This window comes from Lissotriton vulgaris, chromosome 10 (genome assembly GCF_964263255.1).
Source record: "Lissotriton vulgaris chromosome 10, aLisVul1.2, whole genome shotgun sequence".
In the NCBI taxonomy this organism is placed as follows: domain Eukaryota; kingdom Metazoa; phylum Chordata; class Amphibia; order Caudata; family Salamandridae; genus Lissotriton; species Lissotriton vulgaris.
This window is the reverse complement of record NC_141698.1, coordinates 154,213,278-154,285,366: the sequence shown is the minus strand read 5'-3', so window position 1 is coordinate 154,285,366 and position 72,089 is coordinate 154,213,278.

The window sequence follows — 72,089 nt, the reverse complement described above, 5'->3', positions numbered from 1 at the left end:
CGGGGTCAGGGGCCTGGTGGAGAGCATTGGGTGGGTGGGTGCAGGGTCAGGTCCTGGTGGAGAGCATTGGGTGGGTGGGTGCAGGGTGCAAGGCAGAGGGGAGAATGGTGCAAGGCAGAGGGGAGAAGGGTGCATGGTAGAGAGGAGAAGGGTGCAAGGTAGAGAAGGGTGCAAGGCGGAGGGGAGAAGGGTGCATGGTAGAGAGAAGGGTGCAAGGTAGAGAATGGTGCAAGGCGGAAGTGGAGTAGGGTACAAGGCAAAGGGGAGAAGGGTGCAAGGTGGAGGGGGAGAAGGGTATAAGGTAGAGAGAAGGGTGCAAGGCAGAGGGGAGAAGGGTGCAAGGCAGAGGGGAGAAGGATGCAAGGCAGAGGGGCAAATGGTGCAAGGCAGAGGGGAGAAGGGTTCAAGGCAGAGGGGAGAAGGGTGCAAGGCAGAGGGGAGAAGGGTTCAAGGCGGAGGGGAGAAGGGTGCAAGGAAGAGGGGAGAAGGGTGCAAGGCAGAGGGGAGAAGGGTGCAAGGAAGAGGGGAGAAGGGTGCAAGGCAGAGGGGAGATGGGTGCAAGGCAGAGGGGAGAAGGGTGCAAGGGGGATGGTGATGAATAAAAAATGTGCCCGCCCCCCCCGCCCCCGAAAACATTTTTGCGGATGCCCATGATCAGAGCCCACCTCACGTAAACTTCTTGTAACGCCACAGAGCTCCTTGAGCCTTTCTCTAGCCTGGTTACTTTTAGTGGGAGTGCTTTATACTACTCTATGAAGGTGTTGTATGCATTGAGATGTACTTTATAAGATCTTTGTGATTGGAAATAAAGTTTTATGATGGTGATGGCTACTCTCATCAGGTCTAGGCTTGATTCTTCATGTAGACCATTGGTTCCCAAAGGGTGCGCCGCGGCACCCCGGTGCGCGGGTAAAAAAATGGTGGGGAGCCACGGCCAACTGCCAATTAGGTCAAGGGAGCCACGGGTCAAAAAAGTTTGGGAACCACTGGCATAGAAGACTGTTTTCCAGTTAGTATCTATGCGGCAATAGTGTAGGGAGTGTTAAGCAATATTAGGGCACACTGTATATAAAGGGGTACAAGCACTGTCACCGAGGCCCTGATATGAAGACATGGATGTTTGCACATACGCAGTCACGAATGTGCACACAAATGTTTCTACATGTGCACACACACACACACTTGGAGTTGTTCACCAAAGAAACAGTCAGTTAATGTGTTGCAGCTGCTAGTGACATTAGAGATTGGGGCGGGTGGTGAATGACCAAAATAGTGTGGGCTTTGAGTTCCCAGTGCACCAGGACCACTGAAACCCTCGCAGACTGCAATACTTCTTTATGCAAAGAACACCAAGAAGGGCTAACAGGCAGCACAGAAACCCCACATAAAATCTGCCAAAATCGTGGGCCTGACCGGAACCGGGGGAGCTTTATTTCGTCTTGTTTGTCCCGCCAGGGAGCACTTCAGCAGGTTTCCCGCCGCTCCCTAATTTAAGACCTTTTTAACATGAGTAATGAATTTGACAATTCAGCTTGTCCTCTTCCATTTCAGCTACTAAGGGAATTCCTGTGGGGGTCTACCGGATCATATGTCCCCCCTCCCGGCTGACGAAATCCCCTGGGCCTACTCGAGCACCATTCCACCTTGGGAACTTCTCAGACCCGGGGTTTTACAGGCCCCGCTCTGCACCTGACCGCGCAAGGTTCACGCGGACAGCTATGTACATGAAAACGTATACATGCTAAGATTTTTTTCACGAGGCTATTTTGAGAATTTCATTGGAGAAGAGCCAACGACCTTCCCGGCTAGTTGAACGGAGGCCCCTTATCTCTCATCGAATGACGTCTCCCGCTCCCGGGTTGTTCTGCTGTGCTTCCCTCACCGCAGGCTCCGTCATTAATCAATCGCCGTGAACGGCAAATTGGCGCACTGTGACTTGTGGCCACCGCCGCCATGTCAGAGGTGTCACGTGATATTCGCAGTTTATTTATAAAGTTTTATATAGCGCTAGCAATACACGTGGGTAAATGTAGGCCCTCCATCATGGAGTCTGTTTGTTAGTGTCTGTTTACTATTGGGATAGGTGATCAAAGCCATCGGTGACGAGAGAAATTGTACGCAAAATTCAGAACATCGTCATGGAAGGCATTGCCATTGACATTTAAAATTGACATTGTTTCATATAAAGCATTTCCGTGCCTTTAATTTTGACTGGAGGAGGTTTTAAACAGGAAATAACCAACATTAATTTGCTCGAGGGTGGTACCTACTGCTAGTGTAGCAGCCCTCCCAGAATTGCATAGGAGGCAGTACCAACATGCAGCATATGCTGACGAAGAGAGCTGGCTCTGGGATTGCTCTGAACGCTACTGGAAGTCACAGACTCTAAAATAGATGGAGGAACTCGTCATGGTGGATACCATGGCTACTTAAAGTCAACCCACTGGGTTTCTGAAAATTGTAGCTGTCCATCTGCAGGTATATTTGATGTTATCCAGTTATTTCAGTACCCCCACACCCTACTTACCCCCACACCAATAGCAACCCACCCTATAGCTTAACGCTCTCACCAAACCCTAAACGTTAAAAAAAACTTGTGGAAACTTTTCTACTTCTACACAGCTACTCACCTATAGGAGCATCTTATTTGTTTTCCCTATGTACAAGGGTTTATCGTACCTTATAAACCTGGCAACTTCTTGAAATAGAACCCAAAAAGATGCACCCAGCTGACTTTTAAAGCTCCCACGAAATGAGAGCTACAAGTACTGATGCAATCATAAGCTTGTCACCTTTTTAAAAAACAAGCTGTCCACCCTAGACTTACACTTCACTCTTTTTCCCCTATGGCGACCATCTCATTGGCTACACTGCTCTGACCATGCGCCAGTCATCAACATAAGCTGATTCCTAACTCTATATTGGCTGGTCTGTCTGGTCTCCTCAAGCAGAGAAAATTGTCTTCGTCAAGCATCCATACCTAAATGAATTTGACACAAAGAACCCCAGCCTCTCAATCTAGCACTGATGTGAAGGAAGGGTGCCTAGCATTCAGCACTTATATTCGAGGTGTGCACAAGCAAAGTGACCCCAGTGTGTTATATTAATTCATTTAGTTATTCATTTAGGTATCATTTAGATAAAGTAGTGGATGCCACCTGGACCATTTCAGAGTACTTGAATAGAAAGTACATACATGACAGAGAAAGCTCTGACAACATGAGGTCAAGAGTTCAGATGTGTACTTGTGATGAGGTGGAAAGCTGCGTCATTCCCGGGGTCTTCACACTGGCAGGCTGCAATGATTCATTGTGCTGCGGCAACAAATGAAGGACGGAATGCTGAATAAATCAACCATTCCCACCCAGGCAAGAGATCTGGCTTAAATCCATTGTTCTTGTGCTCCCTACACCACCCCAGTTTGAGACTCAGCCATATGCAAATCACTCGACCCTGCTCGTCATGGGAACAGTCCAGCCCAAACTGCCAAGTCAGGTTCTCCCTGGATCGGAAACAAGCATCCTGGGTCCAGTTCGGGCTATTACCCCTAGCTTGTATCCAGAGGCACAGCGAGCAAGGGACCCATGTCTGCACATACCAATCCCACTTAGGGCAAAAAGTGCTGCAGCATCAAATGATGGACGTAATACTGAATCAATCAAACATTCACCCCCCAGTGAAGAGATATGGGTTAAATCCATCGTTCTTTTCTTACTACGCCACCCCAGTTTGGACCCAGCCATATGCAAATCAGTCTTGACCCTGCTCCTCATGAGAACAGTCCAGCCCGAACTGCTAAGCCAGGGACTCCCTGGACCAGAATCAAGCATCCTGGGACTGGTTTCAGGGTATTTCCCTTCATTGTAGCAACAAATGATGGACGAAATGCTGAATCAATCAAACAATCACCCCCAGTCAAGACATCTGGGTTAAATCTATCGTTATTTTGCTCCCTACACCACCCCAGTTTGGACCCAGCCATATTCAAATCAGTCCTTACCCTGCTCCTCATGGGAATAGTCCAACCTAAACTGCCAAGCCAGCTCCTCCCTGGACCAAAAACAAGCATCCTGGGCCCGGGTTCGCGGCATTGAGTCGAGGATGATTCCCAGGTTGCATGCGTGGTCGGTGGGTGTCGGGCTGCTCCCAGTGCCGTCGGCCACCAGGAGTCGTCCCAGGCTGAAGGGTTGGAGCCGAGGATGAGGACCTCTGTCTCGTCCGAGTTGAGCTTTAGACTGCTGGTCTTCATCCAGTCGGTGACGGCCTTCATTCCTTCGTGGAGGTTGGCTTTGGTGGTGATAGGGTCCTTGGTGAGGAAGAGGATCAGCTGAGTGCGGTCATGCTGTCGGGCTACGTGTGCGAGCAGGGCCATGTAAATGTTGAACAGCGTCGGGCTGAGGGAGGATCCCTGGGGTACACCGCAGATGATCTCGGAGGCTTTGGAACGGAATGCGGATGCTTTGGGTTCTGCCGGAGAGGAAGGAGGTGGTCCAGTCCAGAGCCTTGTTTTGGATCTCTGCGGCGTGGAGGCGTACGTGTAGTGTGTGGTGGCAGACAGTGTCGAAGGCGGCAGAGAGGTCTTGGAGGATGAGTGCTGCGGTCTCGCCGTTGTCCAGCAGGGTCCTGATGTCGTCAGTGGCGGCGGCGATGAGGGCAGTCTCAGTGCTGTGGTTGCTGCGGAACCCTGACTGGGAAGGGTCCAGGATTCTGTTTTCTACGAGGTATTGGGTTAGCTGTCTGTTGACGGTTTTCCCGATGACCTTGGCCGGGAAGGGAGCAGAGAGATGGGCTGGAAGTTCTTGAGGTCTCATGGGTCTGCCTTAGGTTTTTTGAGTAGCGCGTTGATCTCGGCGTGTTTCCAGATCTCTAGGAAGGTCGCGGTCTCGAGGGAGAGATTGATGACGTTGCACAGTTGGGGTGCAATGGAGCTGCTTGCTCTGTTGAAGACATGGTACGGGAATGGGTCTGACGGAGAGCCGGAGTGGATTGCGCGCATGGTCTTGATGGTGTCATCGATGCTCACGCTGGCCCAGGCTAGCAGGGGGTCGTGGTCGATGGTGTACGGAGGGTCTGTTGTGTTGCTGTCTGTTGGGGCGGTCTGGGTGTTGAAGCTGTCATGGATGTCTGCTATCTTGCGGTGGAAGAAGGTGGCGAGGGAGTCGCACAGGGCTTTCGACGGCAGGATGTCGTTGGTGTTGGATCTGGGGTTGGAGAGTTCCTTCACGATGTTGAAGAGCTCCTTGCTATTGTGTGCGTTGTTGTCGAGGCGGTCTTTGAAGGAGGTCCTCTTGGCCTCCCTGATGGGGTGGCGGTGGTTGCGTATGGCGTCCTTGTGTGCTGCGTGGCTGTCCGGAGTTTGTTCAATGTGCCATTTCTTCTCTAGTTTCCAGTAGTCTTGCTTAGAGGCTAGGAGTTCAGGGGTGAACCAGCAGACCCTCTTGCTGGTGTCTATGTGGGAGGGTTTCCTCAGCAGGGCGAGGGTGTTGGCACAGTCCTCGATCCAGCGTCTGAGGCTGTGGGCAACGTCGTCGGTGTTGGAGGGTTCAGTGGGTGGGCTGAGAGCGAGGTTTGCGTGTAGTTGGTCTTCAGTGATTTTGCTCCAGCAGTGGCGGGGGATCTGTTGGGTGCGGTGGTGTGTGGTGGGTTTCTGGAAGGCTAAGTGGATGCAGCGGTGGTCGGTCCAGAGGAGTTTGGTGGTGTGGCTGACGGAGACGTGCAGGCTTGAGGAGAAGACGGGGTCGAGCGTGTGGCTGGCGGAGTGGGTGGGAGTTGTGATGAGTTGCTTCAGTCCGAGGTTGGCGAGGTTATCAATCAGGGTTGTGGAGTTGTTGTCGTTGTTGTTCTCAAGCAAGTTATGTTATGTTATGTTAGGGTTTTTTTGTAAAGCGCAAGTACGCCCGTGGGCTTCATGGCGCTGTTGAAGTAGGAACCTAGCACAACAACTTACTGAAAATAAGCCTGCCTGAACAGCCAAGTTTTATAAGAACGTCTAAAAGTTAGAAAGTCTGGGCTGAGCCTAAGGGAAAGTGGTAGGGAGTTCCATAGGACAGCGGCTAAGTAATGGAAACACCTGCCGCCCTGACGCTTTCTCTTGTAAGAGGGAACGACCAGCAAGTCTTTATTGATGGATCTAAGATTGCGAGTGGGCTTATATTTGGAGACCAACTGATTGATGAACTGAGGGCCTGTGTTTTGTAGACTCTTGTATATGATACAACCGGACTTAAACATGATTCTTTGAGATACAGGCAGCCAGTGTAATTGTTCTAGACCAGGCCTGATGGAACACTGCCTAGGTTGTTTAAGAACAAGTCTGGTTGCCTGGTTCTGCACTAGTTGGAGTCTTTTTAAAAGGCCAGATGGAAGGCCCAGATACAGACTGTTAGAAAAGTCCAGCCTGGAAAGTACCAGTGCGATGGTAACCTGGATAAGGGCTGAGTATGTCAGAAATTGTGCAATCTTTTTTATTTTTCTAATCTGATAAACACTAGCAGAAACAACTGCTCCAACTTGAGCTTTTAATGAAAGATCCGATGCAAGTGTAACACCCAAACTCTTCACTGAAGAAGCAGGGACTGGGGCAGGACCAAGGCTCAAAGGCCAATAATGAGGGCCCCAGCTGATACTGCTGTCCCTGGGAAGAATTAACTCGGTTTTGCCCGAGTTGAGCTTAAGGTGGTTTAAGCTCATCCAGCGTTGTATCATAAGCATAGTTTGGTGGAAGTGGGCGACTGAATCAGGAGTATTCAGAGGGAAAATTAGCTGTAAATCGTCAGCATAATTAAAGATTGTGACATTGAATTGTTTTAGAAGGGGGCGCAGATACAAATTGAAAAGCAAAGGGGAAAGTGAGGATCCCTGTGGGACCCCACAAGTGGAGATGGTTCTTGAAGCAGTGAAAGGCCCTAAGCGAACCGCTTGAGTGCGGTTCGAGATAAAGGAAGTGATCCACTCAAGGGCGGCGCCCCTGAGGCCGGCCTGCTCGACACGGCTATCTAGAATAGAAAAATCAACCGTGTCGAACGCGGCCGACAAATAAAGGAGAACCAGTGCCTGTTGGATGCCTTTATCCGCATTTGATCTTAATGTGTTTTGAACGGCCAAAATGACGGATTCCGTCGAGTGACAGGGACGGAAACCTGCTTGGTTAGTTTCAAGGTAGTCACTATCCCCTATAAATTTGGAAAAAGATGTGGAGATGTGCGCTTCCAATATCTTCGACAAATATGGAAGTAGAGAGATTGGTCTATAGTTGACCAAGGCTTGAGGATCAGCCCCAGGTTTTTTCAATAGAGGAATAAGGAGGGCCTGTTTGAATCGGGGGGGACCATGCCACTCACCAGTGAGGAATTCAGTACAGATAGAATAGTTTGAGGCAGGGTTTGTCCTATTTCTCTATATATATGTGGAGGACAAACATCCTCAGGGGAGCCTGATTTAACTCGGGTAAGCAGTTGGGACAGCAATTTGTTGTCAATTGGTGGGAAGACTTCAAGTGTGTGAGGATTGATAAAAGCGTCCTCCAGTGAAGGAGGGACCGGGGAGTTGATAATGCCTTGTTTTATATCCAGAATTTTATTGATAAAGAATGTGTTTAAAGAGTCGCACATATCTTGAGTGGGGACAACAGGAGGAACAGTTCTATCGCTGTCACACAACTCGTTCACCATCAGTTTAGGTCTCCAAGGAGGATGTAATCGGTGGAGGTCAGGGCATGCGTGCTGATCAAGTCGGCGATGGATTCGCTGAACTGGGGACTGGGTCCGGGGGTCGGTAGACGAGGGTGCCTCTGAGGGTGGAGTTAGGGTCTGTGTGGCTCTGGAAATGCATGTGTTTGGCGGTGCTGAGCGCGTCGTCGGTGCTAGCCGAGACCCTGATGCTGTTCTTGTGGACAATGGCGATTCCTCCTCCGACTCTGTTGGTGTGATCTCAGCAGGTGATCTTGTAGCCGTCTGGGATGGCTATGGCGATGTCGGATGTGGAGGAGTTGTTAAACCAGGCCTCTGTCAGGAAGGCGACGTCCGGGGATGTTGTGTCGAGCAGGTCCCAGAGCTCAATGGCATGCTTTCGCGCGGAGCGGGTGTTCAGTAGTGTGCATCGGAGGTGGTTGGGGTCTTTCTTGGCGGGTGGTTCGTAGGCTCTGAGGCTGCTGTAGCTGCAGTTCCGGCAGGTGAAGGGGCTGTGTGGGCTCTTGGGTGGTATTGAAGCAGGTTTGGCTCCGTCCAGAGATGAGAGCGTGCAGAGTGCTCGCGTTGTAGTGGCGGCGGTCGTCGTGGTGGGTGCGAGGGCCAGGGAATCTGGAGCTGAGCGTGGTACAGGCGCGGACGGGCACAGATGGGCTTGCCTAAGGCGCGCGTTCGGTGCACCAGCGGCTGGCATATATGGGGAGGTGGGAGGGAGGAGCAGCTGGTAGGCGGGAGGCGGGGGCAGCGAATGGGCAGTGGGCAGTCAGGGGAGCGGGGCCGCAGGGGACGCAGCGGCGAGGGCGGGGAGGGACAACGAAGGTAACAGAAGGAAAAAGGGGCACAAAATCGAGGGGAAAACGAGTGGCACAGAAGGAAAAAGGGCACAAAAAATGAGGGGTACAGAAGGCAAAAGGGGCGCAGAAACGAGGGAAAAACTAGTGGCACAGAGGGCAGAAGGGCACAAAAACCGAGTGGAACAGAGGGCAGAAGGGCACAAAAATGAGTGGAACAGAAGGCAAAAGGGGCACAAAAATGAGGGTAAAACGAGTGTCACAGAGGGCAGAAGGGCACAAAAAAACAAGTGGAACAGAGGACAGAAGGGCATAAAAAACAAGTGGAAAAGAAGGCAAAAGGGGCACAAAAACAAGGGGAAAACGAGTGGCACAGAAGGCAGACGGGCACAAAAAACAAGTGTAACAGAAGGTAAAAGGGGCACAAAAACAAGGGAAAAATGAGTGGCACAAAAGGCAAAAAGGGCACAGAAATACCGGAAAAACAAGTGGCACAGAGGCAAAATACAAAATACAGAAAAACAGGGGAAGCTAAGAACAGAAGGCAGTACGGCAGGGAGGCACGGGGGCAGCAAGGGGAACAGAAGGGAAAACTGGGCAGAGACATGGGGGCAGCAAGGGGTACAGAAGGAAAGACCGGGCAGAGAGAGCACGGGGACAGCAAGGAGAACAGAGGGAAGAAAAAGGGGCATGGACCATGTACAGGCAGTGGGGAAAGACAGACAACAGCAGTCACAGACACAACAATGAAAATACAGGCAATACAATAAAAGCAATAAAGAGGAGGATGAACAAACCTACCTACGGCCTACCACTGGCCACCAGGGATGAGGCGCAGGTGGTAGCCTGCGGGTGGGGGAAGGCCTCGAACTTCCTCAGCAGCAGCGGCTCAGGCAGGGAGGCACAGGCAGTGCTGTGCGGAGGGAGAGCGACCTACCTGGTGGGGTCAAGTGTCACTCTCCTCACCGCGCAGCGGCCGGCCTATATGGGGAGGTGGGAGGGAGGAGCAGCTGGGAGGCGAGGGCAGCAAATGGGCAGTGGGCAGTCAGGGGGGCGGGCCGCAGGGGACGCAGCGGCGAGGGCTGTGAGAGACAGCGAAGGTAACAGAAGGAAAAAGGGAAAAACGAGTGGCACAAAAAGCAAAAGGGCACAAAAAACGAGTGGAACAGAAGGCAAAAGGGGCACAGAAACTAGGGAAAAATGAGTGGAACAGAGGGCAGAAGGGCACAAAAAACGAGTGGAACAGAGGGCGGAAGGGCACTAAAAATGAGTGGAACAGAAGGCAAAAGGGGCAAAAAAAGAGGGAAAAACGAGTGGCACAGGAGGCTAAAAGTGCACAGAAATAGCGCACAGAAATACCGGAAAAACGAGTGGCACAGAGGCAAAATACAGAATACAGAAATACAGGGGCAGCTACGAACGGGTAGAGAGGCACAGGGGCAGTGAGGGGAACAGAAGGGAACACCGGGCAGAGACACAGGGGCAGCGAGTGGTACAGAAGGAAAGACCGGGCAGCGATAGCACGGGGACAGCAATGGGAACAGAGGGAAGAAAAAGGGTCACCGACCACGTACAGGCAGCGGGGGAAGACAGACAACAGCAGTCATAGACACAACAATGAAAATACAGGCAATACAATAAAAGCAATAAAGCGGAGGATGAACAGACCTACCTTCGGCCTACCACTAGCCACCAGGGATGAGGCGCAGGTGGTAGCCTGCAGGTGGTGGAGGGCCTTGAATTTCCTCAGCAGCAGCAGCTGGGGCAGGGAGGCACAGGCGGTGCTTTGCGGAGGTGGAGCGACCTACCTGGTGGGGTCAAGACATCTGGGTAAAATCCATTGTTGTTTTTCTCCCTACGCCACCCCAGTTTGGACCCAGCCATATGCAAATCAGTCTTTACCCTGCTCCGCATGGGAATAGTCCAACCCGAACTGCCAAGCCAGGTCCTCCCTGGACAGGAAACAAGCATCCTGGGTCTGGGTTCGGGGTATTACACCTCATCAGCCAGGCTAGCTTGAATCCAGTGGCACAGAGAGCAACAGATCAACATCTGGTCATACCGATCCCACTTAGGGTGAAAAGTGCTGCAGCAACAAATGTTGGACGGAATGCTGAATCAATCAAGCACTCATCCCCAGTCAAGAGATCTGGGTTAATCCATTGTTCTTTTGCTCACTACGCCACCTCAGTTTGGACGCAGTCATATGCAAATCAGTCTTGACCCTGCTCCTAATTTGAACAGTCCAGCCCGAACTGCCAAGCCAGGTCCTCACTGGAGCGGAAACAAGGATCCTGGGACTCGTTTTGGGGTATTATCACTCATCAGCCAGGCTAGCTTGAATCCAGTAGCATGCGAGCAAGAGAACCATGTCTGGTCATACCCATCCCACTTAGGGGGAAAGTGTTGTAGCAATAAATGATGGACTGAATGCTGGGTCAAACAAACATTCACCCCAGTCAAGAGATATGGGTTAAACTGATCGTTCTTTTACTCACTACGCCTCCCCAGTTTGGATCCAGACATATGCAAATCAGTCTTGACCCTGCTCCTCGTGGGAACAGTCCAGCCCCAACTGGAGTGAAGCTAGTCTAGCTGATGAGGGGTGAAACCCTGAGACCGGTCCCAGGATGCTTGTTTCTGGTCCAGGGAGGACCTGGCGTGGCAGTTCGGGATGGACTTTTCCCCTGGGGAGCAGGTTAAGGACTGATTTGCCTGTGGTTGAGTTTAAACTGTAATGGCATGGGGAACAAAAAAAAAATGGATTTATGTCCAGATTTTTGTACTTGAGTGAAGGTTTGACATTATTCAACATTCTGTCTATCAGTTGTTATTTTTACATTTCTCACCCTGAGTGGGACGGGTATGCCCAGACGAGGGTCCCATGCTCTCCATGCCACTGAAATCAAGCTAGTCTGGCCGATCAGTGGTAAAACCTTGACGCCGGCCCCAGGATGCTTGTTTATGGTCCATAGAGGACCTGGCCTTGCAGTTCGGCTGACTATTTCCATGGGGAGCAGGGTCAAGACTGGGTTGCATATGGCTGGGTTTAAACTGGAATGGCATGGCGAGCAAAACTTTATGGATTTAGACCCTGATCTCTGTACTTGGGTGAAGGTTTGACATTGTTCAACATTCTGTCTATCAGTTGTTCTTTTTGCAATTATTCATTGGGCAGAATAGGGGGCAGCACAGACCAGCTACAAGGATATAGTTTGGTAAAGGCCACTTTATTGAAGACAGGTGCACATCACAGTACATAAAAACCCTAGTCCTTTGCCTCACAAAACTATATCTCGCTTTGTATTAATTCAACTAATTCCCCCTATCCCAACCCCTAGGTGCCCTGACCCCTTAACATCTTTACCTTGCAACTGTAAATCCTACCCTGGCATTGACTGTTAACATTTGCATCAATAATACTTAAAGCTACATTGATTACCATCTAGCTATCTAAGTATCCTACCTCTTAATTCCCAAGGCAGCCTGGGTATGGGGCATCAGAAAAATTAAAGGGAAGGGAGGGAGTGGCACAAAACTAACAACCTGATATGGTCGCTGTGTCATCAAAATGGTGCCTAGGATCGCAGATTGGCACTATGGCACTTTAAATTAGGACAACAACCCGTCCAAAGGTAGGTGCCCAAATCGAGGCCAACAAGCCCAAATGTCGCCTTGGCTGACCCACCAGTCCCAAATCCCCGGGGGGCAGAACTTCCTCTGGTCGCTTACCCCAAAGGCCCATTGGTCTGAATAGGGGGGGCAGTACAGACCACATACAAGGATATAGTCTGAAAAAGGCCACTTTATTGAAGACAGGTGTACATCATACAACATAAAAACCCTAGGCCTTTGCCTCACAAAACTATATATCTCTATACATTAATTCCCTTCTTCTACCACAACCCCTAAGCACACCACCCCAATAACAGCTTTACCTTGCAACAGTAAATCCCACCCTGGCATTGAATGTTAATATTTACATCCAACTTAAAGCTACATCTATTACCATCTAACTATCTAAGTATCCTATCTCTTAACTTGTTAATATGTTGCTTCCTCCATTTTTAACTTTCTTATCACCCCCCATTTTCCCGATTCCCCTATGTTCACAACCCCCTTCTTAATGTATAGCCATGGCAACTAAAACTAGACCACACCAGTCAGAAAAGGTCTATCCCCCTACCCTTGTCTGATCCTTCCCCACCCAAGGATCCGTGACTACCTTCGCTTCCCTGCAATTTTTTCTCCAGTGCTGTCTTCATTTGAATCAGATATAACTCTGTCCCATACTTGGATAGGTTCACTCCATCCCCACTGAAGAAATCTGGTATGTCATACCGCAACTCGGGATGTTCTACCCACCCAAATCTTTCCTCTCTACAGAACGTTTTGAATATTTCTATTTATTTTGCACCTGACCTTATCAACAGCAGCAGGCCGCTGTGGCCCGCTTCAGTGCCGCCTGGGTCTGCATTCCCTCCAAATGACAAAAGTTTTTGCCCACTTTCACCTGATCCCCAACATACCTTTCTTCTTTGAATTAGTGCCAATTTCGTTGCCACTACCAAATCATTTCCCCAGGTGCAAAATAAGAATATCTGGGCATATGTACCTCCTTTATTTATTTATGTATTTATTTATTTATTTATTCAGAGTTTTATATAGCGCGAACAAGATCTTTACAGATATCAGAGCGCTTCACAGAAACAGCGGTGGGGATAGCATGAAGGTGACGCAACATAATATTGGGTGCAATATAAAATTCAGTAGCATGATCGGATGGCAGTCATAATACAACATAATATTACTTAACATATATATATATATAGACGCAACATAATATTGGGTGCAATATAAAATTCGGTAGCATGATCGGATGGCAGTCATGTTCTAATAAAAGATCAATAAACAATCAAATAAGCGATAATATAAGACGCTACTGAGTCTTTCATACAACTACGATAAAAGTCAGGAGAACTAATGCTAAAGGGATTGCTTATGCCAGTATCTAAAAGTTACGGGGAGCAAAGGGGACGGGCATCGAGATTCAGTAGGCTAACGTGAATAGTCTAATAATAGATATTTAGTGAGTAGTATAAAAGGATCGACTATCCATCATGGAATTATGGCAAACAAGAAGAATAAACGAATCTAGATCCTGAATAATATGACATTATTTGACATTAGACAAACATGTAACCAGTAATACCTAAGCGGTGCGAAGTCTCTGAGCAGCAAACATTAAAGTTCAGGGGAACTTAGCCATGAGGATGGCTTTCACCTCTTTCTTAAAGACGGCCGTGGAGGAGATAAGCCTGGTTTCAGGAGGGAGTGCGTTCCAGATCCTAGGTGCCATTCCTGAGAAGCAGCGTTTGTATGTTTTTTCCTTCCGGAATCTGCAAGGTTTCAAGAGTAGATTTTTTGTACTTCTATTGGATCTCGAACCTCCTGATATAGTCAGCTTTTGAGTGAGGTAGTTAGGTGCCTTGTGGTGTACGGCAGCGTGTGTCATCACAGCAATTTTCAGTTGTATTCTGGCTTCAAAGGGCAGCCATTTCAGAGATTTCAAGTCAGGGGTAATATGAGAGTGTTTTCTTGAGCCCGTAATGAGTCTCGCGGCAGCGTTCAAGGAGGCTCTTAGGGGTGCAGTTGTTGCTAGAGGGAGACCACTGAGGGTCACAATTCCATAGTCTATGCGGGGGATGACGAGGGCTTGTACTGCATTTTGGAAGTCTTTGGCTGGGAGGAAGGGTTTCAGCTTCCTCAATGTGTTGATATGGAAATTGGCTCCTTTCGTTGCTTTGCTAATGTGCTGTTGCATGTTGAGCTTTGCGTCAAGTGTGACACCTAAGGATTTCGCGGACTCCACGATGGTGGGCCGGACATTGAATGCTGTTAGGTGGTTGAGCCAAAGTTGGGTGGTGGTAGATTTCGCAGGGGGTGCTATCAAAAGGAACTCAGTTTTCAGAGCATTTAGTTTGAGGTGATTGTCGGCCAACCACGATTGGGTCTTTATAAGAGTGTAGTTCAGGAGTTTGATATCTTCCGGGGATTGTACCTTTAGGTAGAGTTGAGTGTCATCGGCATACATATGGAAGCATACATTGGATGCTTGGAGCAGGGTGGCAAGTGGCTCCATGATGAGGTTGAACAGTGTGGGTGAAAGGGAGGATCCTTGTGGAACGCCTAAGTCTACTGGCACAGGCGAGGACAACACATTGTTGATCTTGAACATCTGAGACCGGTTATGTAGGAAGGAAGTGAACCACTTGAGAACAGTCCCGGATAAACCCATTCTAGTGTTTAGCAGCTCAAGGAGGTTCTCGTGTTTGACCGTGTCAAAAGCTGAAGAAAGGTCGAGAAGGATGAGGAGGCATGACTCATTGCGATCAAGCATTTGGAGGGCGTCATCGATTATGTGAGTCATGGCCGTTTCCGTGCTGTGCTTCGCTCGGAAGCCTGATTGATGAGGGTTGAGGAGATCAAACTTATCAATGTGTTTTGTTAGTTGAAGTTGCACACATTTTTCCAGCAGTTTGGCCAAGGTGGGGATGTTTGTGATGGGACGGTAATTGTTTAAGTCAGACGGGTCAGCTGTAGGTTTCTTGAGTATGGGCGTGACTTGCCCCACCTTGAGTGAGTCAGGGATGAGACCTTGTTGAAGGGAGCTGTTAATGATTTTAGTCCAGAGTGGGAGGAGCATGGTGGTGAAGTCTTTTACCGCGTTAGCAGGCAGGGGGTCTGTGAGGTGATTAGAGGGCTTTAAGGTACCGAGCAGTCTGCGTATTGCATCTTCAGAGTAGATGTCGAATGAAGCCCACGATGCGCTGTTTTTTGGCTGAGTGTTAGACATTCTGATGTGAACAGGGTGTTGGCTTACGTCACTGAGGAGATCCTTTCTTATGTTGTCGGTCTTTAGCTTGAAGAAGGCGGAAAAGTCTTCACTGTGTGGGATATCGCTTGTTGGGTTGTTTGGTTGCAAGGGTTGCGGCTTTGTTTGACTTTTGACTAGTTCGAACAATTTTCTTGGTCGGTTTTTCGCTTGGTCAAGCTGGAGGCGAAAGAAGTCAGATTTCGCACGCTTGATTTTCCTAAAATAGGCATTTCTCTTGTTCTTAAGCTTTTTGCGATGTAGTGATGAGGGGTCAGCTCTCCAAGTGCGCTCTGCCGATCGCATAGCACGCCTGTCTTCGTTGAGTCTGCCGTCATACCAAGGGTTCGAGCTCTTGGTGGAGACTCTCTTTAGTTGCAGTGGGGCGGCTTCGTTGATTATAGAGGTCATAGAGTCGAGGTAGAGGTCGGTCAGTGATTGAACATCAGAGACGTCAGCAGGGGGAAGGAGGAGCCTGTAGGTGTGGGGAAGTAGGGCGTTAGGATTGAGATTCTTCATGTCCCTTTTCCAGATCTTGCATTTGGTGGGTTGAGCCGGGGAGGGTTTGACTTTTTCATTGATAAAGAAGGTGATGATGTGGTGATCTGACCAATCACAGGGTTGGATTGACCCCAGTTGGGTAGCGTCCTCTTTGGCGATGATGAGATCGAGTATCGAACCTTTATCATGTGTTGGGCTGTTGCATATTTGGGTGAGGTCAAGCGCATTAAGGAAAGATTTGAGACTATTCACCACTGTGTCTTTCTGATCGTTCCAGTGGAGATTAAAGTCACCCAGGTAGATTTGAGTGATCTGCCGACCGGCGTTGGAAGTAATAGTGTCCATGAGTTGTTGAGAGAAGATGAGGTTGTCCCTCGGCGGGTGATAGATGAGGTGTAGAGCACATACTGGTTTGCCCTCACTGGAGATATCGAGGCATAAGAGTTCACAGGAAGTGAGGGAGGGGGAGGTGACTCTGGTGAAAGATAGATTGTTCCTGAAAATGCATGCGATTCCCCCACCCGTCTTGCCGGTCCTGTCTAGTCTGATGATGTGGTAATTGGGGGGGAACTAGTATGTCCATAATCTCCTTAACAGTGAATTCAAACATCCCAAAAATTCCAACCATGTCATACCCTCTTTTCCATGCCATTTTACTTTAAAGAGGCAATTGTCCATCCAGAGATTGAGACTTTTCCTCTCCTGAAGTTCATGCTTTTCTGCCGATTTTATAAATCATGTCCCACGATCCATGCAGATAATTCAATTGTTGCTGGATCCTCTACAGCACCTGAAAAGACAACACGTGAAATACCACCCATGGATTTATTCCCCTCTATGCCTCCATGCACACATACCATTTAAAGCATTCAGATGACCATCTGCACTGTTGAATAATCCTATCCTTCCCCACCCTGGTGGCGCTGCATCTGGGGCCACCCCTAACCTGAACGAGTGTGTTCCATATTCTGTGGACACCTCTCCCACGTTGACCAATGCTCTCCACAGCACCCACAACAACTGGTTTGCCGACACCTGGGCCCCATTCTTGTGGCGAAAAACTGCTCCTGATTCCGCCCCGCTCGCTGCTTGCCACCGAGTTCCCCACAAGACTGGGCATACCTCCTTACATGGAAAAGCTTATTAAGAAACCCTCTTTTCCTTGGCTTTCTGATCTGTTTTAGAATGTCAAATGTACAGTTTAATGTTCTCTCTCAACTCCGTCACGTCTGACCACTCCAACCCAGCAGACCCTTTTTGCCCCAGCAATTCAGATACCTTAAAAGCCCATAAAAACATTCACAACATGAGTGTCGAGAACTATACGGCCTCCCCTTCATTCTTGCACACTGCTGGGAAAAGCCCTACAATCTGACCTAGCAATATTCTGGAAAGTTGCTTCCATATCCTTGGCCTGTGACCTCTTTCTCTTGCCCATCCTTCTACCATTCTCCTTCCTAGTTCCCCGGCCAATGGCGTATAATCCAGAATAACCTGCTTATGAATTCAATTCCCACTGGCTTACCCACTATTGTAACACGTGACAAAATGTTTCCCACCATATTAAGAATATACTCGACTACATCTTCCTCCGCTCTCCATTCCACCCCGCTAGAAACATCTGCCATGACTGCCAATAGGATTTCCTAGTGGATTACTGTAGCAACCCTACCACCAACAGAAGCATCCTCTGTTGCCTATGCTCCACATGTCTTCCGGCACTGGGGTCCAGACTTTGTCGGCTTCCGTGGCCAGTCCGCGGAACCTCTCCCACTGTGAACGAGACAAAGCATCTGCAATGTCATTGTCCACTCTAATTACATGCCTCGCCTTGAATGTGACATCATTTTTCAACTCACCACAAAGACACGGACCAGCGTAAGCACCTGTTCATCCTGTGCTCCCTGTTCACAGCATTCACTGCTGCCATACTGTCTACTCTGAACAGCACTCGTTTGTTAGCCAATTTTTGCCCAAAAGTGTAACTGCCTATTCTTCTGCGCACCACCTGCCCTGCCAGTATAACCCGAAACCGCCCTGCCTGAGGAGCAGTGGCAGCTGACTTAACTTGCGGGTGGCGGGGCGGGAGGTCGCGAGGGTTCACACAAGGATGCCCATAATATATATATATTTTCTTAAATCAACGTACCTTTCCACCGGATTCTGTGTCTCTGCTCCTGCTCTCTTCGAGTTACAGAAAGCACAGCTAGTATATCTGCACGTCGCATTTGCATCCTGCATCAATATAATTAGGGTGCCATTGAAATCCTGCAAAACACCGCGCCCATGCACAGGTCTCTCTGGTCCCCGCCGACAACCTCATATGGTGATGAGGCGATGACAACCCCACCAAAGACATGCCTAATTGCCTTCAAAATATCCTCCCTGTTCTGACTACCCTGCACGCAAAACTAAAATGTCCCAGCAATATTTGCACCTCCTTGACGGTCATTTTTGTTTTTTCCAACATAGCATCCAGCAGCCGCTCCATGTGTATTCTTTTTTTCCACCGGCATGCCTCCATGGACACCAAGTCCAATTCAGGTCCCAAGAAAGAGATTACTGTTGTCTGCCCCCTGGTTTGCTCAAGAGCCATGGGCACCCCGATGACACCCATGAGCTCTTGAAAACTATCCAACTGATGGTGGAAGTCTGCAGAACCGGGTAGACCCACAAAGAAGTCATCAAGATAGTGTGTCGCTGTTGGCTTTCCCGTGTGTGATGTAAAAAGCTACTTTAGGAAGGAACTGAACCTTTCAAACAGTGCACATGATATTGCACAACCCATTGGTATCGCTTTACCCACATACCATTGCCCTTCAAATTGTATTCCTACCAATTGAAAGCTGTCCAGGTGTACTGGTAGCAGCTGAAAAGCTGACTTGATGTCGCACTTTGCCATAGGAAACTCTGACCTGTCTGTTCCTCCTAGGCCATGGCCACCACCACCAATGAATATGACACAGAGGTAATGTCCCCTGGGTCACTGAGCTGCCTTCTGCCATGACAAGTGTGGTATAATGCCAAATTGGCCTTGTTCCTATTTTGGCACCACCCCAATGGGGGATACAATCAAGTTGGGTATTTGCCATGTCTGGAATAGCCCTGCCATCCTACCTTCCTGTACCTCTTTCCCCAATTTGTTTCTCACTATCTGTGTGTGTGACCACGCCAATTTGAGACTCTGCCCATCTCGCTTCCCTGGGACCATCATACCCTAGTCAGAATCCCTCCCCGGAACCCCTCTCGCAACAAAAACGCATCCACTGTCTTGTGTTACAGCATCAGACAAAAGTCCAATCGTTCACCCTTAATTGGTGCATGACCCTTCACCAAATTTCCCTGCGCCCGACCTTACCAATTGCTCGGCGCCTGGCTGGTCCCCTGGTGTCCCTGCTACCCCGCGTATTGCCCCTGGTGCTGGTTACACTGTCCTCCCTGCTCATTATTCCCTGCTCCATAGCACGGCACAAGGGGGTGCCTACCAGCGCACTTGGAACATTCATGTCAGAATTGGCAGTACTCTCTAGTAAATAAACCCATTTTGAAATCCCAAAAGAAGTCAATGGCTCCTCCCTGTGCCTTGGTTGCTGTCCCACCCCATCTCTGGTGGGGCGGGACTGAAAGGAATGGTACACTAAAGGTAAGCCATTTGCTGTGTATGTGGTCTTGCCAAACTTCACAGACCCCACGGTCTGTTGGTATAAGTCGGTCTCAAATTCCCCACATTTTGCCTCTGGATCCCATGCCATGTGGGCCCGGAACTCCTTGTCATAATGTACCCATGTGTACCCCTCCATATGTGATATGTGCCCTGCGTATCACATCCATATATTTGAATAAGGATACACACCATTTCAGGTATTTCTCAAAAATACACGCTTGCTAAAATAAAAATGCAGCTGTCCAATTTTCAACTGTTGTAGGCACACTCAGCCTTTTGGGCAATTCGTATTCTTCCTCCTTCGACCCCATTTTAGCCCTTAGTTCCCTGTGGAGGAGTTTAAACATTTCTTTTTATTTTTTTTATTAAAGTTTTTATATTTTCGACATATACCAACAAATGTTACATCACACTTATTTAGTTTATAACATGACATATCCCATTTCTATCTTAGGCATTCTTTAATCAAATCTAAATATACAAACATTTTCAAGCCCTTTCCTTTCCTTGCAACCCTTATGCAGTATATACAACTGATACCTATACTATATCAGTGCTCATCATTCCCCTCTTCCATCGCTCTACAGGGTGCCATATCTTCTCCCCCAGCACTCTAGCTCTCCGCCCTCTCCTGTCGTATATAGCCTTCTCCAGATTATACATGGAAAGTAGCCTGGCGATCCAGGTTGGAAAAGTAGGGGAAGCTCTATCCAGCCAAGCCCTTGCTATACAGATTCGATACACTGCCATAGAAACAAACAGGAACTCTATAGATTGACCCTCCTTCCTGCGTAACTCCAAGCAATACTAACTGAGGGGATATCTCTACTTCAATCCCTAGCGATACTCGCATAAACGCTTTAATTGCCGTTGCTAATGTGTACAGTTGAGGGCATCCTACAAACATGTGAACTATATCAGCACTATTTGCATCGCAGCGCGGGCAGGTTATTCCCGACATGCCGCCCCATTGCGCTATTCTAGCAGGAGTATGGTATAGCGAGAACAGCGTTTTGTAGTGCTGTGCTTTTAGCGTTGCTGAACATAACACCGTACATCCTAAGTCTAAGGAATCCTGGAATGTCTCTTGCGTTGAGCCTATTTTCTCCCCCCATTTTACGGCATATTTTTCCTTGTCGTCTTTTTTCAGTGAGTATAATTCGGCATACAACTGCCGAATCGTACAGTGCTGGCTGCGCTCTATATACTCCATTATCTGGCATTGCCCAAACCCAAGTGTGCCACCCTGTTTATTCCTAAAGTAGCTTCTCAGCTGTAAATACTTGAAAAAGCTCCTACCGGGTAGCTTATGCTTTGTTTGAAGCTCATGAAACTGAAGAATGCCTTCTTGATCACATAGATCTCCCGAGTTTAAACATTTCAACGTACTCCCCTTTCCATATTTTTCCTTAGTTGCCAACAAAAGATGGGCTCCCAACGGCTTTGCTACCCCCATTTATTGCAGTTTATTTGTTTTTAACTCCTTGCTCTCCTTCACTCTAGTGTGTTCTAACGCCCCCTTTTCGTGCGGCATGCCCGACTCACCTTTTGCTCCATCCTGCTTTTTGCTTCTCTGTTGGTGCCTCTGTACTTACACCTGCAAAAAGAATAATTGATGGACAGAATGTTGAACAATGTCAAACACTCACCCCAGTACAGAGATCTGGGCCTTAATCCATCTTTTTTTGCTCCCCATGCCATTCAAGTTTAAACCCAGCCATATGCAAATTAGTCTTGACCCTGCACCCAATGGGAACAGTCCAGCCCGAACTGCCAGGTCAGGTCTCCCTGGACCAAAAACAATCGTCTTGGGACCCCAGTGGGAAATCCTTACAGTGTCAAAGGTATAAATGTATAACCACAAATTAGCAAATTCAGGTCACAATAACAAACATAACCAGATATAAGAAAAACTAGGGATTGGCAGAGGTCATCTTATCACTGGAAAAAAATTGAAAAGGACATTGATGCCCAATTGGACATGTCAAACATCCTAGATAACCCAACAAGTACACACGAAATACTTAATGGCAAAATATACTGCGTCCCACATTAGTACACATCGATCTTGTAAAGTTCACAGACAAATTAGCCCAAGTGTGCCAGTGCCACTCCTATCGTGCTAATGTACATGGGCATATGGGTCGCCCAAGATAATGAGTAGTACCTCTCAGACTCACATAACACCTGGAGGGTTGTACACAAATAAAAGAGAAAAAATAGTTACAAAACATATGCCTGCCTTATTCATAATTGATATGAAAACCCAAGAAATTCAAAGAATAATATTCATTTAAACAAAAACAAAAAACGGTCTTGCGGGCTCTACTCTCTCCATTGCTAGCTGCCAATTAAGTGCTCTCAATGTAATCTGTAAACCGATAAAAAATAAAATACTAATAATTTAATATTCAGGAACAACGGCATGCATCAACTATTAGACAGAAGTCACTAATTCACTCAGGTAATTCAGCATCCATGTATATATACATATTCACTGAAAAAACCATAGGTTTCACACCAGTAATAGTTAGGAATTAGCATTTAAAAAACCTATTAAATTCACTGAAAAAATCATAGGTTTCACACCAGTTATAGTTAGCTGGAAATTTTACTGACATAAAACCATTGAAATTCCGGCGTTATAGTTAGTTGGACTCACTATAACTTGTGCGCCCTGCAATGCACTGCTGATGACGTCACATATTACATCACTCATGACATAGTCAGTGACATCACTCATGACATCACTCATGACACCATCCAGTGAATGTGTGTCTTTCTGAAAAATAAATGTTTTATATATGTATATGTAAAGGTCGATGGAAGAATAAATGTTTAAATAAGTGTCTTAATGGATGTTTTTTTTTAATTGATTGGTTAACTGGCTTATTAAGTGTATCTTAGTGAATACATATATTAGCGAGTATTGTTTAAATATTTAAATGTTTGTATCAGTGTTTCACTTTGTGTATAAGTGGCTGCATGGGTTGGTGAGTAGCTACATGTGTGTGTATATGGGTTATTAGATTTGTTTTTAGTATCAGTATGAGTGTCTGTATGGTTTGGTGGGGGTGTTACTTAGCACATAGATGCATCAATGACTGACTCACTGTTTGTATGTGTTTGAAGACAGCATATGTGCAGGACTGTATGGGTGGATGAGTGTGTATATGTGTGTGTTAGTGAGTGAATGACTGTCTCACTAGTGTCTTTATCAGTAACTACACATGTTTTAATCTAGTATATGTGAGTATTGATGTATATAAGTGAGTATATGTGAGAGTGAGAGATTGAAAGAGTTCTTGTTTAAATAAGTATGTGTTTCTATAAGTGATTGTTTAAGAGAGTAAGTATGTGTAAGTTTCCTTAGAAGTAAGGTGGCAGTGTGTGTATAGCTGTATATGCAAATACATGGATGGTCAATAGTTTATTTGCATGTGTGATTATGTGTGTGAGTAACCTTTGGATGACTGTCGGTGTGTAACAGGATGTATAGGTGTTTCACTACATATGATGAGTGAATATATGTATGAGTGACAATATATGACTGTTGGTGAATGAGTGGATGTGTATATAGATGGTGGTATTACTGAATTGGTTGTTGTAACTGGTATAGGTATCTCTATTTTTTTGAAATTTTTAGTTTCTATTTTTGAATATGTGTTTCAAGGGTTACATTAAACCTAAAGGAGGTCTGTCACCCTGTCACAAGGATGGTGTCATCAGTGATGTCATGAGTGATGTCACTGACCATGTCAGGAGTGATGTAATATGTGACGTCATCAGCAGTGCATTGCAGGCGCGCAAGTTATAGTGAGTCCAACTAACTATAACAAGGGAATTTCAATGGTTTTATGTCAGTAAAATTTTCAGCTAAGTATAACTGGTGTCAAACCTATGGTTTTTTTCAGTGAATTTAATAGGTTTTGTAAATGCTAATTCCTAACTATAAATGGTGTGAAACCTATGGTTTTTTCAGTGAATTTCATAGGTTTTTTAAATGCTAATTCCTAACTATATAAGGCCTGAAACCTATGTTTTTTTCAGTGAATTTCAAAGGTTTTTTTAATGCTAATTCCTAACTATATAAGACCTGAAAGCCCACCAGGAATCTCCAGTATGCGCCAGAAGACTGCATTGCAGAGAGGTGTAATGAAGCCACGCCCCTTTTTACACCTCTCTTCAACGCAGCCCCCGTGCATTTTTGAAGAGGGGGAACTAATTCCCCTTGCATACTGGGGGCCCCTGGGGGCCAACTAGCCCACCTGGAACCTCCAGTATGACCCAGGGGGCTGCATTGCAGAGGTGTAATGAGGCTATGCCCCTTGTTACACCTCTCTGCAATCCAGCCCCCTGCCGCGTTTGCAGAGGGGGAACTAATTCCCCTTGCATACTGGAGGTCCCTGGGGGCCAACTAGCCCACCAGGAGCCTCCAGTATGCGTCAGGGAGCTGCATTGCAGAGAGGTGTAATGAGGCCACACCCTTTTTTACACCTCTCTGCAACGCAGCCCCCGTGCATGTTTGAAGAGGGGGAACTAATTCCCCTTGCATACTAGGGGTCCCTGGGGGCCAACTAGCCCACCTGGAACCTCCAGTATGCGCCAGGGGGCTGTATTGCATAGAGGTGTAATGAGGCTATGCCCCTTTTTACACCTCTCTGCAACGCAGGCCACGGGCGCGTTTGCAGAGGGGGGACTAATTCCCCTTGCATACTGGGGGTCCCTGGGTCATATCTGCCCAAACACCGATATTCCGAACGATTGAAAATGACTTTTCTTGAGAAACATTTGGATTTGGATTATCATGTCCTATACTTTGGAATTTTTGAAAGACTGACTTTGAGGATGCTATAAATTACTCAAGTCTGCCCGAATTGTGTGGGTAAAATTGATACCTAGTCACTTTGAATAAGAATGTACTTACGTCTCGTCTAACATTTGGAAGAAATATCTAGTTATATGACAACAGGATACCGACATAACTTGAAGGAAATAAGAACGCCCTGAAGAAGTTCTGTTGTACAGAACGAAACGTTTCGGCTGGCTGTGGTACATAAACTTAAGGAAAATAAAAGCATTTGAATATACACCAAGATTCAGCGCTTCAATAAGGACTCTAAGTGATATGATTTGATTGGACTTATTGTGCAAGTGGTGCTGTGCCAAACTTTGGAATATTCTCCACTACTCTCTACTACTTACTCTCTCCTACTCCACTACTCTCAAATACTCACTCTCTACTACTCATTCTCTACTACTCTTTACTACTCTCTCTCTACTACTCATTCCCTACTACTCACTATCTACTACTCTCTACCACTCACTCTCTACTACTCTCTCTCTACTACTCACTCTTTACTACTCCCTCTCCACTACTCTCTACTACTCACTCACTACTTCTCACTCTCTACTACTCTCTACTACTCACTCTTTACTACTCTCACTCTACTGCTCACTCTCTACTACTCACTCTACTACTCACTCTCTACTACTCACTCTCTACTACTCTCTCTCTACTAGTCTCTACTGCTCACTCTACTACTCACTCTCTACAATTCTCTCTCTCTGCTACTCACTCTCTACTACTCTCTACTACTTACTCTCTACTACTCTCTACTACTCACTCTTTACTACTCTCTACTACTCACTCTCTACTGCTCTCTACTACTCACTCTACTACTTACTCTCTACTACTCTCTACTACTCACTCTCTACTACTCTCTACTACTCGCTCTACTATTCACTCGACTACTCTCTACTACTCACTCTCTGCTACTCTCTCTACTGCTCTCTACTTCTCTCTGCTACTCACTCTCTACTCTCTATTACTCACTCTCTACTCTCTACCTCTCTACCTCTCTCTACATCTCTCTCTACTAGTCTCTAACTTTCTACTGCTACCTCTCTACCTCTACCTCTCTACCTCTCTACCTCTACCTCTCTACCTCTCTCTACACGCACACATATACACATATGTATATGCATATATATATGCATATGCATTTATATATATGTATGTGTATGTATATATATATATACATACATATATAAACATATATAATCTGTATATCTATATAAATACAAATATAAATGCATGCATACATATACATATATGCATACAGATGCATGTTATTTACATGAAAGTTTAAAAAACACTAATAAAAGCAAAGCTAAAAAGCCACCTCATTACAAACCGAAGGGCTTTAACTTAAACGAGTTCGAGATCTATTGCATTTCCAATGCTTGTTTACTTTGGTTCCATCAAGAAGGCATTCAGATGTGTCACACATTTGCCATAAATTCTGAATGTTAGCACTCTAGTTGCTCATTAGATCACTGTAGTAAAGCTACTGCTCACCAGGGAAGTCTGCTGCTGGTATTCAAAGTGCATGTTTCAGTCTGCATGTCAGAATTTTTTTGATGAAATAGAAGAGGATTTGAGAAGTCACTCAAAATGATTCCTAATTTTTCTTTCTGAAGCACTAATCATACTTTCTATGGCAAAATGAACCCCCTCATTTTGTTCCTTTTTAAATTAAATGTGTTCAGACTTACCACTTCATTCCAATCAAGATGGCTTCTGGTGTGCCATACTTTTGTCATAAGTCAGACTGTTAGCGCTCTAGTTGTTCTTTAGAACACTCTGGGACATTCTGTCATTGGGCTATACTTGGGCTACATCTGGGTGATATTTGGGCTACATTTAGGCTCTTTTGTCTATGGTGGCCATCTTGGGAGACTGTATGTCAGAATGTTTTAATGAAATTGAAGAGGATTTGAGAAGTCACTCAAAATGTGCCCTAATTTTTCTTTCGGCAGCACAAATCATACTTTCAATGGCAAAATATACCCCCTCGTTTTGTTCCTTTTAAATTAAATGTTTTAAGAGTTACCACTTTATTCCCATCACGATGGCTTCAGGTGTGCTATACCTTTGTAATAAGTAGGACTGTTAGCGCTCTAGTTGTTCTTTAGAACACTCTGGGAGGCTGCAGTAGAACACAAAGGAATCAACTGACAGTCTCTGTCCATGTTGGATGTACATGTTTTACTGAGAATGTCAGACTTCATTCTCACATGACTGAGAAAGATAATGTGAATTTACAGAAAATATGCTTTCAGTTTAGCTTATAGATCCCCTTCCAAACCACTGTGGGAAAATCATGAGATATTAGTTTTCTTTCAAACATGATTCATGATATCACAGCAGAAGGCTTTTTCACATGGTAAACTCACCTTAGAACACACCACAATTCCTAAAATGAGTATGGTACCATCAACAAATGATTTATAATGTAACTAAAGTCCTAAAACCCTCTATTAACTACAATGCTTTTTAATGAGGTGCTATCATGTATATTGGTCCCAAGATGGCTGCCAACACTTCTTGGATGAAGTGCTGACAGCCAATCAGATCAGATGTGTGGTTAGGCTCCGCCCAGATATATATATATATATTTTTGAACCTAAATAACTCAAAATCCACTGGAGCACATATCTTGAGCCATAGCAAAGGCACATCGGGCTACCAGTCCTACAATTTTGCCAAGTGTTGTGGAAATCCATTCAGCCGTTCGGGCTCAAAGTGAGTCCAACCGCCCTATGGAAATGAACATGGGGAAAACACGTTTTGGGACCCCTTTTTATCTCGGCCCCCGCTTGACGAATCCCCCCCAAACTTTCAGGGAAGGAGCGTGGCGCAGCGAGGCAAATTTAAGGAAAATTACAGGCAGATTCCTCAACCGGCGCCAAAGTTATTCCCAATAGAATGTTGCGGATTTCCTATAGAAAACAATCCTAACTATAACTACCTACTGGCGACCGCCAGTAGGTAATATATATATATAGTATTACGTAGTACATTTTTTGATAAAGAATATATATATATATATATATATATATATATATATATATATATATATATATATACACACACATATGCATATATGTAGGTATATATATGTGTGTATATGTATATAGTAGATATATGTGTGTATATATATATATATATATATATATATATATATATATATATATATATATATATATATATATATATTCGGCAAAAGGACATCCTTGCAGCGGTCTGTCAGCAAAAGGAAGACGAGGTAAACCCGGTAATAGTGCTCAGTAGTTTATTATGCTCTTCACCACTCCACCACGACGCGTTTCGGTGCTCGAAGCACCTTGATCACATATATATACACACACACATATACATATATGTGTGTTTCTGCTGCCAAGTACAAAAGTACAGTACTCGCGGGAACCTTCTAACCCAGCTTTTATCAGGGTTTGTAGCACACAAGACGCGTTTCGGCGACTGCCTTTCTCAATATCAATCGGCAGCCCGAGACAGCATCATTTAAATATACACACACAATTCATTGGTGGTTTGAATAAAGTCAAAACAAACAAAAGACTATTTCAACGGAAATGCAAAACATTTCGGCCATCTTGAAACATGCAAAATGCATTATTTTGATCATGTTCTCATTACTAAATTCATATGTATAATATACAAATAAATATCTTGCCCTGGATGGGCTTTGCTGAATATGTTTCATTAATCCATTTCAAATATTTGATCTTTATGGGCAATTCTGGATATTTCACATGATTGGGACAAAAATGGGCATATCCTATGCCTGATAAGTACAATGAAACATCACTATACAACAATTAAATATTCTTCCCCACCAACTGAAAAGAAAAAATGAGAAGAACGGAAGAGGAGAAACAAAAAGAAAAAGAAACACCAAGAAACCTTTCATTTCATGAAGCTAATATTTACAGATATTTGCAGTCCAGAACCTAACATTACTGCCATAAAAATGTATAGCTAATTCTTCCCCACTGTTAAGTTCATGAGGTATTTTAGTTTGAATATCTATAATATATCTGGACTCTAGTCTCCGAAGTTTGAGTTGTCTATCCCCGCCTCTGATGTTACCAGGCACAGGATCTAAGCAAAAATAGCGCAGCAGATCCCTGTTGCTTCTATGATGACTTTTGAAATGTCGAGCCACCGGATATGTGACATCTTTAGTAGCGATGGCTCTATATATATATATGTTCTTTATCAAAAAATGTACTAGTTAAAACGTATTTGTTAAATGAGGGACTATTAGAAAAATCAACATTTAGCAGATACAAATCGGGACCACGAGACCCAACTCTCAAACCAAAAGTGCATTTATTTGTGGGGTGTAATCCCCCAAATACCCCCCTGAAGCTACGCCCCTGAATGTAAGCAGTGGCTGAAGTTGGATACATCAGTCCGTACGTGCTTGGGAGGTGAAGGCTAGAAGTGAGTGGAGCAGCGGGTAGGTGCCACTATCTGCCCTGTGCAGGTCACTCTAAGTCCCCTGGCAGCACAGCAAACACATTAACATAGTTTGCAGAAATAAGAAGAACATATCCTGCCAGAGGGTAGACTGTGCTGTACAGGAAGCCCTGATCAGGTGCTAGGCATTTCAGCGCGAGGACTGTGGCGATGACGCTTTAAAATTAAATGTGCATTAATAATAGTCTGCTGAGCAGTTAATCTACACTCTAATTCACGTGTACACTGACATAAAACTGTTGCAGTTGGAACGAATTTGCTATGACATGTTAGAGTGTGTTGTCCTGGCATATGCTAATAAGACCACAGCTAGGCCTCAACGTCATCTTGTTCAAATTGGATGTAGCAGCATCATGTTCATTCTTTGTTTAAAACTCTGCTGCACGTAGTTCACTAAGACATGTTTTGTTTTTTTATGAATGGAACTGTTCTCGAAGAAAGCCTGGGAAATGGCTTACTGTAACATTTTTCCAAGGACATTCTGCTTCCATGCAGTATTACATTCAGTCACTGTTGTTTATGTAACTAGTTTGTTTGGACACTTCCGGGTGACATTTGTTTAGAGGGTCTGAATCAAATTTCATACTATGGGTTGGTGCTAGGGTGGTAGGGTTATGTGACATTTTAAAATGCTGGCATATGGTTTGTTGAATATGTAATTTTGTGCTGACGACACAATGAGTTTACAGTTCCAATGCTCCGCTATGGAGAAAGTGGCTGTATAACCCCCTGAATTTATTTGTGAGTCAGGTCTTTTTAGGTCTCTACTAGACATGCTGCCTGATTTTGCTGCACATTTGGAATTTACCATTTCTCTGGTTGTTGTCACTATTTTACATCATTCTTCATGGATATCCTTTAGGGCAATTGAGTTCTGTGTAACCAGAAACTTCTCCATTCTATTATTCGTGCATTGTGCTTTTGATTATTGTCATGGTTTTTCTAAATTTCGCTTCAAAATTCACTTTTTGAGCCAATCCTTTATTTATTTGACTGCATTTTGAAATACGATTTTGAACCTTGTCTCATGAAATTGAAGTCAACACCATCCGATACACCCAACTCTTGGGCGTGCTATTTAGCTGTAAGATTTTAGAGGTACAGAGTGCCCACAGTGAGGCACTAAAATCCCTGACCAGGAGCTAGGCATTTCACAGCGATGACTGTGGTAAGGTTATATCCCTGGTTCTATGCCATTATAAGAGCGGCAAGGACTGTGTGGCGTTGCTACAATAAGTACATCCTCCGTGCACTCTTATGTCCACAGGGGTAATGATCCAACAGCAGCACTCTTCTTACAGGCACATCCTTTAGTGACTCATTCAATTTATGTGATGAATTGGTGTCTCCTGATGTTTTTAATTTATATGTGTTTCTTTTTCAACTGTAAATGGATTTCAGAATTTTTATATAGTATGCTTTTGTGGACATTTTGTATGATCCGGAGAAGTGTGGCTCAATGATTAGAGCGGCAGACCCTGATGCAGAGGTCTAGCCCGAGACCAGGGTTCAATTTCCCGCCTCGGCGGGTCTTGGGCTCAAAATTCCACGGACCTGATCATTCTCGCCTCGGTGCCTATTCCAATCATGGAGTCCCACTCTGCAACTCTGGGCAATAGCTTGCTTAATCTCCACAACGGCCCCCACAACGCTAAGGATGCCTGGTCTCCACCTTGGGGGTGCCCAGGAGTGGACGCCTCACAGGGAAAGCCAGGATGGATTCCACAGCGGTATTCGTACAAGCGCCTAGAGACCCTTGCGGGTGAGTAGTGCGATATACAAGTATCAATTTACAATTTACATCCGAATAAAGCTTGTTTGACTTAACTTCACTCAACACACCACCTCAGTCCTATTTACATCTGGTCACCATTAAGGTTCAGGAGAAGAAGAGAGACTTTAGTTACTTCTGCCCTACCTCCCAAACGTGACACTAGTAATGCAAGGCTCATATAGATGCACCAAACATGATTGGCTCAAATGGTGTGCTAGACACACAAGGCACCCTCATGAGAGGACAAAGCCCTAACAAATAGATGGGCCATCCTCATCTCTTCCTCAGCTTCCTGACTGACCACATGTTTTCCTTCTGTAGAACTGCGTAAGTGAGTCTGCTTGATGTGACTTATGGGTTTTCGTGTTCCGTACCAGCGTTGCTCTGAGCCAGGCAGAGGTAACTGCTGTCCTCTCATCAAGCTTTGAGGACACTGACAGAAGTTGGCACTTGAATTTCTAATGAAGACAGCATTTCATTTGAACCTGCTCTCTTGGGAGAGAAGTCTAATAGCCCCTTCAGTCCAATCAACTGCGTGCGACTAAAAGATGTCTTCAGTGAGTTTTTCTTGCATACCGTACAAGGCGGTACTCTGGAACAGGTAAGGCCATTCTAGATTCCCTGTCATTTGAGCAGCTACTGGGTTTGCATCTCAAATACGTCATCAGTTCCATTCCTGTGTGGTTTCTGTCCACAAGACACACTCTGACAAGACTGTGGACCAGAAAGGTATTGTTCTGCTCGCACTTCTGCCTCTGGGTAAGCTGACCTTTTATAAGGGTGTCTGGTTTGTGGGTGTCCCAATAAAAATCCCTTAGTCATCTAGCCCTTTGTTCACTACAGTGACAAGAAAGGCTCTGAAAGTACTCTCTTTGTTTGACTGACATTATAATTTTTAATCTGATATCCAGTCTTCCCTCCAGTGTCCTACGTTTTAAAATAATATTGGCTTCCTTTACTTTTTTGAAGAAGCTTTGCTGTATCAGCGGAGAGATGGTTTCTCTAATACTGGAGACACTTCCAGAACTCTAGAGACAACCTGCTACTTTTACCTACCTGGGAAGACGAACAAGCTGTGCTGAGTACTGCACAACGATGAGCAGTTCCCTGACTTGACCTGCACGACCGATGGCATAGGAAAATATATTTTGCAAAAACAACTTTTCCATAAACAAATGCTCCAAAACAGTGACTACCAAAATATAAACTTTATGCAAACATTTCCTTTCAAAATATTGACCTGCACCTCATTCCCCTATAAAGCACTCCATCATGTAAAAAAAAAATATATTTATAAAAAGCATTCCACTGTGGTAGGACTGAAGTTTAAACAGCAAATTACCTTAGTATTAAAATAAATGTGGGAAGGGAATTTGATTGCATTTAGGAAATTAAATACAGGTAAAAAATTTGGGGCTGGGGGATATTTATGTAAGGTCTATAATTTGGTAATCCTCATTTGAAGTGTTTGGAGTCCCCGACATGTCACAGATATTCTTTTACATTTGGCTGAATGGGGGCCCCAAGAGAGGTTTCGGGGCCACTAAATGGCTGTGCCCCCACCCCCCCCCCCCCCCTCGTGCCGCAGGGGTCTGCGTTAGGCCCTGCTAAATCAGGAGTTCTCTGCTGAATTGCAGGAACATTTTCACCAAAAGTGCTTCTGTGAAAACTCAAAACACAAAACAACAGGAGCACTTTCAGTGAAAACTCGTAGCCCAGGTGGCCTCCATGCCCGCCCCCACCCCCCGCTCAGTGATGATTTTGTTTCTTAGAAATTACCTTCCAACGCGTTTCTTTCAGTAGAAACAGAAAATAAATGTTCTTGACACTCATGGAGTTTTCTCTCTTAGTGTCAGAGACATCCTTGCTTCCTCCTTCCCTGGACTTCAATGCTTTACATGGCGGTCTGAGGTAACAAAAATCTATACTACTATTATAAAGAGAGAACTCAACCCTTTTGGCAAGGTAAACTCGGGAACCACAGCGCCAATCCACACACCCGATACATCCTTGAAATTGTCAGGGTGTGTAGATGGACATAGGCTACATAAAATTAAAATAAAACGTAAATTAAAAAAATTAACTTTAAAAACAGAGTAGTCCCCTGAAAGAAGCACCGGCCGCGACGTCTGCGTCATGACATCGAGAGTGCGGGGGAGGAGCGGCGTTCAGGAGCAACAGGAAGAGCTGCAGAGGCCATGATCGCGGGGAGGAGCTGCGGACAGGCGGGGAGGAGTGGCGGATAAGCGGTAATGACCAGCGAGCAGCAGCGTGAGGAGGAGCGGCGAGTAAGGTATGTGAACCTGCAGGGACGGACGAAGGGACGTCACCAGCGAGAAGCGGAGGAGCAGTGGAGCAGGAGCAGCGAGTAACGTAAGTGAACCTGGAGGGACGGGCCGAGGGACGGGCGGAGGGTTGGGCTGAGGGACAGGCCAAGGGACGGGCGGAGGGATGGGCCGAGGTACGGGCGGAAAAACGGGCCAAGGGACGGGCGGAGGCACGGGCCGAGGGACGGGCAAGCCTGAAATGCTGCCCCCAGCCCCCTTCTGCCCCAGGCAACGCTGGGGCGGGCTGCTAGTTATAATATATAAACGAAGGTTGCAAAAATTATATATGATGTTTGACCCTCAGAAGGGCAAGATTTCTCACATTCATTAGTCAGCAGCCCTTTGGTGGAGAGGCTGCTGGTTAAAGAATGTTGCCTTCAGAAACCAAGGTGAGCAAATAAGGGTGGGCAAACCATAGATTTACTGCAGTTCATCCACTTCACCAAACCCTATATGTCCCTATATCTTTTTGAAAGAATGTTTTTGAAGTGTGTGTTTTCCTACATGAAACCTACAGCAACCCTAACTGAAGTCTTCCTTGTTCTTGTCTGGAGGAAGGGACCTAAACCGGAACCAGGAGAACCTTGCATTCTAACTGGCTACAGCTGAATTAAAGTTCAAGGGAAAAATGGCCAAGGAAATGCAAGAGATAATCCTGGTCTCCAAATGTGGTGAGCCTGCATCACCATGATCTCTCCAGTGCCTTTACCGCTTTGACCATTTTTTCATACTTAGAACTTGGGTTGGTGCCTTGTCGGCTTAGGCTGGTGGCTCTGTGACTATTTGAACTGCTATTCAAACCAGTACAGCTCAAAGATATGAATGAACCCTCAACTTTAATCTCAGCTCCCTAGTTACAAATGGAAACCAGAGGGTCCAGCGGGTGTCTTGTACCATGGATACCGCTGCAACCTGAAAATTTCGCCCATCTCTAGCGTCAGTTGCACGTTTGTGAACTGACTATACTATCAAAGCAAATTCAGATAAGATATATATTACTTAAATGTGCCTTGGTTCTTGTTCTTATTAATTTAAAATCTACTTTTGATTTGGTCAATATTTCTCTTTTATAGATTGTCAGTCACTCAATTTAGTTTTTCAGCAATCTTGTGGTTTACTCTTGGGAAAGAGGTAATTGGTCCTAGACTGATAGGTGATCAACATGTTACAGCTGTGACATACCAACAATATAATTATTTGCTATTATGGGTCAAGTCTAGGAACAGATGTTTTCTCTATGACAACTGGAGAAAAGCAACACTCTGTAGTCTCACCCCACTTTGTTCAGTCTTTTCTTTTTTTCTTTCTTTCTTTTTTTCTTTCTTTCTTTCTTTCTTTCTTTCTTTCTTTCTTTCTTTCTTTCTTTCTTTCTTTCTTTCTTTCGTAAAGGGATATGTCTAGCAGTTTAGTTACTTTAGAGTGCTAACATTCTTAAATTATACTGAGTGCTGACAAAAACACCTTACCGATGGGTATACAACAGGCCAGCTATTGGCATGGTTGTTTAAGCGAGAAAGAACACCACCCATGAAACTGGCCCTGAAAGTAGGGTGAAAAGATTTTCAGAACTAAAAACTGGGGTGGCCATAACCATAGAAATAGGACTATGTTGTGGTCGGGCCCGGATTACAGTCAGAAAAGGGGAATAATACATTGATATATATATCAAGGCAGAACGTCAAAGCAAAGTTGCTCTCCGCCTGTCGAGTCTGGTGCCAACGACGTCTTAGGCTCCGTCTAAAATGGTTATATTTTTGCTGACTTCCTCTGAGCAGCGAGTGAGTCGCAACAGAATATTGTGTATGGCTGTTAAGAACTTAATTGAAATTGTTCTTTGTTGCCTATGATGGGTCGGTAGAGAATTGGATGACCACGTCACTGAGGAATGGCTGTCACTCCCTACTACCTGAACCAAGTGTATTTTAACACATTCATGCTAATATTTCCAGCCACATGAGAGTGGAAATCAGCTCTGTGTCCTGAGGAGAACCCCTTAGAAAGATGATTTAGTGGGTTCAAAACGCGTTGACTATCATTTGTGCACCTACTATGTTTACAAATATTCCCCTTGGATAAAGGAGTGACACTGTTTCCCAGGGAACCAATAACTTTTATAGGTTTTCTTACAGATTTTGTAACCTGGCTTCAGAAGTAATTTTTTTTAGAGGTGCACTGTCCATTTATAACAGAGCAGTGAATTTAATGTAAAGTGTAACATATGTGAAGTTATCGGCTATTAGGTCTATGCTCTTGTCTTGGACATTTGAAATTAATAACTGGCATTTTGTATTGTATTTTTTGTAATTTTTTTTAGTTATTTTGATTGTATCCACTATTGTGTTTTGATTCTTGCTGGTGGGAGGGGGGTAAAATATTTGTGATTTAATTTTGTATTTGTTTTTGTGTGTTTTACAAAAAATTGACAGAATGTTGTAAGATAACTTTTTATAGAAAGTTATCAGTCCTGGCGCAAGAAAGAAACCCACACCGGGTTCTCGCACTACAGTTTATTGAGTCACAAAAATACAACTCGCTTCGGCTTGAAAAGTCTTTGTCAAGCAACTGATTATGAGCCTCATGTGCTATAGAAATAGAGACTCATGATAAACAGGCTCAGAAAACATACCACAATTCACACAAATATTCACATAGTGTTGGCCAGGATAGTATGAATTAATCCTCGAAAATATTTCATCATGATAAAATCATGAATTTGTTACTTCAATAATAACAGTGTATACTTCATCTGTAATAATATCTTGCCCATAACCTAAACAAATCCGTGAAACATTATGTTTGCAATCAAAACAGAGAAATCTTGGACATAGAAGATATATTCTAAACGGCAACCGTGTAGATTTCATCTGTAATGGAATCTTACCCATGAAGTAAGCAAATAGTAGAACTTGATGTTTATAATTCACAGAGAATTCATTATAATGGGGAACATATTTTACACATTTAAAAATTAATTTGCCTAGTCATGAAAATAAACGTGCTAAATGAATGCAGAAGAGATATAGAGATCCCAGAAACATCATGCCCGAGCCATATCGTGCTGTGCTCCTGCCGACTTAATTTCTTATCCGTACTACTGGGGTACGGTAAAAGAGAAAACAAGCGCTACTGTGAAATAATAATTTGTGAGAGTGTAAGTGCTATGTCATTCATCAAGCAAGTGCCGAGAAAAAGAGGGCGTCTCAAAATGCATTTTCCCATAGAGATTTTAGACATGACTACAACTCGAACAGCTGAACAGAATTACACCAAATTTGTCAGAAAGCTAGATCTTGGTCCAGAAAGATCTCTTTTGTAATTTGATGTAGTAGTTTTTAAGTAATTAAAAAAAAATCTGTATATCTAGGGATGCGGTGGAACGCCGATTCGACAGATCTCATGCTGAGATCTGATTGGCTGCCACGACTTCAACCAGAAAGTGATGCTGGCCATCTTAGGAGTCGGTATTCGGCCCGAGACACAAGAAAAATGTTATCAAAAACAAAAGGGGGCAGTTTATTCCACCCTGACCCCCTAGGCCTTGTGGTGTGGTCAAATAAAGCCCGAAGGGGCCCATAACTTTTTTTTTTATGTAGCTGAAAATTTGCAGAGGGTCTATGGCAAAATGTTAAACAAAAGAAAACAAACGCGATCTCCAGTGCTTGTTTTTATTGTCCCCGGGTGGGCCAGGTCCTGGCAGGTAATTTATATAGTAATATGGGGAAGGGGGAGCACCCAGCACTTTGGCCCGGGGACCCCATGCCACGGGGTCTGGTCACTAAATAGAAGGGGGGCCATGGAGACCTCATCCCTGGGCTGATTTTGGCCCTGAGGGACCCATCCCCTGGGTCCCGGATTTATTGAATATAGGAGGGGGCACATGTCCTCCTTCCGTGAGCAGGTTTTGCCCCAGGGACCCCATCCTCGGACCCAGCTGCACTTAAAAAGGGTTAGTGTGGCTCACTGGTTAGAGGCGGCAGACCCGAGAGCAGAGGACGGCCCGGGACCAGGGTTCGATTCCCGGCGCGGCAGGTTTCCGGACCAGGGTCAGCGGACTCGATAATTCTCTCGCCTCGGTGCCCACTCTGATCAGCGATCACACTCGGCAACTCTGGGCATTAGCTTGCCTCATCTTCACTAACGGCCCCACCAGACCGCCGGGGATGCCTGGTCTCACCCTGGAGATACCCATTAAGGGACCATCTCTCAGGGAAGCCAGGAAGGGTTTCGCAGCGGTCGAAGCGCCTTGGGACCCTACGGGTAAGTAGTGCGCTATATAAATGCCAATACATTTACATTTACATTTACATTTACAGAGAGGCCCCCCTTCCGGAGCCATTTATGGCCTTGGGGACCCCATTCCCCAGCACCGGCTGATGCTAGGTCCCAGGGTGCCATGGTTTGTGGGACCCCACCACCAGGCCTAGGGGGTCAGGATCTGAATCCCAAGCTGGCTGCCACCACTTCCTCGTTAAAGTGGTGGCAGCCAATCAGATCTCAGTTTGAGATCTGTCAGATCTGCGATCCGTAGATATACATACATCTTTTGTCTTCAATAACTCCAAACTACTGAACCGATTTACAACAAACTACAAAGAGAGAGTTTTCGGGACCAAGATCTAGATTTCTGCCAAATTTGGTGTAATTCAATTTAGCAGTTCAGACTGTAGTTGTGTTCAAGAGCCCTAAGGGAGATTGAATGGGGAAAACACATTTTAGGAGCCCCCCTTTTTCAAGGCCCTCACTTGACGAATCACCTGAGACTATCCAAACTGCAGCTGAAGTGAGTGGTAAACTAGTTTTGCAAATTTCATGAAGATTTGTCAAATGCACCAAAGTTATTAGCAAAAGAAAAACACTTTTCCTATGGATATTGGGTCCTAACTATAGCTACCTACTGGCGACTGCCAGTAGGTCATCTATATATGTACACACATACAAACATAATCATTTCCCCATGTGTGATGAGACCCAGGAACAGGCTGCTAATGAGCCTAGCTTGGGGTGATTGTACACTGATTCGCCCATCATTAAATCTTGCTATGATGCCTGAGAAAGGCAAAGCAGCACAGCAGGTGGCTTTTTAAACAGCTCAACTGATGTTACTCACTGTGTGAAGAGAGGGTCGGAGGAAACGTGAGCCTATACAACAGTGTGATAATGTGCCCACTCACCGGGACCTCTCAAAAACTGGGATATATCTTTTTTGTAGCAAGACATGTTGGGACACAGGGACAGTCCTTGAGAAACCGGGACTGTCTGGGAAAAGCCTGGACATCGGGTGACCCTACCGGAAAGGCCCTGCGTATAACAGAGGTACAAACCAGAACACAGCCAAAGTACAGTAGACAGATGTAGCGGCAAAATGACTGAGTTCTTGGCTTCTACGTGGTATATACCTTATTACTATGTTTTCTACCCTATAGGAAGAAATGAGACACTTTACCAAATTCAGAATGGTTAGGGAAAAGTATTTTTATGGTTTTATAGATTTTTTTAAAAAAGGTCATGGAATGCGGCTCTATCTTGGAAGTGATGCGGTACCTGCTGAAACAAAAAAAAAAGGATTTATGAGAAACAATAAAGCAGTACTGTTTTATTGTTGTTAATTATTGTTTTATTGTTTTCCATAATTTTTTTTTATTTCAAAAGGTACTGCAGTACTTCCTAAGTAGTATAATGGTACTCCGTTACCGTTAAAAAAATATATATATAACAATCTAAATACTTTTCCCTAAAACATAGTATTGGCATATATCTCAGGCCCAAATCCAGAACATAGCCAAAGTATGACCTAAAAAATATGGCTGCCTTTTACTTTTGTAAGGACATTCATTGTACAATAATTAGCCAATAATATTGTGTTTTGTCATCACCATGTACCGCCTTATACCTCAAACTCCCCACGGTATACTGCGACCCAAAATAAAACTAAGATTTTGTCTCTTATTACTACAAAACAGCTGAACAATTTTTCATGAAATAGCATAAAGCATCCTTTCCAGAATATAGGGCCAAATGCATGAACACATTTTCTCATAGACACAGAATGGGCAAAACCCTTTGATGCATCTGGCCCTTTATCTATATTCCTGCCAAATTTCATGCAAATCAGTTCAGCCGTTTTGCTGCGACATCTGTCTAAAATGCCTATAGAAAATGCACTGGTGGAAAAATGTATTTTGGGACCCTGCCATTTTTCTTTGCACTCCATAACCTAATCAACACAAAAGTTTGCATCATAGGCTAATGTGGAAAAATGAATAGGTCTGCCAAGTTTTGTGAAGATTCCTCAAACTGTGGCAAAATTATTAGCAAGCAAAAATCTGAGGAATTCCTATTCCTCAGAATCCTAACTATAAGTACAGGTTGGCTACCATAGCGAGTAGGTAATTATAGTTAGGACCAACATTTATCATATATGAAGCATTTTTTGTTTTGCTAATAACTTTGGTGTCTTTTGACGAGTCTTCACAAAATGTTCAAAACTAGTATGCAAGTTGGTTCAGCTGCTGTATGGAAAGCTTAGGGATTTTCTCATTGCAAAATCTATGGGTATTTTGCAAGTTTTTTGACATGGCTACAGACCGAACGACTGAACGGTATCACACAAGATTTGTCAGAAAGCCAAATTTTTGTCTGCAGATTGTGCTTTTTGTTATTTGGTGTAATTCTGTTCTCTAATTTCGCAGTTTTCAAGGGAAGAAAAATATACATATGTAGGGGCACGGATCCTGGTGTATAGAAAGGCCCTAGTTGGCTGGCCGCAACCTAAAAGGAAAGTTCCTGCCACCATTTTGTTTCTTAGCTGGGCCCCTGGGGAGAAAACATAAATAAAAACACACATAAGGGGCAGGAAAGAGGTATCCTGACCCCATAGGACACAGGGCAGGGTCTCTGAAAGACCCTGTACGGGCAAAAAATTGCACATTTTAATGGGGCCATTCCACTGATCCACAGCGGCACACAGTACAACATCCAGTGTAAATCTGCCGTGGATCCAAAGCTGAATGGAAAAAAATAAAACATCACACATTATACCCCCGCTGCGAATGGCCAAAGGCTGTGTGCAGTGTGGGGTGGGGTGCATGCGGGGGGGTCAGCAGCAGGCCTGGCCACAGACCAGGCCCTGCGTCCTACTTACACGCGCACGGCCAAAATCCCCATGCATTTTCCATAGACTTCTTTAAGATCATGTACAGCAAAAATTGCTGAAGGGTGTAAATGTATTCAGTAGTTTTTGAGAAATGAAGGGTAAAAAATAATTGTCTATTTTGGCAGTTGGATTTGCAAGAGTCGCGCAAGTGTCCAGTGAGAATACAAATCAAAAATGGAGTCCTGTGATCGGTCGAGAGGCTTGTTTTTCTTGTGACCCTTCATGGTCTCGCAGAGTGCCACCCCTATCACACGCATCACACCCATCAGATGACAACATTACAGAGGGGCAGGCCACCTACAGCACTCGGTTTCATGCAGACGAATGTGCCAGCCAAGCTCTGCCTCTGTGAAGGGCACTCACAAAAGAGATATAGTTTCGATCTGCCGCGTTTATCTAATATTCAAAACAATATCACACAAGGGCTTTTCATGGCCGACTTATGCACACGCATATTACCCACATATGAGTGTTGATAGTGTAAAATCAGGGGCCTTCTCTCGTCACGTATACACACTTTGCATCATTTAATTAACAATAAGGCCTCTTTCACAAGTATCCTTTATAATTAATGGGCCATTAGCAGAAGGCGTAAAAGGAAAATATGAATATATTGGTAAATAGCTATTATCCATGCGTGATATCGAAAGAAGAGTGTGTATACTCTAACCCGCATTTGTGTACCCTATATAGGTAAGTATGCGTGTTTATGTGACCATCCGTAGGAGCACCCACAGTCTTTTCTTCCCGCAATGTAGACCCCTCTCCTTACGTGACTCCTCCAGTCCCAATCTCAAGTGCCATCTAGGTCAGGGAGGGCAGGCGTCATCGAATCTTGTAGAGCCGCCGTTGGAGCTACCAGTGCCCGCCCCCCCCCCACCCCCCCCCCCTCAATGCTCAAACAAAAGAAAGCACTGTTGGTTTTGAATGGGCATGGAATGGCCTGCTTAGTTAGCAAAGTAGAATTTTACTTCTCATGGTGGGCCAGGCGTCCGGGGCGGCGCTGCCTTATTTCTTACACTGACTGACTAGATTATATAGCTAGGTAGGCCTGCCTGGTGCTGCTGCTGCCTACCTGGCCTGCCCCACGTCCTGGCGCTGATGATGGCTCGTGGGGTGCGGCAAGGTGTTCCGGACGGTCCTGGCAATCAGAAAAAAATCTGTGCGCACTGCGCTGCCTGCGCTACACAACATCCTGCTTTTCATGGCATGATTTAGTGAAATCGGAGCCACTTTTAGTTTTAGCACTGAGGGAGAATGCCGGGCCCCGGGGAAAGCAGAGTCGCAGACTAGTCTTTCCCCGGGGTCTTTCGCGCAGGGGATAGTCCAGGCAGGGGAAGGGGAGGAGTTAGGGGGTGGGTACTTAAGCGCGGGGGAGGAAGGGATCTTCCTCTTTTCTGCGCCTGGCACCATCGGGAGGGAGCTCGAAAGGAGTTGTTAGTTAGTGCGTAGTTGAGGCCTAGTGCTACTTTTGGAATTGTACTCGGAGCTGTTTTACGGCAGCTGGGGTTTTGTCTTGCTTTCTTGTTCTTGTTGCTGATTTGGTTAGGATGTCTGGGGTGTCTGCGGAACAGGTCCGTGAGGCCTTGTTACTGCTCGCTAGGGCCGGCCGCGAGGACCTGATTAGGCCCGGGGTCATGGACCAGGCCTGGGTGGGGGCCACCAGAGGCACGAGGGCTGCCTCGGCCGGGGTGCATGCGGCGGTTTTCGCTTGCTTGGAGGACGACCAGGTTCAGGAGGGTGGCCCGGGGGTCAGGAGGGGGGGGGGGTGTCCCTAAGGATACTGCGCGGGGCGGGAAGCGCAGGACGACTTCCACGCGCCCCTTTCCCCAGTTGGAGTTTTTGCCTGGGGCCTCGGGGGCGGCCGTGCGGGCCGTGCCCGAGGGACTCCTGCTCCATGGGCCCCTGTTGGCGCCGGGCGGTGCTGCGCGGGGGAGGAGCTAGGTGACGCCCAGGCCGGGCCCGCGCCGGGCCTGGACGGGTCGGTGGGTGACGGCGGGGCCCCCGGGCCCTTGGTCCGCCTGGAGGAGGCCTCTTTTAGTGGGGATGGTCCTGGGCTTGACTTGCGGGACTCTGGGGTGGGGTCTGGGGGGGGCCCGATTGACTTGTCCCGGGGCTCCAGGGCGGGCACCCCGGCCGCGGTTCGGCCGCTGGTGCCTGGGTTTGCGGTGGGCAGGAGTGCTTCCCCCACTCTGGTTCCCATTGGCGGCCCCGGTTGGGTTCAGGGTTTCCATCAGGTGGGTTTCTTCCCCCGGGGGGGTGAATTCTTTGGCCGCGGGCAAGCCCTCCCTCCCCCGATTTGGGGTTCTGTCTCCTGGGAGGAGAGGTCCAGAGGGGAGCGTATCTTGGAACAGATTCAGGAGGTCAGGTGGGCTGAGGAGACGAGGGCCAGAGTGGGCTCGGTGTGGGGCCCCGACATTGAGGGGCCTCCCACCCCCACCTCTGAGGAGGAGAGGGAGGCGGAGAGACAGGAGGAAGAGATTCGGCAGGCGAGGTTGAGGAAGTCAGGCCCGGCCGCCCACCTTACCAGGGGCGCGGCCGGGGTAGGGACGGCCAGCACGGCTTTGAGGCCCGATGGTGCCGGGGCCCTGCCAGGTTCGAGCGACCTGGGGGGCGGGAGGGCATCCAAGTCGGCGGTTGTCGGCAGAGCCAAGGGGGGCCTTGCGGGGCGCACCACGGCTCCGAGACGCAGGCCGGAAGTGGTAGGGCAGTCCGCGGCGGCTGTTCCTCCTCCGCGGGATCGGGCAACGGCTACTGGTGGCGCCACCGGATCGCGTGGCCGCGAGTGTGTGCCTAAGGGTGTGAAACGTGCTGTGAAGTGTGTCTCAAGTGAAGGTGTGGATCAGGAACCGGTGCTTGAACTGGATTACAGCGATGAGAGCGAGGAGTTGGAAGAAGGGGAGGTGCGGGATGACCTGGAAGGCGTAGGCCGCGCAGCGGGGGTTGACGACCTTGGTGTGTTGCAGGTCGACCCCGGGTCGCGGAAGAAGACTGGACCTGGGAAGGCCCGTGGAAAGGAGTCCAGAGGACGGCCCCGGGAGCGGACGGAGGCACTAACAGGTGAGAGTGCCTGGTGGGCGGTTTGGGATGACGCACCCCGGGGCGGGGAGGGGAGGAAGCTGGCCTGCAGGTCGGTGGGAGTGGGAGATGGGTCTGTGAGGGAGGGGGGGGGCGCCTTCGGGCGGTCCACCTGAGGATGGTAAGAAGGTGGATGGTAAGTCGGTAACTTTGGGGGTGCAGACTGACAAGAGTGATGGGAAGGATGAAAAAGGGGTGAAGGTCCCGAAGAAAATACCTTACATGGGGCTGGCAATGCCGTTGGGGTCGCATTTGTCCGAGAAAATGAGGGAGAAGATTTGGAAACATGAGTTTGTGGATGTTTTTAAGTTGTTGCACCGGGAGGTTCAGGCGAAGGAGGGTTCCAAGGAGGAGGAGTGGGAGTTGACGAGGCGGCCTAGGGTGCCTATCACTATGGAAAATTGGACTTCGGCCTTTTTGATCTATGCTAGCGTCTATTGTCTGAAGTATCTTGACCGGGCGATTGCGTTGTTCAAATACATGGATATCATCCGTAAGGCTCAGATGCAGTTTGGTGGTTTTGCATGGTTAAGCTATGATGAGGAGTTTCGGGCCCGTGTCAGCGCCGATCCGGAAAAGAGCTGGGGGGAGGTGGATCAGGAGCTTTGGATGCAGTGGATGGCGTCTTCTCACTCGTCGGCCTCTACGCATACGGCCAGCGGTTTACCGGTGTTGTATCGGTCTTTTCCGACGCGTCCCGCCCAGGGCGGGGCGGGGGGCGGAACTGTGCCCAGCACCATTGTGTCCGGACAGCCGCCCAAACCGGGAGGGGCCACCACGGGGGTGTGTTGGAGCTACAGTCGGGGTTTCTGCTCGAGGTACCCGTGTAAGTTCAAACATGAGTGTTCTAAGTGCGGGGGGAAGCACCCCATCACTCAATGCCTCTCACTCGCCACCCCTTCTGAACAGTGGCGGAACGCCAGGGGACGGGGACAGCCTGGCCCGAAGGGCGCCTACTCCGGTTAAGGTGGAGGCTATGGCCCCGTGGCTCGCGTGCTACCCTGACCGCGAGGCCGCGGTGCGGCTCTTTTGGGGTTTCACCGAAGGCTTTCGGGTGGGTTATCAGGGCCCCAGGGAGCGGCGGTGGGCCGAGAACTTGAGGTCGGCGAAGGAGTTGCCGGGTGTGGTGGCTGCGAAGTTGGAGAAGGAGGTGTCGGAGGGGAGAGTTGCGGGGCCGTTTGTTGACTGGCCGCTGCCGGACCTGATCGTTTCCCCGCTGGGGGTAGTGCCGAAGAAGGAGGAGGGGGAGTTCAGGATGATTCACCACCTGTCCTGGCCGGAGGGGTGGTCGGTGAATGACTTCATTGCTGAATAGGACTCGAGCGTGCTGTATGCGTCGGTGGACGATGCGGTCCGGATGGTACGTTCTTGTGGTCCCGGGGCTGAGCTGGCGAAGTGTGACATCAAGTCGGCTTTCCGGCTCTTGCCGATTCACCCGGCGGATTTTGCGCTCTTGGGCATGCAGTTCGGGGGTGCCATTTATGTCGACAAAGTCCTCCCCATGGGTTGTGCCATCTCCTGTGCTTTGTTTGAACTGTTTAGCACGTTTCTGCAGTGGGTCATGGTGCGGGTGAGCGGGTGCCGCGAGGTCACTCACTACCTGGACGACTTCCTTTTTCTGGGCAAGGGGGGGTCGGGGGACTGTGGCAGGGCTTTGTCGCGTTTCCGGGCCTTAGCTGCGCAATTTGGAGTGCCTCTCGCGCCTGAGAAGACGGCTGGTCCCAGCTGTTGCCTCACGTTTTTGGGGATCGAACTGGACTCAGTGGAATGGTTGGCGCGCCTGCCTGCGCCTAAGGTGAAGGAGATTTTGGAGTGTCTGGAGTGGGCTGTGGGGGAACGGCGGATTCCTTTGCGGGCGGTTCAGAGGCTGCTGGGTTTCCTTAACTTCGCATGCAGGGTGGTGCGGGCGGGGCGCACGTTCTGTCGGCGGCTCGGCATGGCCATGTCGGGGGCAGTGCTTCCGCATCACCGGGTGAGGATCTCGCTCGGGGTGCGGGCGGATTTGAGGACTTGGATCACGTTCCTGCAGGATTTCCATGGGGTGCCTTTGGAGTTTGATGAGGAGAGGGCGGTGTGGCAATGCCAGATTTCCTCTGACGCGGCTGGGTCAGCGGGGTTTGGAGTCTTTTGGGATGGTCGGTGGTGTGCGGAGAGCTGGCCGGCCTCCTGGATCAAGCAAGGCAGGAGCATTGCCTTTTTGGAGTTCTTCCCTTTGCTGGTGGCTCTGGTGGTGTGGGGGGATGACTTTCGGGACAGGACAGTGCTCTTTCACGTTGACAACATGACGGTGGTGGACCTTGTGAATAACCAAAGGGCGAGGGACCTGCGAGTGCTGCGGCTGTTGCGGAGATTCATGTTGGCTTGTCTGCAGTTGAATGTGGTGTTTCGGGCCAAGCATGTCCCTGGGGCGAATAATGACATTGCGGATGCTTTGTCTCGTTCGCAGTGGCAGCGGTTCCGACATCTGGCGCCGGGAGCGGACGCCTGCAAGACCGAGCTGCCGGCCGGCATCTGGGCCTTGGGGGAGTGAGGATGATTGGTCTGGTGGAGGGTTCGTTGGCCCCGTCCACGAGGAGGACGTATCGACTGGCATGGTCTGAATTTAGTTCTTTTATGGGCTGGACGGTGGATGGTGTGGTGAGTGGGGAGTCGGAGGTGCTGGAGGGTGTGAGGGGGTATGTGCTTTCCTGTATGGACCGTGGCCTGACTGCTGCTACGATTTCTGGAAAATTGGCTGGCATTTCCTTTTATTGTGTTTTGTTTCTAGGTTTCGATCCCACCAAGGATGTGGTGCTGGCTCGCATGTTGCGGGGGTGGGGCCGGGAGAGGGGCGCCGGGAGGGGGCGCCTGCGGGAGGCTGTGACATTTGACCTGTTGGTCCGGCTGGTTGGGGTATTGCCGGAGTGTTGCTATGACGGGGCTGAGGTGGGCCTGTTTCGCCTGTGCATGGTGTGGATGTTTTTTGGGGCGTTTCGGGTGTCTGAGTTGCTGGGCACGAGGCGGGGTGCCGGACGTTTGTTTGGGGATGTGCGGGTGGATGCGGGGCGTTTGGGGATATGGCTGGGCCGCTCGAAGACTGATCAAGTGGGACGTGGTGCGTGGGTGTGGCTGAATGAATCTGGTGGGGCGGTTTGCCCGGTGCGAGGATGGCGCTCCTTCTGCGGGGCGGGGGGCCCGCGGGGGAGCGAGATTTTCCGTCATGCTTCTGGTGCGAGAGTGTCAGCTGGCCAGTTGCTGGCGGTGTTGCGTATGGCTTTGGGACGCCTGGGGATGGATGGAGCTGGTTTCGGTACTCATTCTTTCCGTATTGGGGCAGCGACTGCGGCAGCCCGGTTGGGTTGGTCCTGGGACCGGATCAGGAGTATTGGTCGTTGGAAGTCGCGCTGTTGCGAGCGGTATGTGAGGAAGTAGTTGGGGTCCCAGGCAGGTTGTTGGTGTTGCACTGTTTTGTTTGCCTGTTCTAACATCTTTTTTCTTCGTAGGTTGCGTGGGTGGCCCGGGTGGTAAGACGGTGACGTGGATCGTTGGGCACTCCTTTGTGCACTGGGCATCCAAGTACGCTGACCAGCAGGTTTACGGCCGTAACCTGGGACTGAAAGGACAATTGCACGAGGTGAAATGGTGGGGAAAGAGCGGAATGCGATGGGGGGCACTACTGCCCTGGCTCGCGAAGATGGTCCCACAGAGGGGATGCCCGGATTTGTTGATCATTCATTTGGGCGAGAACGACCTGGTGCAATTGTCTGGACTGGCTCTGTTGCAACTCATGCAGAGGGACTTGGATGTGCTAAAGTCAAGGATGGCGGGGGCCTGCATTGCCTGGACGGAGCTGGTCCCCCGGAAAGTTTGGAGGGGGGCCATGAGACACGGGGCTATTGAGAAGGCCCGGAGGAAATTGAATCGGGCAATGAGACTGTACTGTGTGGACAGGGGGGTGAAAGTCATTTCGCATCCTGGGATTCGACTGGAGGAGCCTTTAGCCTTTAGGGAGGACGGTGTGCATCTGTCTCGACTGGGGAATGCGTGGTATATGATGGAACTGCGGGATGTGGTGAGCAAGTTGTGGAACGAGTCGATCTGGTGCCGGAGGGAGTGACTTTGCAGTGACGGACGGACGGCCCCTGGGTGGGGGGGGTGGGGCAGTGTACCGCCCTACAGGGGGTCCACTGGGTGGCAGGTTTCGAAGGGATAGGGGGTCAAGAGCGGGCATACCCATCCCTTGGGGGGGGGGACTTGGCGCAGGACGGATCGAAGTTTGATTGGAAGTTTGCAATGATGGGGGGCTGGAAGGGTGATTGACGGACAAGAGGAGGGTGTTTGGAGCCGCTAGGGCTCAGTGATGACATGGATGAATGAAACGAATGGGGGGGGATGTATGATTGGGGAGTTTGCTGTTATTGTTATTGTTGATTATTGTTATGCGCAGTTCTGGTCTAATAAATGGCCTTTTACGCTTAAAACTGCGTGGTCTGTTTATTGCACGATGCCGGGCCCCGGGGAAAGCAGAGTCGCAGACTAGTCTTTCCCCGGGGTCTTTCGCGCAGGGGATAGTCCAGGCAGGGGAAGGGGAGGAGTTAGGGGGTGGGTACTTAAGCGCGGGGGAGGAAGGGATCTTCCTCTTTTCTGCGCCTGGCACCATCGGGAGGGAGCTCGAAAGGCCTCCCACCCACCCGGCAGTTGGAGGTGGTTCTTGGGACGGTCTGTTGCGTTGCCAGTTTAGGCCAGAGCTGCGGTAGGCAGGTTTCGAAGGGATAGGGGGTCAAGAGCGGGCATACCCATCCCTTGGGGGGGGACTTGGCGCAGGACGGATCGAAGTTTGATTGGAAGTTTGCAATGACGGGCAGCTGGAAGGGTGATTGACGGACAAGAGGAGGGTGTTTGGAGCCGCTAGGGCTCAGTGATGACATGGATGATTGAAACGAATGGGGGGGGTGTATGATTGGGGAGTTTGCTGTTATTGTTATTGTTGATTATTGTTATGCGCAGTTCTGGTCTAATAAATGGCCTTTTACGCTTAAAACTGCGTGGTCTGTTTATTGCGCGATATCACACTAATTTCAAACAAGGCAGGGGATGGGCAGGGCCTCGTCACCTTTAACTTTCAACCCGCCAAACGGGCCGACCACTGGCCCTATATCGTGATAATACTACATCAAGGCTTCTTTAACAACTTAACCTCGGCCGGCAGGCCCTCTGATATAAATAAATATATATAATAGTATTAGGTGAACCATTTCCGTACTACCGTGGGGCAGCCGCAGGCCAGGCACACAGTGGTACGTCATCGAATCTTGCCCGAGTCCGACACGCCACCACTCTCAAATAAAATAAATGGAGGCATGGCATAATGACTGATGCTTATAACATGCGCTGTGTACTACTTATGGTTACACTCCGGGGCACTGCCTTTTTTAACTACTGGGCCCGCAGCCTGGTGCTATTGCTGAGCTGCAGCCTGCCATCAACATGGTTGTGCTGATGACTCGTGGGGGTGCAGGGGTGCTTGCCGGGCACGGCAATTGGAAAAAAGTCTGCACGCAGCGCGCACAACCAAATCCAGTCTAGGCCCAGCCCAAATTGCCCAATCAGTGTCTGTCTCCCGCCCACCACCCGGCAACACTGAACTAACGGCCGCCATCACCATGACGCACCACTATCACACATATGTGATTGATGCACTGACTGTCTGAAATTATTCAGTATTATTCGCTCAATCAGTCTCCGGCTCACAAGTCACAACGAAGCACTCACTGGGATCCGCGAGAGATCAAGAAGTTACAACAGCACTCTGCGCCGAGTCCGTTAGCTTTAACAGCATGCAAATTGTGACGTCCTGTCATGCCGACTTGTCACCTCGTGTAGACCCGGCCCTGAAAAGTAAGTGCAGTGCTAAGCACCGGCAAGCACCGGCACAAATTAAGCACTGATTTGCGCTATGTTTGTTATAGATTTGTTTTTCTGTTCATTTCAATGTAGCAGTTGTAACACAGATTGTTGTTGGCAGCATTGTTTAGTATTTTTGTCTGTTTTAGCCTCATGTTCCTATTACATTTTTATCTTTTTACAAAATTGTATTGTGGACACTGAATCCGTAAACTGCTAAAATTGTGTTTAAGTCTGCCAGTGGTGAGACCGAAGAAGTATTAACACTTGGATTTCTACTACTACTGCCCGCCTTAACCTATGGTAGTGAGGCACTTAATGGTAAAGATGCTGAGATTATTAAAATAGCTGTGGCCAAAACGTACAGATCTTTATTTTTTCTCCCGAAGAATGCCTCACAAGCCCAGGTGAGACTTTAGTTTGGGTTAAACAATCAACGCTACGCAAGGAAGGCGCACATACTAAAAGTATGGAACAGAATAAAAAACGATTAGGAGAACGAAATGTCCCATTGTGGCAGGAAGTAAATAATAAAACAAATACAATTGTCAGCTCCTACCTAAATAGCGCAATAGCAGAATTTGGTATAACACCAATCTGGAAAACCACAATTACATCGGAGAGCTTCAAAAAACAATAAATAAACTCACTAATTACCTCTCCATGATCATGGATAAAGACATTCTGGTCAAACGCAGCCATGCATGGTCAATTGTCTCTGGATTTAAGAAAAATAAGGTCCAAACTTATCTGGAAACACCATGTTCTAAGGAAAATAAACACATTTTTATTAAAGCTAGATTTGGCTCCTTTCCAGGCACATGTCACTTAGCGTCATGGAAAAGATTACAAGGAAATAACTTATGCAGGCTTTGTAAACTAGGAGAAGAAAACATTTTACACTTATTGTGTCTTTGCCCGGATTTGGAAATCGAAAGAAAAACTATGCTTAAAAGAATGTTCATCATGCGTGGTGTAAGGACATGCAGACGGCTCTGATTGTAAGTCTAAATCCAGAAGATCTGCCAATGAGTTCTGCATTTGTCAAATTCCTTTGCACGGTACAGAAAAAATTGGAGGCTTTTGTCTGACCAAACAATAGACTATGTGAATATGGATTTTAAAGGATACGGCTCTTGAAATAATCATTTGGGACTGGTTATTAGACAATTAAATGTGTGCGATATATATTTATCTCCTTGGAAATTAATTAAATTCGATTGTTTTATCATTTTAAACATTGGTGAAGTTTAGGTGCTTTTTTGTAAGATTTTAAGTAATCAAACAAATAAAATTTGACTTGAAACTTGAAACACTTGGATTTATGGATCAAATCTTTTTATTTGACTTTGCAAGAACAATAGAATGGTCTACATCTACATCTAATAGCAGTCGAGAGTTATCAACTATACAACTTAACATAGTATCACCGTCTTTCCATATGCCCACACACCACCCTCCCTTCAATGTCAGGAGGTCAAGGCAGTAAATCTGTCTCCCTTCATTAAGTGTCTATCTTAAGATACATGTCCGAGTCGCTATCCTTTCATGTGTGGGCCCTTCCCGTGGCAATAGTCGTGCGCAGGATGGCGGTATGACTGACAGAACCATGACGTATTTAGGGCAAGTAAGTTCCCTATATTCGGTTACCATTGAGTTCAGAGACGGCGCTCAGTCATCCTTGTAACTTCCCTCTGATCTCTAGAGTCATAAAAAAATGTTTCCATGCCCAGGAGCTCCCATACACAATTTACGTATTCTCTAGCATGCCGGGTCCTTACTTTAGCGCAAAGCATTGCTTAATTTGTGCCGGTGCTTGCCGGTGAGCAGCGGCACTTACTTTTCAGGGCCGGGTCTACACAAGGTGACAAGTCGGCATGACAGGACGTCACAATTTGCATGCTGTTAAAGCTAACGGACTCGGCGCAGAATGCTGTTGTAACTTATCGATCTCTCCCGGGTCCCAGTGAGTTCTTCATTGTGACTTGTGAGCCGGAGACTGATTGAGCAAATAATACTGCATAATTTCAGACAGTCAGTGTATCAATCATATATGTGTGATGGTGGTGCGTCATGGTGATGGCGACCGTTAGTTCAGTGTTGCCGGGTGGTGGGCGGGAGTCAGACCATAAGTAGTACGCCGGGCACGCTATAAGCATCAGTCATCATGCCATGCCTCCATTTATTTTATTTCAGCGTGGGGGCGTGTCGGACTCGGGCAAGATTCCATGACGCACCACTGTGTGCCTGGCCTGCGGCTGCCCCATGGTAGTACGGAAATGGTTAACCTAATACTATTATATTACGTGTCCCCACTGTATCCCCAAATAAATTATAAAGGCTACCGCGACCACAACGGGCTACCAGTGCAGCAAATAGTGCCGCCTTTCGCGGACTTTCCCAAACGCTACCCCCCCCATCGGCTACGCCACTGTGTCCCTGCCCCACAACTGTGTCAACACCTCTCTGGTTCCCATTTTTGCTGTTTGACTGGCATGTAATAACACCAATAGACTGCATAGATGTGGCTTCTACCCATTCTTTGCTTTTGACTGCGATTTGTTCACGTGCAAAGATATTCTGCCCAATCTCTAGCAGAGAATGAGCGCCCCAGTTTAACTTCCCACCATTTTTGTTCTGGATTCTTCCATGTTTTTCTTGGGAGTTCAAGGAGGTTATACGTGTATCGTAGATATCAGTTTCTTGGTCTAATCTTTTATTGTAAGCCATTCCTTGAATGTTGCCAGATGTTTAACAGCAAGCAGCCTAATACAGGGTGTAAATCCCAGTGGCGTCTTTGCCAATGATGATATTTGTTGGACTTTGGTAAATTAAACCCCCTCTAAAGTCTCTCAGATGAGTTGATGTCAAACTGTTCACTTAGGTATTTCAGTCTCTTCCAGCCCGAAGTGGACCAAATGTTAAACACATTTGCTCTCATGACTGGTGCCAAGCTTGAGTTAACCACTGTCGGGGAAAGTGGCGAGGGGAACGACCTGAGTCAGTATTTATGGGCCACCTTGTCCCAAACTGCTAGGGTAGTCGTTTTGGCAAGAGAGGAGTACAGGCCCCAACTGCGTCGTTATTTCCCAAACCAAGGTACTTTCAGTATCACCCCTGCTGTAATCTGATCTATCTTTAGCACCATTCTTTCTCCATAGTCCTCCTCTCCCCTTCAACAAGGAAGCACAATGGTGTATTGGCGAGGCCTAGACCTCCCTCCTTGCTACGGTGATGTACAGAGAAGTTGTCCACCAATTCTGGACTCCTACCATGCCCAAATAAAATTATATATTTATTTTTTAAATTGTTTGAACGTGGAGGTAGGTAGATATGGGGAACTTTTGGAATAAAAGCAAAATCTTGGGAGTCCCCCACATATGCAACGTCTGAAGGTTCCTTTTCAGCTTTCCTAATGGAAGCCCATAGTTAGCTGGGATTGTCCTCTCTAACATGTAGTAATCAAACTCTAATTTGAACAAAAAACAATGCCTATGGTAAACTTTTTTTATATTTAGTTGTCGAAAAGACACCATTAATTGCCTTTTCTTAACCTGAAGTCATGGTCATAATGAAAAAATCTAAGTAAGATCAAAGCCTCTTGTTATCCTATATGCATTTAAAGCTACATAGGAGAAATATTGAAGCTATATGTTATTTGGCTTATTTATTCTTTTCTTTTTAGTACCTCTTATTTTACCAAACATATATACAAACTACATAAACACACTGTATACAATAGATACAAAAGACAATTCAATGGTAACCAATGATGTTGGTCTAAATGGCCCACAATTATTTCAAAATCGAAGGACGTAGACATATAATTATGTCACAACATTCCCTGAAAAAATGTCATCAACACAAAACATATATAGGAGCTTCAAAGGGTAAACTATTTTCTCCCTCCAACAACAATATATTTACAGCTCCTAAATCATATAATGGCATCTACTTTGTCTCAATTTTCTTATGTTGATGCCTATTCAAATATAGTCGATGCGTTTCAGCGCCCCCTACGACTTTCTGTAGGGGGCGCTGAGGTATCGGAAATGAATGCCAACACCTTCCCTACTGTTGCGCAAACTGAAATAGGGATAGTAAGTAAAGAGTGCAGCCGGGAGGTTCAGCTGGCATTTGTACAAAATCGGATGAATTTAATTCTCCTTATTTAATGCGACCCAATATAATTGCATTCTAGACGCTAGCAATTACAGGTCGGAATTTTCTGCAGGAGGCGCATTGAGAGATATGTTAACTGTACTGTTAAGGGCTTATCATTATTTACCCTTTTGGCATTCTGCTAATCTCCGATCTATGCCCTGCTTGACAGCTACTCACTCTCCACGCTATTGAGCCCTATGTTGTAGGGAAAATGGCCAAATAAAATGCCGCAAAATTGCCGCTAAATTTCCATATTTGGGCCGCAAAATTTCAATTTTTGTGCCGCTAAATTTGCTAATCCATGCCGCTATATCCTGGGGAGTCTCAAATTTGCCATAAAAGATATCATAAAAATATACATACAGGTTAAAACATCAATTGATTATATTTACAGACCAACATTTAGGAGCAAGGAAGCAAGATGGCAGTATCCCGCCAGCAACACAGTATAGATATTTAAACAGTTTATACATTTAAGAATCTCTCATAACTAATATATTCGGGTGAGAAAATCCCTACAGGTGAAAGTAAAAGCAAATTATTTTCATTCAAATTGTATTAAGATCCTTCGCTTGCGCCACATGGCTTCTAAAAATGTGGCAACAGCAAAGACAGTCACACTTGCTAAATCTGTTTTAAAAATTCTGTACGCCTGCATGCAATTTTTAAAAACCAAGTTTTTGCAGTGTGGAACAATCCAATGTTCTCTAGATTTGGAGTAAGCTGGACAGAAAAACAGTATGTGCAAATCGTTTTCCACGGCACTGTCACAACCGGGACAATTTTTCGGATTAGAAGACCTCCATTTGCTTGTAAAACTCCTAGTTGGAAGTGTTCCATACCTCCACTGCAAAAACAGTTTCCTGGTAGCACTGGGATACATGTCATCTAAAACACGCTCAAATTGATAAACGTCCTTGATCCTTAAGAATAATTCTGTTAAAGTTCCGATCTGCGCATTCTGTATAGAAACCATAAATTTGTATTCATGATACAGTTTTGCTAAATTCTTGCGTGTAACCCTAGATCAGGCATGCTCCGGCTCGGACCATAGTGAATGGAGCCCCAATTTCCCAAGTTCACTTTTTACATAGGTGAGCCACACCATTTTCCCAGAATTCGGAAGTGTCAGGGTTTCCCGTAACTCCATCCTGTAATTACGAAGCTCTGGAGTTGTCCAGGGCCTCTGCCAGTAAGCTAAAGGTTTAAAACCCAAATCCTCATCAAGCGGTCTTAGGCCAACACTGATACACTGGCCTCAACAATTTATTTTGCTCCTAGTGTGGTATAATTTAAAAAGGGGTAACAACGCATGTTTTATTATTAACAGCGTATAACTACTATTTAATTTTTTTAAAACCTATTTATTAGAATATAGGAGTGGAAATACAGGGCTGGACCCTGTATGGTCCTGATGAAAAGCTTGGGGGAGCTTGAAACATGTCGACCACAACACTGATCTAGCTCAATTTTAAAGTTAGAACACAGTGTTACCCCTTTTTAAATTATACCACACTAGGAGCAAAATAAATTGTTGAGGCCCACTAGCACGGTATTTTTAATCACACACCCACTCCACCATCACTACACTTTACACCACACATAGTCATTTCACAAACAAGTGCTCCTGCGTAGTCCGCTTGTCGCAGCACGCCCCTTTTCGTAGAGAACTGGGATGGCCCCAATGATGAAGCATGTCACCGTGGGGCAACCCCGGTGAGTGAGGGGACTCTAGAAAGAAATTTTTCTTTCTCATATTTTGGTAAACACTGACTTAATTAGCAGTAACCATAAAACACCAACTAGGTCTCTGAATCCTACTCTCTTAACCCCACAGTTGACCACCATACGTTACTGCACCCGTGGCCTGGAGTCTATAGATTTCAAGTGGTGGGCCAATCGGTTTAACTGTAGATTTGTTGTTGTTTGTCAGCCTAATTATACCCCCCCGCTACTTGGGCCAGTTTAAGTTGGGATTTAATTACGTGGTGTGTCCAGGTCAGATTTTCATTAATAGTCACCCCCAGGTATTCAAAGGTGTGAACCCTTTCTAGTCTTGTCAAGCCTACGCTATGATTTGGTTGTGATGTTGGTGGAGGATAAAAAATCATGAACTTGGTCTTTAGAGCATTAATCTCGAGGCCATGCTCATGACAGAATGCCCGAAAACCATTGAGAATACGTTGAATCCCCATAGGGGATTTAGACAGCAGCAGGGTGTCATCCGCGAACATAATCGCTGGCACCCTGCTGCCTGCAAGCTTTGGGGCGTCACTATCCACCACCGCATTCAGGTGGCCGATAACCCCGTTGACGTAGAGGCAGAACAGGGTCGGTGCCAGAACGCAACCCTGTCTCACCCCCCTGTCAACGGGGAATCTGTTTAAAAGTGCGCCATTCTTGCCTCACCTCACCTGTGCAAAGTTAGCAGCATGGAGCCGCCTGATTATGTTTAGAAGGTTGGGAGGAATGCCTAGGTCAGATAATATAGACCACAGTTTCCCTCACGGGACTAAGGCAAAAGCCGCACGGAGGTCTACAAACACGGTATAAAGGCTACACCCTTCAATCTTCACTGTTTTCCAACATAAGAGGGTCAAACGAAAGATCTGGTCCGTGGTTGATATATTTTTCCTAAAGCCTGCCTGGTACGGGCTCAGAGCAGCATGCTCTTAAATCCAATCCAGTAGGCGGTTTAAGATCAGCCTCGCAAAAACCTTTAGCGGTACATCTATGAGGCTGATTGGCCGGTAATTGGCCGGAAGCAGAGGTGAGCCCTTTTTGAAAATGGAGACAATCTCTGCCCCTAGCCAAGTACCGGGGACCGCCATCCCCCCAGAACTGCGTTAAAAATAACTGTGAGAAAAGGGGCCCATACCTTGGGTTCATATTTAAAAAGATCTCCAGGGAGTGTATCCCCAAGCCTGGTGCCTTTTCTGCTGCGAGATTTAGGATTACTACAGTAACCTCCTCCTCCGAGAAGTCGTCCTGATCATATTGGGCATTAGAACAAAGAGAAGCACCCTCCACTGCCACTGCTTGATCAGTATTGGCTCTTTCATATAGAGCACGGAAGTGGTCCTCCCAGACAGTGGGAGCAATGTTAGTTGCAACTGCTGCTGATGGATCCCCAGACCCCGTTTTTACAATCAGCCAGAATTTCCGTGAATCTCTGGATTTTAAGGCCGCCAACATATTGGTCCAGTTATTTTGATCCCATTCCACCTTGGCGCACTTGGTTAAACGTTTATACTCAGTTCTCTTTACTTTGATCAGTGCCCTATTACTGTGTTGTTTTATGGTGGCCAGAAGGTCTAGTTTTGCCTTCCTACAGGTCGGGTTAAACCAAGACGCTCTGTTCCCCTTACATTTCCGTTTGGGCACGATGGGGTTTAGCACCTCCGCCACTTTATGTGTCAATTCCGAATAAAGGTTCCCCAGTTCTTTATAGGTATCTGTGTGGTGGGTTTGGGAAATTAGAGTAGCCATGGCTTGGAGTACCGGGCCGATCTGTGCAAAAAGCTCAGCCATGTCTTCAGGACTTTCTACTATTTTTGCCCATCTCACCCTTCTTCTGTCATTGGATAAGAGCGCCTTAGAATCAAGGGGGGTATTAGCCATCTGGTCAGTATTAGGTACCCCTGGCATAGAGTATTTCAGGATCAACGCATTGTGGTCGCTCTCAGTTCTTTTTGCAACAACAAAGTCGATGACCTTGTCCCATGCTCGCGTCTCGACAAAAATGTAGTTGAGACGTGACTCTTGCCCTGGTCTATTAAATGTAGGTTTAGGTGGAATATCAGATTTTGAGCGTCCATTACATGCCCTGATGGTAAAATTAAGAGTCAGAGCCATAATTTGGACTGCTAATGGTGTCCAAGCCCTGGGTGTTGGACCCGCTACCAGTGGAATTTCCCACTGATCGTCCTCTTCCATTGACGCTCCGTCCAACAAAGACGGAAGTGGCTCAAAGTGGGAATTTAAATCGCCCCCAACCACGAACAGGACACCTTGCGGAATGGAACTAAGGAATGAGTGAAGCTCGTCGATAGTTCGAGACTCCTTTGTTGGATTCACAGGTCTGGAATACACATTTACCAGAGCTAACTTTGCGGTATTCGGCCACTCTAGAAGGACACATTGAATGTCCTCAGATGGCGTGTTCAGTGTCCTGGCCTTGCACCCCAGATGAGCACCCACCCAGATGGTTAATCCCCCTAACGGGCGCCCCTTCCCCCCCCACTTTACAGGGACAGAATATATAGCAAAACCACTGCATAGTGCGTCATCCCTGGCCCAGGTTTCCTGGAACAGGCACACGTCTCTTTTGTCTATAAAAGAACCTCAGTCAGGGCATGGCATTTTGGTACGTAGACCTGCAATGTTCCAGGACAGAATAGACAAGGAGCCAGAGTATGAAACAGACATAGTACTCCTATTAAAGGTGCTTAATTTTCTTGTCAGAGGGCTCAGCAGGAATATTTAAGGTATTTGAGCCTGCGTCTATGTTATCACCATCGCTTATACCATAGGAGCATTCAAGACCCCTGGGGTAACTGACCTCCTCAGGGATAAGTTCCAGAGAGCCTGTTTCCCCCAGAGGAACAGGACTAGCCAGGAACATGAGTTGAGTTCCTGGCTAGTCCCTTATTTACATGGCGTCTCCCTATTGACCCCCACTCAGTTTGTTTTCAGTCTACCGAATCCAAGCAACTGAACCTATTATAGTCCAGGAATTGGGCAGGCCAGTGGGCGTTGTGATGTTCATTCCAATCCCCCCTGTACTGCCCCCTACGAGGCACTCAGTCCAGCCTTCATCACGTCCCCCCCTTAAACGCGCTTTATCAGAAGGATAAAAGGCAGACAGTGGCATAGCATGAATTAGGGTCTCAGGGTTAACTATTGGCCAATTACAAATAGGGGAGACCGTCCTTGTGTCCCTGAAATGTACCAGGACGCAATCACCGCTAATATTTTTTGGGGTCCTGCCCACCTAGGGTACCCTCCTTACCAGTAAAATTTCACTAGAGATTTGTGGGGGGAGGGGTCTGAACTTATTCAGCCAACATACAACTTTGTTTTTCAGTGAATGAAATGATTCCCTAGTAGGAGGAACAAGCTCAGGGACATGTGTTAGAACGACCACTAAAGGGGCCACATCAGGGGGAAGATCAATTGCCAAGTTTTTAGTCCAGGTTATATCATCCAGTTCTTGGGATTCACCAGGCGTGATTAGCTTGTTAGTCACCGTTGGGGCACTGGCAGATGGGGTGATGCTATTCTTGTTCAGAGTGCCCGAGATGGTGGAAGAGGAAGCTAACATATGTGGGACATTAGTTATAGGGATATTAGCTGTAGAGGTGACTCCCTTGTTCCTATCCGTACTCCCCTGAGTGGGTCTAGCAATTTTGATGTAATCTACAGCAGCCCCAGTAGTTACTTCTAATTTTGTAAGCTGTGCTTCAATTTGGGTGAGCCTTACTTCTAGTGGGCTAAACAAAGACTTAAGTAGGGTGGCTGGATTGGAATTTGGAAGATCTGCACCAAGCGCCAGTGAGCAACTGGAATTGGCATTATTTGTAGGTGCCGTGAATGGATTTGGGGCCAGGGGAAAGATGGTATTATTTGTAGGCGCCGTGAATGGATTTGGGGCCGGGGGAAAGATGGCATTATTTGTAGGCGCTGTGAATGGATTTGGGGCCGGGGGTAAGATGGAATTAAAAGTGGCGGGAGCAGGCTCCTTGCTAGTGCCCCCAGTCTTAATGTCTGGGTTGCTTAAATGTTTAGCAACCTTCGCTTTTTTCCCCCGGATGCTTGTGGCCCACGCTTCCTTTTTGGGACTGCCCCCTCCCGGTTCCCTCTATTCTGGCGATCATTAGACTTATCCCGAGTGTCAACTGGTGTCTAAGAAGAGGCGCTAGGTATTACCGTAGACTGGGGTATGGCCAGAAGGGAGTCTCTATTAGGTGTCCCACTATTCCCAGAGTTTGGCGAGTTAGGTAGAGATATATCGGCTTCTTCAGGAACCAACCGTCTATCAGGCGTAATAGCGTTTGCTATAGCACCCAAGGAAGATCTTTTAGCCATGTCTATTCCCTGGGAAATTCTCCGCTTTAAAGATGTGATTTCATGAGATAGGAGCGAACTAGCTCTAGTTATGAATTTATCCATGGTACCAACTGTATGGGCGGCTGAGGACAAAGCTTTACTCCTAGTTTCTTGCCCTGACATAATACAGTTAATATGGGGCGACGTAGCAACAGAAATTTCCTTTCAGCCCAACTCCCACCACAGAGATTACTTTTCCAAAGACAATAAAATAAAATAAAATAAAGCAATGGGGGTCGCCCGGTCCGTTCTCTCCCGGTCTATAACGGGCTAAAACGGGCCCGCCCTTGGCCTGGGCTTCACTCGGCGGACGCCGGCGCGTGTCCCGCGTGCGCGGATACGGAGGAGACCAAATAGCTGGAGATGGGGGCGGGAAGAGGACCAGCTGCGGCAGATCACGAGCCGCACTGCACGCTGGTCCTCGCAGTCCCGCGGGCAGCCAGAAAGTCAACCGCCTGCTCCCAATCCGGTGCTCACTCACAGTTTGTCAGCAGCAGGACGCTCCCACTGTTCCTGGGACGAGCGGCGCCCGCGAGGCGGGGGCCGCGAGAAGTAAGATCCTTAGGCGAGGGAATCCGTGTGGGACAGTCAATCCCTGTTATCACCAGCACACCCACAGAAGCGCAGCACAAACGGTACCAGGTAGGCAATTGCTGCAAAAGTCTTTATCCAGGCGGAAGATGGGGGACGGGAAGAGGACCAGCACCGGCAGATCACGAGCCGCACTGCGCGCTGGTCCTCGCAGTCCTGCGGGCAGCCAGAAAGTCAATCGCCTGCTCCCAATCCGGTGCTCACTCACAGTTTGTCAGCAGCAGGACGCTCCCACTGTTCCTGGGACGAGCGGCTCCCGCGAAGCGGGGGCCGCGAGAAGTAAGATCCTTAGGCGAGGGAATCCGTGTGGGACAGTCAATCCCTGTTATCACCAGCACACCCACAGAAGCGCAGCACAAACGGCACCAAGTAGGCAATTGCTGCAAAAGTCTTTATCCAGGCGAAAGATGGGGGCGGGAAGAGGACCAGCTGCGGCAGATCACGAGCCGCACTGTACGCTGGTCCTCGCAGTCCCGCGGGCAGCCAGAAAGTCAATAGCCAGCTCTCAATCCGGTGCTCACTCACAGTTTGTCAGCAGCAGGACGCTCCCACTGTTCCTGGAACGAGCGGCTCCCCCGAAGCGGGGGCCGCAAGAAGTAAGATCCTAAGGCGAGGGAATCCGTGTGGGACAGTCAATCCCTGTTATCACCAGCACACCCACAGAAGCGCAGCACAAACAGCACCATTGATATTAAAAGCGGGCCTTCAAGGCAAGGTGTTTATCTTGTCTGACCGACACATTGAGCCAGTTGCAGCCCCCATAAACAAAGAGTGGTGGGGCAGGTGGAAGGAACACATGAAGGGGTCGTGCGGGGGGAGAAGGGGTTAGAAATACTTTAAATTAAAAAAACGTACCTTAAGCCGCCAGTTGTCAGCCGCCTCCAGTGTCGCGCCACCTCTCATCTTCCTGCTTGCTCCCAGCAGTCCCGCTGAGGCTCACCTTAAGATCACCCATCAAAATATATGTTGACTCATCCCCTTTGTAGGAAGTTGGCAGGGTATGCCCAGGCATGGGTCTCTAGCTCACTTTGCCACTGGATTAAAGCTAGCCTGGCTGATGAGGGGTGTTACCCCGAAACCAGTGCCAAAATGCTTGTTTCCGGTCCAGGGAAGACCTTGCTTGGCAGTTCGGGCTGGACTGTTCCCATGAGGCACAGGGTCAAAACTGATTTGCAATTAGCTGGGTGTGAACTGTGGTGGCGAAGTGAGCTATAGAACGATGACAGATTCAACCCAGATCTGTGACTTGGGGTGAGTGTCTGAAAAGTTTCAGGGCTCCATCCATCATTTCCTTGTGTTTTCTTTATGTTATATACCAATAATCTGAAATACCGTGTAACAAGTCCAGGGATTCCCATAAAAGTGAACAGGGGCTTGCTCTAGCAATCCCAAGGTGCTCTTTAGGGGTACTGTGGTCGAGTAGCCTAGAGAGGAGTGCAAGACATCTGCAAACACATACAACGATCAATATGTAGCACACACAACTCAAGGAGATCCACACCAAATTATAAAAATTGCAAATATCTGTATATATGTTTAGGCATCAGAGTAAAATTGTTTCGGTAAGTACTTTTTAAAATATGAATGCTTTTCAGTTCAAAAAGTGGACATAGTGCAATTTATGAGTTCTGCAATGTTATCCTATAGAAGGAAGAACAAGTTCTGCAAACAGGTATAGTACAGCGACTTATAGGACCGATCTCCAGGACTTAAGGTGAGTAATGGGCAAGGTCCAAGGCAGCCCCAACAGTACACCACCAGCGGCATGAGGGCGGCTGGGTGCAGGATGCAAAGCAGGGTCGGGAGCCCAATGTTATTCTATGGCGAACAGTCTCTGCGACAAGAGGCTGCAGGTTAGGAGGCCAGTTGGGCTGAACCCACAGGGGTTCTCAGGCCTCACGATGCTCAGAGACATAGGGGCACCTTTGTTCCTCTTCTTCACAGCTCAGGGGCGACGGGTTCAGAAGTGTCCTTATGTGTCAGGTTTTTCTTTACCAAAGCAGTGGCGCTTAAGGGTGCCTGCATGCTGAGGCTGCAGGCGGTCTCGGAGGGTCCATGAGGGGTGAAACCACGATGGACTCGGGCTCTGGAGGGGGCTGGAGGACCTTGATGACACCATTGGCCCACTTCGACTCAGGCTTTGAACAACTGGTGCAGTGGTGGCTTCAGGTGTCGGGTTTTGGTGGTTCCGGAGACCTCAGACGTCCTTTCTTTTGGAGTTGCTGTGAGATGCATGGAACAGTTCTGCTGTCCCATGGGAGGTCTTGGTTCTTTATCGAAGGCAGGCAGCCCTCCCAAATTTCTGGAGTCAACAGCTGCAGTACGATTCGACATAGGCGCAGTTTTTGCAGAGAGATGCAGACATGCCGGTAGGGCTGGTGCCAGGTAAACTTCTTTTTTTCTCCTCTCTGCTTTTGCGGCTATTCTGTATTCTCTCTCTTCCTAGGTCATCAGGATTTGCATTTCTTTTGTGCCAGGAACTCCCCTAAATGCTCAATTTAGGGGTGTTATGGGAGTGTAGGGTAATAGCCAATGGGCTACTGACCCTTTCAGCCACTATGCTCCCTGTATGACCACTTCCTGTGGGAAGTGGGCATAACCCTGTCCCAGAATTCCTAAGCATACCATCACAAAGATGACTACTTCTGAAAAATCATGGCAACCTCCCAGTAGCCCACCTTAGGGGTGGTACTATCCTGGAGGTGACAAACCTACTAGTTTCCCCACCTATCCAGGTGCCAAGATGGTACTGGACAAAGGGGACTGCTTCCTGTCCTGTGAGGGGAGCCTGACTCGCATTCCAAAGGCCGCAGCTCTTTGAAGCTTGCTGGCCGAGGAAGGCTAATCAGCAGATCATCCTGTGGGAGGGGGTGTGAGACCCTCTTCCCCGGGGCAGGCTTTTGTTCTGGGCCTCTTGAGAGCATAGTCTCTCACCCTTGGAGGTCAGAATAGTGCCTTTGTGGCAGATTGGCAGAAACCAGTCCGGGAGCGCCCCAGAGGGTATTAGGTTTTCAGGGGGCACCTCGAAGGTGCCCTCTGAGTGCATATGTTGGTAAACCCATTACTGGAATCATTGTGGGTTTATCAATACGAGATGTTTGATACCAAATATACCTATTTTCAGTGAATCCATCATGTAGCTGGGGAACTTGTTTTTACCAGTGTCCAGCACATGTTTTAAAATGGCTTCCCTGCTAATAGGACTGTACAACAAAGAAGGCATATCTGCTCATGCAGATATGTTCAGCACCCTACTGCAATTTTTGTTCTATCACTGTACCCAGTCTTGATTTGTTGTGTTTGTTTGTGAACATTGTTGTCACTTTCAGTCCCGTGTTGCACTTTGTTCTTGTATTATTTGTTCCCCCTCCCTATGCTCCGCCCGTAGCGTGGCTACGCCCGGGCGTCGAATCAGACCCGATGATGAAGCATGTCACACACATTGTGTGTCACTGAGGGCAGTTTTTCATCATGCACAAGTGTGCCACTGCTTGTACACTTTTGATTTGTTTTCCTGTCTTCTCCACCCCTCTTTTGTGTATATTACATTGACTTAGGGGGTACGGGGTGGTGGAGTTTCGTGTAGACCCTCTCCCCTTCTGTGTGTGAGAATATATTTAGTGCGGCAGCTTAGCCGCAGGGGTATCATTCTTATTGAAGGATATATATATAGGAAACTATGGTTCTGTGATATATATATATCCTTATAGTGTTTAGACATTCTGTCCAGAATTCAACTTTATCTGTACCAGACTTTTAGACTTACTACTAGGGACTTCAGACCTCTGACCCGAGTATACACGTCTATACAGTGGACTGACCACTCCTGGTACGAATAATTGCATTCATTCCAGGCCTCTCCTTTGGGGAGGATATAGTATCAGATATATTGGCAGGACCATCTCTACTGGGGGACACTGCAGTAACAGAAGTATTGTCGCAGGGTGAAGGGTGGGACACCCTTTTAGAACTGAAAAAGACACAGGTGAAAACCATCCTACACAGGGCCATACTAACTGAATACTTGAGGGTCAATGCTGCCCCTCTGGGACTTCTGGTTCCTAACGAACCTTTGATCTTCCTGGAGGATGAGGCTTTCAGACGTGACTGGGCCCTGGTGGCCTGGAAGTGCACTCGCGACTGGTTAGTCCTAATTATAAGCACTGCAAAACGACTGGCGGATGCCCTACTGATTCAAATTCAAACGACAGAATCAGGGCTGCGGGCCAAGATAGTGATAACAACATTGGATCACAAATTGGATCGAGTAAATGCAGAATTAAACGAATATAGCGACTATGTGATGAATTCTAAAATACCAAAACTAACCAAGGATCTAAAAAAGTTTTCAAGAGAAAAAGTCTATCCGTATACATCAGATGCATACACCCAACAAAAGATACAGGAGAACATAAAGGGAACACAACAAGGGAAACCCAGACCTTACACTTCAAGTAGCTTAGGTGAAGGGAGTGATAATGACTTTCCCCAAAGAAGAAGAGGGAGGGGACGGGATTACTGGCGGGGGCCCAGACCACCCATGTTTCACCAACCGTTTGCACAGTATCAAAATCAGGGTTACAACTGGCCAGCTATTGGTTATCCCCCCAACCTACTTTTCACAATGCAGCCTTTGAAGGCCCCAGATTTCAGGGCCCCAATTTCCAGCCTGCTCAGTTCCAAAACTTCCAGGGGCCTTTTTTAGGGAGGGACAGAGGCAAGGGGAAAGGCAAACAAAAAGGACAACAGGTCACCTGGAACAACCAGAACCAGGAGATCACATAACGGGTAACCAGGAGCATGGCGACCAGCAACATCCCGGGTACCAGCAGCACGAATCCCTAGTGGTAAATTTATCATTGATTACACTCTCCCCGGTCCAGGAACAATTACTGAATAAGGGCCTTAGATTTGTTCCTACGAATCATTTGAACCCTTTCCAACTGCGTCAAGATCTTGCAGTATTTTTCCGCAATTTGCGGTTAAAGGTTTTCTTTGAAGACCAAGAATATGAGGACTCCCATCGGGGAAATACCCTGTTTCATCCAAAATCCACATTCACCCCTCAACTTGCACTACTCCCCCCGGAATTGGCAACGTTTGAGCAGGCAGTGATAAAAGACTTGGAGAAACTTAGTGCATCACACCCCGGCAGTTCGTTCTCCAACATCTCGAACTCAGAGAAACAGGCTCTGAGGGTATTAATGGAATGTACAGAAATTATTCTGAAGCCAGCTGATAAGGGTGGTGCAACAGTGGTGCTGGATAGGGCCACCTACAATGATGAATGCACCCGTCTCCTGGCTGATGATAGGAACTATTCGAGACTGACAGGTGTTCCCACTGAGACCATCATGAGGGAGATCATGACAGTGGTCGAAGAAGCCAGATCCAATGATTGGATCTCGGAACATGAGGTGGAATTTCTGAATAATAAACAGCTGAAGACCCCACAATTTTACAGCCTCCCTAAGATTCACAAACCAGTGAGACCCCCTCCTGGTAGACCAATTGTCTCCGGGGTGGGGTCTCTACTGGAACCCCTGTCACAATGTTGTGATTTCTTTTTGAAACCTCTAGTTCAAAAACTTCCAGCTTATCTGAGGGATACCCTGGATATCCTCAACCATCTTAAAGATTTACCATTTGACCCGGAGATGGAATACCTCATTGGACTCGATATCGAGGCGTTGTACACCAACATCCCCCAGAGGGAAACTCTCCGGGTCCTAGAGGATATCCTATTCCAGGAGGAGTGGCAGTACCAGACACCAGGGTCTTTGTTTTACACCTCACCGAGATAGCCCTTACAATTTTTTTTTTTAATATTGTGGCACTTTGTACCTCCAAACACACGGCACCTCCATGGGCAGCGTTTTTGCGCCGAGCTTGGCGGGTCTCTACGTGGGGGCCTTCGAACAAAGATTCATTTACCACAATGCTTGCCCATGGGGGACTCATCTAAAGCTGTGGCGTTGTTATATCGACGACGTGCTTATAATTTGGAGAGGGGATAAACCTTCGGTGGAAACGTTCTTGGAGTGGTTGAATACCATCAATCCCCTTCTGCACTTTACCTCCACTGTCACCAAAACCAGCCTCCCATTTTTGGATTTGGATATTGAACCCAGGGATGGGGTGATCCACACAAAGGTGCACCATAAACCTACGGACAAGAATGCATTATTAGCTTTGAATAGCTTTCATCCCCGTTCACCACGGGAAACCCTACCCGTTGGACAGTTTTTTCGTTTGCGAAGAAACTGCTCAGAACGAAATGTTTTCACGACTGAGACGAGAGTTTTAACCGAGAAACTTATTGAGAGAGGCTATCCACCTCGGGTTATCAAAAGGGCACAGAAAAGGGCATTTAATGGTAATCGAGAGACTCTCCTTACCAAAACTGTAAGAACAGGAGTTAAGAAACCGGTGTTTGTTTCCACCTTTAGCACCTCTTCACAACAGATAAGACGGACAGTCTTGAAGAATTGGAAGATTCTCAATTCAGGGAATCTAAAAATGGAAAAACCTTTGTTTTCCTTCAGGGGTAGTCAAAATCTAAAGGACCTTCTTGTACATACATAACCAAGGACACCACAGAGAACAGGGATGATAACTAAGCATGAGCGAATTTTGCGAATCTGGCGTTTGCAAATTTGCGTATTTGCGAACTCGCAATCCGCAAGATCCGCGAATTCTCGCGAATTTGCAGATTTTTTTTGTGTTCGCAAGGGTTTCTGCCAGTTCGCGAGGGTTTTGTACCAGTTTGCAATTGCGAACTTACTTGTCGGCTCGCAACGGTCGCGACTATGTTGTTTCTACGTCTGGTTCATCATCACAGGTTCACAGCACCCTCTGTTTCACCACTGCCACCCTGTTTCACCCATGCCACCCTTTGGTACATCAATGCCACCCTCTGGTTCATCACTGTAGATTATGGGGGGGGGGACAAGCAAGCACACCTGCCCTGCTTCAACTGGCATGAATTAATTTGGGGTTGATTTATTAATGTGTCACTGTTTTAAAATTCCAGTCTGGCACCTGCTTCCTTATCTGTAATTTGCTTTCTGTTGCAGTGCAATTTTTTTTCCAGGACCTTTGTGGCCTACTTGGAGCTATTCTATGAGCCTGCTGTGATGGTCAGAGCAGGGTCATAGAATTGTTGCAACTAGCAACTGAACTCTGGAGGGGCCTCAGTCAGGAAGCCCTACAAGGAATGGTTACTAATGATGAGTTTGAACTTTTGCACCTGCTGAGTGCTTTCAGTTTTGCAAAACTCGTTTTTCTGCAGAACAGCAACTGTAATGCCCCAAACAAACATAGGCAACTGAACTCTGGAGGGGCCCCTCAGGAAGTACTACAGGGAATGGTTACTAATGATGAGTGAACTTTTGCACCTGCTGAGTGCTTTCAGTTTTGCAAAACTCATTTTTCTGCAGAACAGCACCTGTAATGCCCCAAACAAACTTACTTGTGAAAGTAGATTTCTAATCCAAAAGTGATCCAAAGAAATTCAAAAGGCCTCAAATCCAAAAAAGTGCAGGCAAATGTCAACCTGAGGAGTTATTCTGATAAAAATCATCATTTTCAGAAGGTCTATGCTGCTTGCTAGTGGATTTCTTCTGCAGAATGCAAATTTTGTAATTTCGCGAGTGCGAGATTGTTGCTGCCCGCCGCACCTACATGTTCGCAATTGCGAACTCTCGCGATGCGTCGCCAAACTCCCGCGGGATCCCGCAGCAAGATCCAAAATGGCGCAGCACTCGCAAAATATCGAGAAAAACAACTCGGTAATCACTGAATGACTGTAAGTGAACGCCGCACGCCGCAATATTGTATCACCAAGAAAAAAAATCCGCTGCATGCGAATTTGCAGATTTTCGGTAAATTCGCGAGAGTTCACGGATTGCGAATTTACCGAAAATCCGCAAAATCCGCGAGCGGAACGGATTTTACGCCCATGCTTAATGATAACTACCACTGCAGGGCTTCCTCATGTTGTAGGCCACTTTAAGTGTGGATCATGTAGTGTATGTCATCTAACCTCCAATACAAAAAGCATTGACATCGGACTACCCACTCCATGGGAGCAGAGAAAACACACTAGTTGTAACTCACAGGGCGTGATTTACTTGATTACCTGCCCCTGCCTCAAACAATATGTGGGAATGACCAACAGGAAAGTCAAGACCCGCATCACTGAACACCGCAGCACAATCAGATGCGGGAGATCTAATACGCGGTTAACAACTCATTTCAAGGATGCGGGTCACTCAGAAGATGACCTAAGGTGGACGGTCATTGAAAAACCACATCTTCAGACCTCAGATGTGAATAGGGCACTATTTATACGTGAACAGAAGTGGGTGTTCCGCCTTAAGAGTCACCTGTATGGTCTTAATGACGATATACCTTGGTACTCACTAAGCAGATTATTCCAATTACAATGTTGAAACTATACTGGATTACAGCATTTTCCTGGGTTTACTGTGGGGACTTTACAACAGGGTCCTTTTATGCCCAGTAATTATAGTAAGTGGGGGGAACATAAGTTTCACAGATAATGAAGCGCTCACATGGATGGGTTTGCATTACCACATACACATTCTGGTTTTAACATTTTGGAGCACAGTGTACACCTCCATTTGCACAATACTATAAAAAAAAATGGAGATCAAATATAAGAGTCGATATTCTAAGTGCACTTGATTTTATAAATAGGGTAATGCATTGAGTGGTAATTATAGTAATAACACTCAGAGGGAAACGCTCACCGAGCTGTTGTTTCTGATCTCCGGTATTTGTAAAGGTGCGCTTAGAACATCCGATTCATTTTCATTTTTTTCAGGAGAGACGGCTAAGAACTACAGTTCCTAGTCTCCAGACAGTGTGCTGTAACACGCGCACGTGCAGGACCGCGTAATCACGCATGCGACGCATTGAACACGCCCCAACAACCATTTAGGTGTTCCACGAACTTCTCACCGGCATCACCGCGGAGTATCTGAGAGGGGCACAATTGGTGCTGGAGCGTTTCATCTGAACAGTAAGAGGCATGCTTGGGACACGCTATCAGCGGCGTAGAGTGCTTGTGGATCCGTTTCCTTTCCTTTCTTTCGCTCAATGCGAAGTACTTTATACGGGAGTGGGATGTTTGTACACAAGTACCACTGCACGAAGTATGCGAGGTGGATGTCACTTTTGTGTAGGATTGGTACAGTGTAGTAGCAATACCAGTGTGGTACGAAAATAACGAATAAAATCGACTCAACTTTGGGTAGTTGTGGTGTTATAACCATAGAGGCAGCAACTGCAGTTTTAGGGTTATTGGCCACTTGTCTATCCTCCTGTGAGTGGTGCTTTGAGAGTGAACGCACTTCGGATTTTGGGGGCCTTTCCATGTGATACGTTTTGACAAGGGAAAATGACTCCGCCAAATGAATTGAGCAATCTACAAATGTCTTTCTCTTTGTTGTGTTGGAACATAGGTTGCGTTCTTTGGGACCCCACCCTCCATACGCCAGGTCAAGTGGTATGTTTCAATAAACTCGGTGAGTTGTATTTAGTTTTGAAGGTATGTATAATCAATGCTTTAAACGGGTACATTCCCGAGTTGATGAAAAGATCATGACTTAATTTTCTGGAAATCGGGGTCCTATGGGTAACTTTTCAGTGACTCACACACTTGGGAGTCTAGTTGAATTTTTGGGACAGATGTCTTCGCATTCATCGTTTTTAATATTTAGAACAACTGATTCTATTAAATATGGCCAACTGACTGTCCAACTATGGCCAGAATCGCTGCATTGCATAGAGGGGCATGATGCAAGGCAAAGAATCTAGCCACCTAACTACACTTGAATAAAGGGTAACATTTGTTGTTGTCCACAATTATGAATGCCATTTGCTTTTTTTTTACAGTTATGTCACCGTGTTGGCGGAACTCCCTCCACATTGCCTAACATTGATGGGCAAGAGTGACTAATACCCTTTTAACACCTAATGAAGGTAACGGGGTATTACATGAGACTGGGACAGTAAGACGTCCTGAAGAAGACCGAGGTGACCTATTATTCAAGGGCATACAGAGGTCGAAACATGTTGACTGTAGCAGTAAAGGAGGGGCGCTTGGGGGTCCTAAAACCCTACCTTAGCACTACCATCCATTTATTTTTAATCCTGACCTTGGAACCTATCAATGAAGTTATACTTGGTATCCAGGAGCCAGTTTTAATTTCACTATTCCCTACTGCAATTTTTGTTCTATCACTGTACCCAGTCTTGATTTGTTGTGTTTGTTTGTGAACATTGTTGTCACTTTCAGTCCCGTGTTACACTTTGTTCTTGCATCATTTGTTCCCCCTCCCTATGCTCCGCACATAGCGTGGCTACGCCCGGGCGTCGTAGCAGACTCGATGATGAAGCATGTCACACACATTGTGTGTGAGTGAGGGCAGTTTTTCATCATACACAAGTGTGCCACTGCTTGTACACTTTTGATTTGTTTTCCTGTCTTCTCCACTACTCTCTTGTGTACATTACATTGACTTAGGGGGTTCGGGGTGGTGGAGTTTCGTGTAGACCCTCTCCCCTTCTGTGTGTGAGAATATGTTCAGCACCCTGCCTTAGGGCTATCAGGCCTGCTGTAGGGATTACTTACAAATATTACAAGCAGTGTTAGGGGACATGACACACAGGGATGTGTGACCTGTTGTGTGTTTAGTTTGGTCTCCACCAAGACACGCAGCCTGCAATGGCAGCCTTGCACGTACTTGGTGAGGGGTCCCTCAGGGTGTCACAATTCGTGTTGCTGCCCTTGGGGACCCTTTTTAGTACCTCAAGCCCTAGGTGCCTGGGGTACCATTTACTAGTGATTAACTGAAGGTGCTAAAGATTTTGCCAATTGGGGAAAAGCTTGTACATTTTTAGGGAAAGAGCACTGGTACTGGGACCTGGTTAGTAGGAACTCAGTATGCTTCAAAGTTGCATCAATTACCAGGCAAAAAGTAGGGGTGGGGGGCACTGCAACAAGAACCCAGCTCCCTACACCATTCCTATTATTCTTGTAAATAGATAACCTTATCATATTTTAACTTCCTTCCTGATCGATTCTTATATTGGCTATTATCTTTCATCCTCCATTCTTCTTTGTTTAGGAAGACTACTCAAGGAAGAGATGGTTATGTGGGTGGGCGTGTGGACAGAGAGTGCCCTATATCCTATATCTGTGTGTTCAACCTCAGGTATTGGGAATTTCCTCACAAAAAAATGGTGATCTAATTTGGAATGACACCTGTGTACCTCTGAAAGTATATGTAATATGTATCATAAGTTTGCTGTATTCTCCATATATTCACTATGCCCAAGTCATTGAGCCAACCTCGCGTTTCCTTAGACATAGAGCCAGGTGGTCACCTGCTAAAGGTATACATCACCAAGTTTAAGTCCCCTCCAGTAACTATGTCACCCATAGTGGAATTCAATACCACAATTTATTTCGTAATCTGGATTCATCAGAACTTTAACTAATCTTGGGGCTATACAGCCTAATAGTTGCAGCTTTAATGTGTGTCTTAATTCTAGCTGGGACGGCCTAGCACCTATGCTTAATTTGTGCTGGTGTTTCCAGTGCTTGGCACTGGTGCTTGTAAACACCGACACTTATAACAGTCTGCCACATTGTGGTGCTGTTTGCCTAATGCAAAGATGAACACAACAACAATAGTTTATTAATTCAATACACATTAAAAATAAAAAATACCTGCCGCCCAAGCCATTTTTGTAGCTTTGGAGTTTTAGGAGTTTTATCTAGCATTGTCAAGACCCGAGGGTATCAGAGCGCTTTACCTCAATACATGTTCATAACAGATCACCCATAGAATCAACACAGCTGAATTAAAACAAAACAAATCACAGTAGAATCGTGATTTAGGACACAAAATAGCAGTGGGGTGGAATAGGTCTTTTGGCTATGGTTGTTCTGTTAGTTGAGATGTTGATTGAGGAGGAGATCCGTTAGCTGTCTCTTGAAACTCAAGAAGGAGGGGTGATATGTACTAGAATGCAGTTTCAGATTTTAGGGGCATTGATAGAAAAGGAGCTTGTCAGGGTTATTTGTCACCCTACTCCTCATTCTCCCTAAGGCAC